Genomic DNA, 71,793 nt, shown 5'->3' on the forward strand with positions numbered 1-71,793 from the left:
CGTCTGTGTACCCAGCGGCCATACCTCCTCTGCCCATTTCATCTCTGCCCGAATGCCTGGATGCTGGAGCTTCCTTCCCAGTGTGGATGCAGATGGCCTCTCTCCTCTGCATGGGCTCTTGTTTCTCTCCCTGGCTTCCCCTGGCTGACCTTTCTCTCTTTCCTCTTTCCGTGAGCCTTCCTGTTTATTTTTACTGTTTCTGCCATTACCTGCTATGACCCCTCTCCCCAACCTCCCATTCCCACAGTCCCGAGAGACAGGATGCTAAATCACTGAAACATCAGCGCTGCAGCCAGCCATCATGGCAACATTGGGGTACTTGCAAGGTGGAGGCAGGAGGATCAGAAGTTCAAGGTCATCCTTAACTGGACAACACATTTGAGACCAGCCTAGACTACTTGAGATGTCACCTCTGTATCAAACACATGAAAACCAGCAACCCCTCCTCCCCAGATAATCCAGATCTTGCTGGGTCAGGTCCTGATGGTGTGAGAGTGGGCATATCCCCTGGTCTGTGTCTTTATCTGCAAAATGGGGAGTGTTACATCTCTCTCACTGGGTTTCAGATGTCAAGCAGACTATCCCTAAGTGTCCAGGTCCTGCTTATGGAGAGTGCTGACCCGTGACCTCTTTGCTCAGAGGGAAAAGGATGTCTGTGCTGTCTCAGAAGAGGAAAAAGGACAGAACTACTGTGTCGGTTCGGTAAGAGGATCTGTGTACAGTGGTCTCAGCCCTAGTCGGTTTTCACTGTAGGGTCTGCCCACCTTGTCTTTCCTCCTGCCTGAGCTGGCCAAGGTAAGGACTGCATGAGGAACGGCGGAGTTCCTGTCGCGGTGCATCCGGAAGCAGAGGAAGGGGAATTCCAGTGTGCTCCTGTGTTAGCCTTTTCCTGTTTATTCCTTCACAGACACACCCAGAGCCGTGCCTCATCATCGCGCCTCACCGTCAGTCATCTGGACCATCCCAAGTCCAGTCAAGTTGACGGTTAAAATCACACTAACAGACAGGTCATTTTTTTGTTTTGTTTTGTTTGTGGACCAGTTGGTATTGCATAACCAGTCAGGGGGCTCATCCCCTTATTGACTGCAGTTCTCGGTCTATGGGTGGAGTCTTCACGAGATTTCCCCTTCCATGTTAGCGTGTGCACGTCAGGCTGTTTTGGCAGCCGTACTGTTGAGGTATCATGGGTGAAGCTTCCCTGTCATTTTTGGAGACACAGTCTCACAGAAGACTCCTTGCTCCTCTGGCTCTTATGAGTTAACTCTTTATATTTTCTCCAGCACTGATTATTTTTGGGTTCTGCTTGTGTCTGCTTTTAAGTAATGGCCATGTTAGCAGGTGCGAGCAGACTGATCACTATATTTTCAATCTGTTCTTCCCCGACGGTTAGTGATGTTAACATAGATGTATCATAGACGTCTCTCACAGACACGGCCACAGGCCAGTCTGTCTGGGCCAGCTCTTCATTGGAGATTCCTTCCTCCCAGGCGACTTTAACTCGTGTCAAGTTGACAGTAAGAACGAGCCTGTGCACGCCTTGTCCGATACGTCATTTACAGCTATTTTCTCATTCTGTAGTTTGTTTTTCATTCTGCTCCTATGCCATTCAGACTGCTCTGTGGCTCTTTAATTCGATGCAGCCCCGATTGCCTGGCTTTGTTCTTACTGCCTGTATGTCTGGTGTCTTTTCCAATACATCCTTGTGCGGAGAAGTTTCCCTGCTGTGTTCTCTCCAAGTTTTACCTGCATTTCATATCCAAGCCTTTAAGTCCATTTTGAGTCAGTTTCGTATGTGGTGTAAGAAGATCCAGGTATGCAGACATACCGCTTTTGAAAGAGCATCTGTGGAGGAGATTATCCTCTCCCTATATGTGTAGTTTCAGTGAATTTGCTGAAGTCAAGTTGACATATGTGAGCACCTCTGTCAGTCAAAACCAAAATAACTTTTCTGTTTGTGTTTATTTCTACTCCAACACTTTAATTTCCTTCTTTCTACGAAATGTAGGCTTAATTTATTCTCTTTGGTAATTTGCTATAGTATGAACTTGGGTTACTTGTTGGCTTGCTCGTTCATTGAGACGACGTTTCGTCCAGGCTGGCCTTGAACTCACCGCATAGCCCAGGTTAGTCTCAAACCCACAGCATGTCTCCTGCCTTAAGTGCTAGGATTGCGGGCACGTACCACAATCTAAATGCAGGTATCCGATGCTGTGAATTTCCTTTGTTACTACTTTTTCTGTGTCCAGTAAGTTCTGGTGTGTGTCCTGCGTTAGTTTTTCGCCAGCTAGGGACAAGCTAGAAGAGGAAACTCAGATGAGAAAATGCCTCCATTGGATCGATCTGTAAGTAAACTCTAATGCAATGTCTTGATTAATGATTGATGTGGAAAGGCCCAGCCCATGGCGGGCGGGGTCCCCCCACTCCCAGACAGCAGTCCTGGATGGTATAAGAAGGCAGGCTGAAGAAGACACGGCACAAGCCAGGACGTAGCGCCCTCCACGGCCCTGCTTTAGTTCCCACCTTCAGGTTCTTGCCCTGACTTCCCTTCATGACGGACTCTTACCCTCCCTCCCTAGTTGCGTTTGGTCAGTGTTTATCACAGCAACAAGAATCTGACCAAGACAGTGTGTTATGCTTACTTTTTAAAGTGTTTTCTAAATTGTCTTTTGGTTTCTTCTTTGACCCATCGGTTGTTCAACGGTATATGATTTCAACATATTTTCAGATTTTTCTAGGGTTTTTTTTTTTTCCTGCTTTTGATTCATAGTGGATCCATGTCATTGTGATCAAAAGACACTTGGTATAATTTCAGTCTTCTGAATTTTGTATTACTTTTCTTACTTTATTTAAAATATTTTCATATACGTATACTGTACTTACATCACCCCCCCCCTTCCCATCCAACTCTTCTTGTATCTTCCCATCTTCCCCTACTCTCTCCCACATTCACGGCCTCCTTCTCTTAATTGCTATTGTTTCACACACACACACACACACACACACACACACACACACACACACACAATTAATACTTAAATACAACCTGCTGAGTCCACTCAGCATTGCTCATATATATGTATTAGCACTGACTACTTGGCACTGGATAAGCAATTAGAGGCTCATCCCTGGGGAAGACTGGTTCCCTCTCAGTAGTTACTAAACTGCCAGTAGCTTTTCATCTAGGTTGACCGTGTGAATGTTCCTGTCTTGTATTAATGGAAATAAGTCACATTGTGGAGAAGATTCTATGTTAGCTTAGGAAAAGTACATGTTCTGTTACTGGTGGATAGAGTGTTCTGGGATTTTCTATGTAGACCAGGCTGGCTTAGGACTCACAAAGGTCTAAGTGCCTCTGCCTCCTGAGTGCTAGGATTAAAAGCATGATTCAACACACCTGGTTTATTTATTCATCTTTGAGACAATGCCTCTCGTAGCCCAACCTGGCCTCATGCTTACCATGTAGCTGAGGATGATCTTGACCTTCTTCATCCCCCTGACTTTCTCAGGGTTAGGATTATAGGCATGGGCCAACACGTGGAGTTTTATGAGTTTCTGGGGATCAAACTCAGTGCTTCATAGACGCTCTGAAAGCCATGTTCAGAGTCTAGAGTTGTACTTTAATTTAAAAACGTTTATTATCATTTTCTGTCATTGTGCATGGGTGTGTGTAGGGGGTGATGTATGTGAGTGTGGGTGTGCACTCATCCAGCAAACAGGTGGAGGTCATAGAACAGAATTCAGAAGTTGGTTTGTTTTATTCCACCAAGGGATCTGGGGATCAAAATCATGTCCTTGGGCTTGTGCAACAAGTGGTCTTAGTTTCTAAACCATCTTGCTGCTCCCAAAGTTGCACTTTAAATTAAAATCTACTACCATTATTGTGTTGCTGTTTTCATCTCTCTTCACTGTTTTTTGCTTTGCTTTTTGAGCTGTTGGCTAAGCATGTGCCATCACTAAAACATTGCTAGATGCTTCCTCCAACTTTATACGTTTATACAGATAGGTGGGACTAAGAGACAAACAAGATCGGGGATAGGTAGTAGGAGACTCAAACTGTAAGACTGAGAGAGCTGAGCATCAGAACCTGTCTCCGGTAAGATAAGACCACGTGGAAATACTTAGATTGATAGAAATGGGTTAATATTTAAGACAGAGCTATCCAATGAGAAACACTAGTAATAGGCCAACAGCTTTATATCTCATACAGGGCCAGGGCCAGGGGGCCAGGGGGCCAGGGGCCAGGGCAGATCCAAGGATGAATACTTCTAGTGTGACCCAGTTCCGTTTCTTAACATTTCTGTGCATATAGGAAAATTGAATCCTTTTTTTGTAGGTAAATCTAATTCACTTCATATGTGGAGCTAAATGAAATTTATTTCGTGTCACATGTAATAAGAGACCAGTAAAATTTCTCAAGTCACTTCATTTACACCAGAGATCATATCAATCGCGAATTCTAAAATTCATTTGAAACACCATAATCAGTTGCAGAAGATATATCTGTATGGCAACGGTCCACATACAATTTCAAACACTTTAGGATTCGCTTCACAGAGGGGACATGGGCGTCTGTTGGAGACATTTCTGAACTACAGTTCTACCTCATGTTTTGAAAACTGGGGCGACGAACCAGGCATTTAGCCACCCCAGGGAGATACCAGGAGAGCTCAGTGAGCTTCTTCTTGCCTGATGGAGGAGTTTTCTACAAGTTCTGTCTTGACTGGGTCACAACAAAGCAGAAGAGAAACACCAGTCTGTAGCCCCCACACTGCACCCTCCCCTGGAAGCAGCTGCTTCTGATGCCTAAGGAGCTGTCTTACACTGGTCTCCTGTCCTGTCCCCAGCGACAACCGTCCAACAAGCTCCAGAGGAAAAGCAAGAGGCAAAAAGAATTATTCTCCAAATTAGTTTATAGTTTGGTCAAAACCAATTCTTCAAAATACGTACAAACATAAAGTGCTTCATCTATTATATACACAAAATCTCTCAGGTCAATATAAAAGCTTTAGGATTGAATACATATTTTAAGAACCCAAGCCTGCTTCCTCGAGCCCTATTCCAACAAACCACCTTGCGCATTTGCGTTGATCTTTCTGCAGTAAGAATTTTCCGAGCTTTGGGGCACGTCCGATATGTGAATCACGAATCTTTGTCCATTGCTTAGGGTTATGAGGGCCTCTTGTCCCACGGGAAGACTGAGTTTAACGGTGCTTTCGGTGGCCTTGTCTTCTAGCAATACCTGGATGAGCTGCCAGGGGGGAGGGGGTGTTAGAAAGGAAAAGACAAAAGAATAATATTATACCACTCCCAGATGCAGAAGCCACCCACTCGGGGACCTAAGAAAGTGTGTGCATTCACTCTGTTCTAGCTGGGGGATCCTAATTTCTCAGTGGAATCCTTGAGGTCTGGTGGGGATTTCACGGGAGGGCACCCAATGGGGGGAAAGGCCGGAAAGATGATCCACGTCAGACGGATTGCTTTAGGAAAGGAGTGAGGGTCTGTAGTGTCCGCGAAGAGCCCCTCTCCCTCCACCGTTCCTCAAATGACGATTAGATTAGAGCTGTGGAAACAGTTGCCCTCCATTGGTTGAGTTGGCGCTAGATTGAGAAGCGATGGATTGCGGAGGTTCACAAGCCTGGATTTCGCTCGTGTGCCCTCCCTGGCTGACCTGGCAGCATGGGGGGGGGGATGACCCGGGGAGAGTTGGCTGTGCGTCCTTCAGCTCTGGGGGACTTGGAGGATTTGCAAAGCTCTGAGTAGGACTTTAGAGTAGAACTGAATGGGTCATCTTGGTCCGATCTCATCAACAAATCCCTCATGAGTGAATATAATTTTACAAAGATGTGCACAAGGTAAATGTTAGATGCCAAGACTCACAGAAAGCAAGCATCTCTCTCCAGCCGAAACAGTATAACACCCTCCCTGCACCACAAAAATCTGTCTTTGGGCTAGTGAGATGGCTCAGCTGGTAAAGGCAGTTCTTACCAAGTCTGCTGAGTTTGATCCCTTGATCCCAGAGATCTCCATGGTGGAGGGAGAGAACCTTTGACTTGCACATGAACACCCCCCCACTCCGGTGCTCGGTTACAAACACAGGCACAGGCCACACACACACACACACACACACACACACACACACTGGCTTTAAATCTGAGAAGATGAAAGCAAAAAACAAAACAAAGCATAGTTTGTCTTTAGAAAGGGTTTTCCTTATTTGGCATCATCAACACTTTCGATTTCTCTCTTAAACGCGCCTTGGCATCACAGCATCTCTGGAGCGTCGCCACAGCGCACAAGACTGACAGATGGACCTGTTGGTCTGGAACGCTGACACAGTTGCTACCCTAGGTGCAGGGCACTGCTAAACTTGTTCTGAGAACGAGGCTGTCACAGACGCACAGGGCACGGGGCGTTAACTCTCAGCAGATGAGCAGATGAGTACAGATGGGACTGTGGGGGGGGGAGGGAGGGGCGCGGTGTGCTTTTCTCATCGTTGCTGATGAGCGGACATGCCGAATAATGAATGTGATGAAAATTAGAGGTGTGTAACTTTCCAGTGTTAGCTTGTTTAAGTCATTGCGGCTAATTCAGCAGGCGTGAAGAGAAACAGGGGCTTTAATTAATCTCTAATGCATATTACCTTGGATTATCTGTCATTTATCTGCTTGTGCTGCTTTATTACAGGGTCCAATTAAGTTTTTACTATCTTCTCTGTTGTTTCCACCAACTGAGCACAAGTCGAAGCACACTGTGATGAGCTTCCGGGGAGCTGTGAGGTTGGGTGGAGTGTTAAGGATGGGTGCTTGGAGCAGGACGCTTGACGGGAGAGATGACAATGAGGACTGGTGGTTGTCTGGACCGTGTTCTGAGGGGATTTTCTAAGCATTCCCCAGTGATTGGCTTATGGAGACCTCGGAGCCCTAAGGAATTAAGCTGCTTGCTCTGGCTTCTCAGGTAGCAGGTGTAGAGGTCAAATTCCGAGGTTCAGGAGCTTACTTTACCAAATCACTGGACTTGGAGTTAAGCCCATCAGTGGAAGGTTCACTGAAGAGAGCAGCTGAGAAAGTCAGCCTTGGAAAGAATGCCAACCCTGTGCTCTGCTCCTTAGTTCTCAGGGAGGTGACCCTGGGACAACCTCTCCACCATCCACACACCTTGGTTATGTTGCATGTAACACACAGCCGGGGCCATCATCTCCCCCGCGTAGCTGAGTGCTGTCCCCTGCCCACTCCCCCTACTATTCAACCGTGAAAGTTCACTGTTCACCTTGCTGGCTAGGAGGGAGCAGCCAGACTTTGACACGATTCTTCTCCGCCTGGCCAAACTTAACTCTGAACCTTCTAGAACCATCCATACACTTAAAGGAATCTCTAGTCGAGATCCTAGCAAGCTCTATCTTCAGGGACAATCCCATGATGCTAATTTACCCAGAACCCTCCTGATTTCTGATGGCCCCTCTTAGTGATTTCCATTCACCGGCTGATCCTTGGTCCTTATCTACTGTTTTCACGTTTTCAGAGCTAAGCAAGACCCTACTCAGTGGTCCTTGTACTCACCACGGTGGCCTTGAATAAAGTGTTCCTTATTAAGTCTCAATCAACATCATTGAATGATACATCTTTTCTATAACCAGTTCTCATGCTGCAGGCCATATGCTTACCAGAAGCTGAACACTACAGCCCAGTACGAACGCTGGTGATCCTGCTGGGCTCTACAGAATGCTCTAGAATAGGAGCAGATGGGCCTGCATAGATTTTTTTTTCCCCAAGAAGGTCATTGTTCAAGGAGATTCCTTCTCCTGTTAACAGCTTTCTTCATAGAGGTCTGGGGTTCCTTTCTGCCTATACTCCTGGGACACTGGTTCTAGACCTTCCTCATCAGAACAGGCTCAGCTCCTGCTGTAGTCAGGTGTCTGACTTGGGTCAATATTCATCATTCCCTGACACCACATTCACTCACACAGAAGTGTGAGAAGTCAGCTCTTCTAGGAACACATCCTGTAACAGGCTCACCACGCCTTTGACCACTGTTATGAATTGTAATGAAAATATCTGATATTTCAGATGGTCTTAGGTGGCTCCCGTGAAAGAATCAGTGACCACATTCTTGTAATTCAGTGACGGGGAGGTGGAGACAGAAGGACCCCAGCCAGCCTAGCTTAATCAGTAAGCTTCAGCTCTTGATGAGACTCTGTCTCAAAATAAGGGTAGACAGCTCTGCGAGATGACACCTGAAGTTAACCTCTGGCCTACACACACACACACACACACACACACACACACACACACACACACACACACCCCTGCACATTATGTACCCTGCCACAAGAAGATGCAAGTATGTATACACTCTATACCAAGATTATCATCACCATCATTAAAGGTAGATTTCATGTACTGTAATGAGAAATCTAAAGTGCTGGCCTCCCACAGCTAGACTGGAAATTAGAATAAACTCCGCACCAGCCTGACTATAAATTATAAAGGTCCACAGACTGTTTTGTTTAGCAGGGGTGCTCCACACCGGATACAGAGCTTAATGTGACTCGTGAGTCCTTCCTAGCCCAGAGCAGCCAAAGCTAAACGGTAAAGTTAGGTATTATTCACCCGCCTTATATATACTCTGGGTTCTAGGCCACACAGGTTAAAGCAAACAAACAAAAACCACTGTGGTTAAACAATTCCTCTTTAGTTGGTCTGAATGATGGAATCTATTTTCCTGCCCAAGCCCTACACCACCTGGGAGGGAATCCTCTCTGGTGTCAGAAGCGGGAGTAAACTATCACAACTATTATTCTCTTATCCTAGTTAGATATATTAGGTACTAGACTTACGTTTTCCAGCTTAGGACAACTCTATTGTAAACTCCATTATGCCCTCACCCTAGGACTAGATATGTAGGTCATTTTGTTCTCGATTTTCCTTTTCTTAGAGCACACTTGTTATTCACTGTTTTGTATATAGTTTTGTATTAAGCCTAAATCTTTTCTTTATACTAAAAGGGAAATTGTAGTGAGGTAGTCCTTCTGTAGCACTGACCACGCCCATTGGGGGTGGAGCGATGGGCGGAGGTGACCTGAGGAAGGAGGTCGGAGGGGGCCAGGAAAGGCGCTCTCTTTTCTGGCGTGACTCGGACAGGAGAGGATCGGGTTGAATTTCCTGGTGTTCATCTGTCTAGGTTGTAAGTTATTTCTCCCTGAATAAACATCTATTCGGCCTATTTGTTTATCCTGATCCTTATTTACCGCAATACTCCTCTGCTCCCTGTGACATCTTTCCTGATTTTATTTCAACAGAGTATACATTTTAAATGTCTAGACATGACTCCCACCCCACATCTTTACCAGGAGGCTCAGAACACTCCCATCCCTCATAACCCTACCAACGCCTCAGTTTCCCATCTCCGTGTTTAATTCCTTTATCAATGAGATGGAGAACTGATGTGGGGGGGGAGGGAGGGAGGGCTCTGGGAGGGAGACAATGGCACTCACAGCCAAGCCACACTGTGTAAGCACTGCGAAGGCAGACTCACCGTCTACAAATTTCGCCTTTCTCCTCACACCAGGCAGGTCTCCGTACGGCATACTACACACCTGCGCTGACCAGCAATGGACAGACAAGCTACCGTAACTGCCCTTGAGAAGAAAAGCGACTGCAAACAGAGAGTTCCGGAACCTTTCATGGTGGCACAGTCTTTGTGATCTTTATGAGTTTCCTACCTCGTACGCATTATTAATATTATTAACTCTGTCTGTCTCTGTGTCTGTGTGTGTCTGTGTCTCTGTGTGTGTGTACCTTATTGCCTGTGGCGGTGTCCACCAGGAAGCCCAGCACCTGGAGAACCATGCCGCTCACTCCCACGGGACTGCAGCTCTGGCTCATGTGTTTCAGAGTCACCTGAGGTGACTCCACACTCCGGCTCCCACATTCCGATGCTGGCAGCGTATCCAGAGGGTGGAAAAGGGCCTGGTCTGGCTGGGCGAGAAACTGGTCGTCTGACAGCAAGTTCTGGAGGCTCCCCAGGTCCTCCTCTTCCTCTTCCTCCTCTACGCGTGACTCCAGGACGTGGATCACGTACTCCAGAAGCAGTAAGTGGAACAGATGCCAGGCGCCTACATTTCAATAACAGCAGAGGTGAGCGCATGAGATAGGAGGCAGACAGACAGGAGTGAGGCAGGCTCTCCCAGGCAGGCGACTTTTAAATCCTCAGTACCAGAGGATCAAACCCAATGGCTGGGGTGGGTGGCGATAAGGGACCCTTGACTCTTGTAGCCGTCCACGCTAACGGATTCTGCAGGTCAGCCCTCAGACAGAGAGGGGCCAAAGGGTAGAGATGACTCCATAAAAAAGAATCGAAAACCCTCTGGTGTGAGGCAGGAGAAAAGTACCCTTTCTGTTCTTCCGGAGAGGACTCTGCCCTGGATGTTTGCCCAGGGAACAGAAGGGGAGATCTGGCCCGTGCAGTCTCTAAAGATACCTTTTGAACGGTGGCTCCGATGTGATTTAATTATGTCATTAGTGAGCGAGGGGATGCGGGGGGGGGGGGTGTTGCAGATGGACGGAAGGGGAACTGGATTCACAAGACAGGGCAGCCGTGGGGACTGGCGACAGGGGAATTTACACATTGATGCAGGGTGTGCTCTGTCCTCTGGACAGTGATCGATGAGTTTCTCGCGAGGACACCAGCAGCGTGTGTGTGTGTGTGTGTGTGTGTGTGTGTGTGTGTGTGTGTGCGCGTGCGCGCGCGTGCGTGTGTGAATCTTCAGGGTTTCAGTTGGCTGCAGTTTACAGAGGTGTAAAACGATGGGAGTATGTTCCAGAAGTGTGGACTCCGTCTTTAATTCCCCCCCCCCCCCCGTGGAACGGGGTTTCTCTGTGTGTCTCTGGTGCACTCAGTCTTCTGAGAGCGTCTGTCCACACCAAGGAATGTTTTTGTCCATTCCAAAGCTTCCATGGTTTCCCCTACCCAGTGTTCATCCATCCTTGATGGATGCAGGGGGATGGGCACTGTCTGTGAGATAGTTGCTGACTTGTTGACAGTAAAGTCAGTCAACAATGCCCAGCCTTCTCAACCTTGTAAAGACTAGAGTCTGCAGGAGGAGTGGGGGGGACACAGATGGTGTGAATGCCCTGACTTTGAGTGACAGGCAGGGAGGGAGGGAGGGGGGACCAGGGGATGGAACGGCAACCTCAGAACTGGGCATTTGCCTGTGCTCACACATTGGCCTCACTCGAAGTCTTTGCTGGGGACATGTCAGCATCAAGCTTGGAGCTCATTAGAAGGGAGAGCCTCATCAAAAATGGGTGTCGCCCACACGGCTCCTTCTGGCGGCAGTCCTCCAAAGAGCAATAGGGTGTTCATAAACTGATCTAGAAAAAGGCTTCCCTTCTCCCTGCTGTGTCTATGTGGGGTGAGGGCGCCTGGCTGGTGGGAGCCGGCGTTCTGTAAATGTCGCTCTTATTGGTTAACAAATAAAGCCCCGTTGGCCAATAGGAAAGCAAGATAGGCGGGACTATGAGGGAAGGAGGATTCTGGGAGTAGTAGAGAGAAGTCAAGATGTAGGATGTGAGAGAAGAGGTCAGGACCCTCTCTCAGGTAAGATAAGACCACGTGGAAACACTTAAATTGATAGAAATGAGTTAATAGCTAAGACAGAGCTAGCCAATAAGAAGCCCTATCCATTGCCAACAGATTTGCAACTTGAGAGAGACAGACAGACAGAAAGAGAGAGAGAGAGAGAGAGAGAGAGAGAGAGAGAAGCCTTTAATTCCAGCACTCAGGAGGCAGAGGCAAACAGATCTCTGTGATTTCAACGCCAGCCTGGTCCCAGAGCCACATCAGCCCCAGAAAACAAACAGAGACTCTGTATTAATTATGAAACTGTTGGCCAGTTACTAGCATTTCTTATTGACTAGCTCTGTCTTAAAGATTAACCCATTTCTATCAATCTAAGTGTTTCCATGTGGTCTTGGCTTACCGGGAATGCTGGACCTGCATCTCCTTTGCCAGCTACATCTCTGCAGAGAAGAGAGTGATTTCCTGTTTGCCCCTGCTTACAGTCTGATTCTGCCCAGCTACGTCATTTCCTGCCTGTCTGTACAGACCTCCAGACCTCTATGGTTAGCTCTTGGCAGTGTCTGCCATATGCTACGTCACTTCCTGCCTGGCCAGTCAGTGTTAATTTACTCATCAACCAATAAGACAAACATATACAGAAGAGTGTTCCCCGTCACCGGCCGGCTGTGAGGGACTGAGAATGACGCATAGTCCGTCAGTTCAACGGACAACCACCTAGTCGGCCGTGGACAGATAACCGCGGGTTTCCGTGTCTACGTTGGACAACATGTAAAATAGTGGGACAAAGATGAATAGATTCTACATAGCAACACTAAGATTTGTACTGTGGGCCACATTCTCATTTGTCTATAGTATTTAGCTTATGGTAAACCTATTTGTCAATATCAGTGTAGTAAGACATTATTTGTCATCCACAGATTTATTATTTCTCCGCTTGCTTGCTTTTCAGTGTCAGGACTTGAACTCAGGGCCTTGTCCACGGTAAGCAAGTGCTGTCTTGCGGAGGCCACACCCACCTCAGTGCTACCTTAACACTTAACAGCCGCCTCCGAGACTTGGACTTACCGAAACTGTCTCTGTGGCTCAAGGTCATGGCTTTGCTCACGGCAGTGAGAAGGAAATTCCATCTTAGCTGGAAGCTGGCAGCCAACTTGACAAACTCCTCTCTGCTTTTGCTGGGCTGTGTATGATTTTTTTGTGCATGGGGGGAAAAAAAAAGTCATTGTTTATGATAAAATTAAAAAACAAACAACACACCATCAACAAACCCCATGTTTCCAAATGCACAGATTTGTCACGAGCAGACACTTTAGGAGGAGGAGGAGGAGGGCAAAGAGGGAGATGAGAGGCGGCTGAGTAAGAAAACAGCCAGAGCGGGTGTGGGGGCTGCTGCCCTGTCTCTCTGCATTTTGTTTTGTCATGGCTGGTGTTGTCTCTTGGAGGAGCAGACTGGGGGAGAGGGAGGAGGGGGAGGAGGGGGAGGAGGGGGAGGAGAGGAGGGAGGGGATGCTGTGTTTCCATGAGGAAAGAGTCTATTTTTAATTAAAAACAGAGTAAGAGAGTAGCAGGGGGCCTATTTCTAGCCTTGTAAGAAGGACGCGGTGGCTGATTTTGCTGTTCGTCCTGACCCTTCAGCTGGACCCACAGATTCCGGCTGAGCCCTAAGATGAGGCTTAAAGTTGGGTTCGGAAGGCAGCCGTTGGTAGAGTGCTTAAGAGGCAACTCTTAAGCAAGGGGACCCGAGTCTGGTCCCCAGGACACACGGGAGGAAGAAGAGTCCCGCCAGCCCAGCCTACTGGCGGGTTCTTGGCCAGCGAAGGACCCTGTCAAAGGATTGCCAGGATGTGCACGGCCAGACAGCAGAAACAGAAGAGACCCTGGCTCAAACACATGGTAGGAGGACCAGACCTCTGACTCCTCCCACAGAGCTGACCCCCGACCTCCCCACACACACACAGGCTGCTGCTCACCTGCCACACCCCACCACCCTGCCACAAAACTCTTACAGTGTTTTCAGGGGAGCAGGGGTGTCGATGCGGGCAAATGTCTCAAGAACAAGAAGACGGACGGTGCCCACAGCAAGCCTGAAGCCCCCATCTGCCCCCTTTGCACTGAGTCATTTTTTTAGGAAGTCCTCTTTGTGACAAGACAAGACTCACCCTCTGCCCACAGGGCAGCAATCTTCTTATGACTGACGAAGCCCAGCCTCACTAACTCTGACCAAACCACAATTTGATTAAGGCTGGTTAATTATGCACACTTCTTAGCCATCTCACCCACATCCTTACCCCCAGTCCTTACCACACCCGGTTGCCACACCCAGTTCTGACCTTTCCCTGTATAACCTAGGAGTGCATGTTGGTAATCCAAAAATGGGGTTGAGGAGGCTGGTCCCATCTCTCTGTCTCTCTCTCTCTCCCGTGTGTGTGTGTGTGTGTGTGTGTGTGTGTGTGTGTGTGTGTGTGTGTGTGTAATGCCTGTGGAGGCCAGAAGGATTCATTGGAGCTGGAGTTGCTCCATGTGGGTGCTAGGGACTGAGTGTGAGTCCTCTGGAAGAGCATCTCTCCAGGCCCTACTTTTTCCATTTGTTTTGTGGGATGAGTTGCCAGACCTGACTTGTTAGGACCACTGTGAGTCAGGTCAGCAGTACAGGGCTATAGCAATACGCTTGCTTTATCTTCTGTGGAGATGGTTCTCGGGCCGAGGCCTTTGAGATAGGTGGAGAGGAGCCGGAGGAGGGAAGGGAATGGGGGGGGGGGCGGACTAGCCAAGGTCTCAAGCAGGGCTCTGGCTGCTAGGAGTGTGAATGTCTAGGTTGGGCCCAGCAGAACTCTGGCCATCCCATGACCTGGGTGGCTGGCACTAATCTGGCTGTCAATAGGATGCTGTAACTATAATGTTCTCAGCAGGTCACGTGTGAACTCCAACCATGGAACGCTGTGAATTTTAAGTGTTCTTAAACCCCTTCTAAACATCACTCAGATACAGCACACACACACACACACACACACACACACACACACACACACACACAGAGTGTGATATGCCACCTCCTCATTTTGTACCTGGTTAGAGATGAGAGGCCATGTCCCTATCCTAACGCCCACACTACCCTAACATACTTGTGATAGTCAGAGCCTCTTTCTCATGCCCTTAGGGCAGACAGAACTTCAAAGGGATTCTCCCTCATTGGAAACAAAGGATGGATTCTGAGTCTGAGCCTAGTTTACCATGTCTATGGCCATCAAGGCCAGAGTCATAGAGGTAAGTGGTGGGTACTTGAAGCTATAATTTAGCTAGAAGGATCAACACTCACACCTTTCCTGTAAAAAAAAAAAAAATCAGTTTCTTTTTTTTTTTTGTTTGTTTTGTTTTTTACCTGGAAGACGAGCACTTGGAGGTTTGAAGACACACAGTTGAGGAGGTCAGCAAGATCTGTCGAGGTTTCCAGCAAAGATATCAGACAGCCCAAGCCTGCAAGGAGACAGAGTGAAATAGAAATAAACAAAAGATTGCACGAAGCAGGTACTCATGTCCCAGCAACCATGCAGACAGAGCTGAAGAACAGTCCGGAGGGGATTCCCAGGACCTTGTACTCATCTTGAACACAAAGGACCCGTCTCTCTCTGGCTGCGAATGTCATTTCCCAGTTACAGTCACAATCCTATCTATGCCACTGGTTGCAATGGAAAGACATGTTTTGAGACAATAGCTCCACCTTGCAATTACACAGAGTCTGGCTTCAGATGAGCTCATCGCACGGTACAGACATGACCTCACCTATCCTTTGAGCCAGTTTATTAGTGTCACATAAATAATGGGGGCATCAAAGGCAGCGAGTGCCTTGCCCGGGGTTATGTACTCACACAGGTGGAACCCTGCCTGTGCGTGACATCAGGTCTGGGTGTCCAAGGTAGCATTGGTGGAGGGAGAACCCCCCTTCCTTCCTGGGGGAGGGGCAGCTGCCCGACCCTGGATTCTAGAAACACTGGACCTGCAGGTTCTAACAGTGGCTAGCAATGCACTGGCTGGATCCTGGGACCTCTTCCAGGGACACGTGGGGATGCTAGTAGGCACAACTGTGCCCTAGGCAGGCCAAGAGGAAGTTTGTAGGCTTCTGGGGCCCGTGTGCCTTGACTGGGGCTGGGGACAAGAACGATGTATGGATGCCCACCTGGGTTTCCCGGGGAAGCCAGTGCCCTTGGGGGGGGGGAGACCTTTAAAGCTCCTACTGTTGGGAACGGATGCACAGAGTGCTGAAGCTTGCTGGGCTAAGGGAATTGGGGCATTCCAGGGGCACCTGGATGGGGGACACCCAGGGCCTTAGAGGCAGGGGACTTAAGTGACAAAGGGGGCTGACAGACACTATTACCAAAAGTTACCAGTAACTTAATAACTAGCATGACCTTAGCAAGGTCGTCTCTACTTCACGGTCAAAGAAAAGATTAGTTTGTAGGTGGGTTACGTTACTTAATCCCGGTGTGTCCTTTGTGTCACAGAAACTAAGTGCTGCTATGTGGCAGTGGCACCCTGGGTGGCCCAACACGAAGAAGCCTGTGTCTTTGCGGGCGGCATCAGCCACGCTTGAGAAGGCTGGAGAGGGGGTTATGCCTTCAGAGGGAGAAGTTGCTAGATCTTCCCCGGGGCATTCTGGCTAGACATGGGGCCCGGCACCCCTTACCACCTTCTGGTAGCTATCAACCCTCCTCCTGGAAGGCCCTCCAATCACTCCGTCCTTGCGCCAGCCCCCACCCCACCCCCAAACTCAATGTGCCACCAGCAACTGAGCCTTCTTTACAGAAGAGATACTTCCCTTTCTTGGAAAATGATTACAACTATTGAATGGCGAGTGGGAGGAATCTGCAACTCTGTATCTGTCGTTTGTGGAGGGGGTGCCGTGGCGAGCAGCCGGACCCCGACACTGAGCAAAGTTAGAATTCTACGGGGCTAACAGCCGGTCAGCAGGACGTGGTAAGGCGCAGCCATGGCTAACTCCAGCGCTAACTCCATCCCATCACACAGGATGGAAGAGACGCTTGGATTTGTGAGTTTACAAGACGGATGTAGAAATGACCCCCCACCCCCAGTTCCCATGTGGAGGACATCTACAAAGCGCTGTCGGGCAGCAATATGAAGCCCTATCTCTCTGTGCACTCTCTTTCTCCAAACATGCACTGACACCCTGTCACCCTGCCTGACACTCAGGAGGGCCCTGGGAGCAGATGCCACAGGGGATTTCCTGGGTTGCCTGTCGCCCCCTACAGGAAGACACATGTGAGCACATCCAGCCAGGTAACTACTGCTCTGCTGTCCGGAGACCTCCCTAGTGATGGGCCATGCTCGCCCCCCAAAGGGAGACTGCCGTGAAGGAGGGTTACATTTCATCTCCGTGTGGCTCTCCAGATCCTCTTCATGGCCCGAGTCGCCTGCCAGGACCTTCTTCGAAATGTCCAAAGTGCCCTCGCTGATGATGGCACGCAGATCCGACTTCAGGAGGCCTACTCGCCGGTTGTTCTTCAAGACCATCTTCATTGTCTAAGGATACAGAGGGGGGATGGCGATGGGTTCATGCCATGTTACCTTGACCAATCCCCGTGGACACCACAGAGCTTCCTTCCTGTTGCCGTAGAAGAGAAGGACAAGCAGCTGTGGGTGCGTCCATTAACATCAAATCTCGGATGCCGCGAAATGTTCTGACCACGGGCATTCCAGCTCCAGAAGCCACACCTGCCAAACTTCCTCTCCCTCAGCACCGCCGCCCAGGCTCAAGTTACCCCAGAAAGGAAACTGGAGGGCAATTGATCCATATCTTACTATATTGTCCCTGATACTAAGCAGACGGCTGTGGGGTTTCGGATGCCCGCCTTCTCCCTCTCCCTTGTTCTGGGCACCAGACTCTGGGTCCCACACATGCCGAGGGGGTCACTCTGCCTCTGAGCTGAATTCCCAGCCCAGTCTCTGCTTTCCATTGAGAACCCTCAAACATGAATGTAACCTTTAAGAGCTGATTTACTGAGCTATCAGGTGGGGGCTACAGAAACCTTTGCAACTCATGACTTCATAGTATAGGCACTTGGTCAGCCTTCAACTTCACCAGTCTCCATTTCCCAGCCGTGGAAACAGCACTGAGCTGGTGAATAAATGTCCTTAAGGCGTCATCAGAGCAGAGATCAGGCTCAGAGCAGGGCTTACTTTAGAACCCAAACATGCCACTCGAATGGGTGAAATCAAGGGCATAATCGCTGCCAGACAGAACCATGAATGCATATGTGCTGTAGACTAGGGATGGTCTGAGGAGCAGCTCTCGGAGCCCAGGGAGGGCTTCCTGCTAAATGATGGATGGGATCCATCACAGAGGACCTGATAAGTTCCTCTCCAGCTCAGATGTACTTGGGGCAGAGTGCCCCAAGTCCTGATTGGCTACCTGAAGGATTCCAGGGTCATGTCCAGGGTGCTGGCCTTATACCACTATCCCTCGGTATCAACGTGGGGTCGGTTCCTAGTTGTGTACAGAGAGAGGCAAGGTGACTGGAACCTCAGTGTAAGGGACATGAGACCCAGGGTGGTGGGGGAGGGGCTCCCCAGCCAGTGGCCAGCAGGCTCCGCTATCTGTCCTCTGTCCTCTGCCTCTGAGTGGGATGAAAAGGCCTCCCTCCAGCAGGCAGTGACGGCCTGCTTTCAGGAAACATGTGGAGCTTCACCAGGTGCCTTGGGATGCCGAGCTGCAGCCTACCTTCGCCATGTTGGAAAGGTAAGTCTTTCTCCTGAGTCTTTTGACAAATCCAGTGACTTCTGTGGAGAACAACACGTGGGGCCGTTATTGGAACTGCAGGCTGCAGGGTAGGCGCCCATGGCTAAGCGGGAAAGCTGGGCTGCCTGAGTCTGGGCCCCTCCTCATCAGCCCTCTGCTGGGCCTTTCCCCAGTGGCTTGGGGATCCTGGTAGGGGCTGCATGCCTGCCCATGTGGCAGAGACTTGAACCATCCTAGCATCTGGACTGGGCTGCTAAGGAAGCATCGCTCCATCCACAGCAATGGTACTGAGGAGAGGTGCCTCTGCGAGCGAATTAGGTGAGAACGTGGAACTTTCCGAAGGTGCTGGTGCCTTTAGGGGATGAGAGCTCAGGTGGAGCCCTCACCCCTTTCCCCAGTGTGAGGGCGAAGCAGACAGACTGTCTCCGAACCAGAAAACAAGTCCTGACTAGACCGACTCCACCACTGCCCTCACGCTGGACTTTCAGCCTGTGAATCTCAGCCGCTTGTGACAGCCCAGGGCATGATGGATTAAAGAAATCAGAGCTACCTAGGATGGGCATCCCAAGGGGTCTGGACTTTTTACCCGGGATCTCTAAATACCTCAACTTCCTCATCTCTTTGGAAAAACTATTAAAGGAAAGGATGAGAAGGGGAAAGGTATGTGTGTGGGGGGAGGAGGGAGGTAGTTTCTTGCTCTTTTCCCTCTCCTCCTGAATGAACTCGGCTGTTGGTTTGATGGCTGGCTATGGAGGAGAACACACCCAGTCAGTGTTTGCTGGGTGTGGTCAGCCGGGAACCCCATCAGAAGCACTAACAGCCAGGCGGACTGGGCTCTGTACCCACTTGTTTGTGAAGGGCAAAGGGCAAAGTTCGGCCGGCCACTGGATGGGGCTGCCCTGGAGACAACGTTCAGTTTCTCATCTTGCAGAATCTGTGTTTTGTGTGGAATCCTACCTTTGAGTTTGGAGATCTGTAAGATGGCTGGGAAGCCTTCCAGAGCACTGAGGAGCCACAGTTTGAATCTCTTACTGAACAGCCGGACAGATTTCAGGTACTGGATACTAACATCCTCCAGGAAGTCTGGGAGGAGAGTATCTTCCAAACCCTGCAGAGAAAGAACCAAGTGGCATGATCCGGCCTGCTACTGCAGATATGGCTGCCGACTGACAACAGGGACCTGGCGGGTCATCGCAGGTCGGCCGGAGCTCACTCATGACCCATTGCAGTAACTGTTTCGTTTCATTTGTTTGTTTGTTTGTTTGTTTTTTACAGAACACCCTGCCACCCTGGTGTGCCAGAACTGGAATCTGGATTTTCAAATATTGATATCGGAGTCCTTTTATCCCCCTTTCTGATTCTGTGGTTGGATTGTGCATATCAGGTAAATGCTATACCACTGAGACCCACCCTGGCCCCCGATTCAACTAAAACAAACAAACAAACAAAAACCCAGAGCCAAACGAAGCCAGACAGCAGAGCAGTCACCACGCTGGCTAATATAATCCCAGGAGGGCCCACGTCTACGCGTTTAAGGACCGACTCGGCTCTTTTCACTCAACTTCGGTGGCGAAAAACTAGAAATGCCAGATCCCGACAAACCTAAAAGGTGAGATTTATGATGAGCAGGACTATTCTAACACAGGAAAAGTGCCTGTCTGGGCCTCAAAATCCACTGACAGCTCCAGAGATGGGCATTCCAGAGCAGGGCAAGCCTCACAGCGGCTCTTCCAGACTAACCTTCCACAGCTCTGTATTAAAGGACATCCATTCTTTCCTGAAATTCTATTCGCTTTTATTTTATGTGTACAAGTGTTTTCCTGAATGCATGTCTGTGCACTACATGTGTGCAGTGCCCAACGAGGCCAGAGAGGGCATCAGATGCCCCTAGGACTGGAGTTATAGAAGGTTGTGAGTCGCCATGTGGTTGCTGGGAATCAACCCTGGGTCCTTTGGAAGAGCAGCCAGTGCTCTTAACCTCTGAGTCATCTCTCCAACCCCACCCTAAAAATGCCTTTCTAAAAGACTGGGCTGGGAACACCTATAATCCCAGTACTCTAGAGACAGGCAGAGGATTGTGAGTTCAAAGATCCTATCTCCAAGAAACAAACAAACAAACAAAACAAACTAATAAAAAATAAAACTTCTATGGTTGATATGTCCAGAGATGGAAATTGACTAAATTCTGAATCATGAATCATTATTTTCTTTGTATAAGGAAATTCAAAAGAGCAAAAGGCTCTGGTCCATGTGTACTGGTGTGTGTGTGTGTGTGTGTGTGTGTGTATGTTAAGGGTTAAGGTTTGCTTTGGGGGCTGGTGTGTGTAGGGGGAGTGAAGGGGGTTGTCCTTCTGTGTATATGTTTCTCTTATTGGTTGATGAATAAAACACTGATTGGTCAGGCAGGAAGATAGGCAGGGCTAGGAGATGAGAAGAATTCTGGGAAATGTAGGCAGACAGAGTCATGGCCAACTGTTTTATGATTAATATAGTGTCTATGTGTTTATTTGGGGCCGATGAGGCTGTGGAACCAGATGGGAAGAAATATCTGTAACATGAGGGTGTGCTGGTCTGGGCTGATGTATGTGTTGGGGGTGCTGTTCTGGGCTGGTTTGTGTTGGGGTGTGCTGTTCTGGGCTGATGTATGTGTTGGGGTGTTTTGTTCTGGGCTCATATGCGTTAGGGTGTGCTGCTCTGGGCTGATGTATGTACTAGGGTGTGCTGTTCTGGCCTGATGTTTGTGTTGGGGTGCTGTTCTGGGCTGGTATGTGTTGGGGTGTTTTGTTCTGGGTTCATATGTGTTGGGGTGTGCTGTTCTGGGCTGGTATGTGTTGGGGGTGCTGTTCTGGGCTGGTATGTGTTGGGGGTGCTGTTCTGGGCTGGTATGTGTTGGGGTGTGCTGCTCTGGGCTGGTATGTTGGGGTGTGCTGTTCTGGGCTGATGTATATGTTGAGGTGTTTTGTTCTGGGCTCATATGCGTTAGGGTGTGCTGCTCTGGGCTGATGTATGTACTAGGGTGTGCTGTTCTGGCCTGATGTTTGTGTTGGGGTGCTGTTCTGGGCTGGTATGTGTTGGGGTGTTTTGTTCTGGGTTCATATGTGTTGGGGTGTGCTGTTCTGGGCTGGTATGTGTTGGGGTGTGCTGTTCTGGGCTGGTATGTGTTGGGGGTGCTGTTCTGGGCTGGTATGTGTTGGGGTGTGCTGCTCTGGGCTGGTATGTTGGGGTGTGCTGTTCTGGGCTGATGTATATGTTGAGGTGTTTTGTTCTGGGCTCATATGTGTTGGGGTGTGCTGCTCTGGGCTGATGTTTGTGTTGGGGGTGCTCTTCTAACCTGACCACCGGGCTTCTGTCTCTGGAGGGGATGCACAGGGGTCAAGGGTGTGCCCACCTTAAACAGCTGCATGTCATAGCATCCAAAGAGCTGGCGCACGTCAGGCAGCGACATAAGCATGACCGTGTCTTGCTGCAGAGACTTCCAGAAGGATGTTATTAAGTCCTCCACCTAATGCGACAGAGCACACCATCAGAGATCGAGGCTGTGCCTTGTGGGTCCCACCCCCACCCCGTCGGAGGCCCGGAAAGGCTGGCGTTGACTTCCCACCAGGACACATGAAGCGTTGCTACCAGCATCACCACCTGCGATTGCAGGCTACTCTATTTCATGTGCACTGTTGTTTGTCTGCCCGTGCTTCTGGGCAAGGGTATCAGATCCCCTGGAGCTGTGGCTACAGACAGTTGTGAGCTGCCAAGTGGTTGCTGGAAACTGCACCCTGGTCCCCTGGAAGAGCAGCCAGTGCTCTGACCACTGAGCCGTCTCTCCTGCAGGGGGCGGGAATGCTCTTTAGCAGGCCTGCCCTGCCTTGGTCCCATGCTAGGAAACCTATTTCCCTGAGGGCGGTTCCCAGATGGAAAGCTGTTTCTGGCCACCAGGGGGCTCCAGTTGATTATAAGACAACGATGCTTGGGCCACGGGGGGGGGGGAGGGCAATTAAGGGTTGAGAATAAAAGCCCACGGACTGCCTTGACCACTCCCTGACTGTGAAGTTATGGGAGCCTTCTCAGCGATGGACAACCCATTTCCATTTTCTTAAAAATGGCGGTCGTCAGCCAATGGGACACAGACAGTTCTAGAATAAATTCCACAACACCCATGCCAGATCTATCACCTGCCTCAAGTCCTGTTTCTTTTTTCTTTCTGTTTTTTCTTTGCTTTTTGTGTTTTTCTTCCCGGAGCCCAGGCCTTGGGCTTGCTAGGCAAGCGCTCTACCACTGAGCTAAATCCCCAACCCCTAAATCCTATTTTTAAAAAATTATTATTATTATTTTTGGCCATGACATGTGTTGACAAAATGGCTTGGGCAATACTGGGAAAGGGTTGCTATTACTACCCGTACTTTATTGAGCCGAAACTGATCTTTAAGCATCGTGATGCCCACATCAGAACCCTGTAGACTTTCCAAATGCCTGTGCTGAGACCAGACCACGTTCCAGACCTCACCAATGACCAGGCAGTTTCGTGACGAGCGGTCTGATACAGCAGAAAAGCTCTGGGTGTCCCTGGAGTGGTCGGGTCAAGTTCAGTGGTTGACGGCCCATCGTAAGTAAGTGCTTGTATTTTATAGGTAAAAGCCCACCTTCTCCAGCTCTTGGTTCCTCACATTCTGTAAAATGTCTCGGCAATAGTTGCAGTACTCGTCAGCAAGGAAGACCACCTAGGAAAGCACTGGACGTTAGCTCACCTGTCAGGCCACTTTACGAACAACTGTCCCGAGAGACCCCCGTGGTATCTGCTCTCTGAGGCCGTTCTTGTCACAGGTCTGATGTGACTGTAGCCGGGCTTTTCATCCATTTCCATGTTCTTTGTGTGCATGGAGTCAGCCTAACTTGCTGGCTGACAGCACATGGAATCTCAGTGTTGTTGTGGCAACTCATACATTGACAGGGTTGGCACTATCACTCTTGGGGGGGGGTAGTGTATTTGATGTGTATGTGTACATATATGTGTGTGTGAACATGCACATGTGTGTGTAAAGGTCAGAGGGTGATATCCAATGTCTTCTTGTATAATGTTCCACTTTTAATTTTTTAAAAAGAACTTTTATATTTATTCATGCATGTGGGAACATGCATGCCACAGCACATGTGTGAGGTCATATTCATGTGTGTGGGTGTATGTGGGTACATGCATGCCACAGCACATGTGTGAGCATATATTCATGTGTGTGGGTGTATGTGGGAATATGCATGTCACAGCACATGTGTGAGGTCATAGTCATGTGTGTGGTGTATGTGGGAACATGCATGCCACAGCACATGTGTGAGCACATATTCATGTGTGTGGGTGTATGTGGGAGCATGCACGCCACAGCACATGTGTGAGGGGAGGGCACTGGGTATCACTTTCGCCTCCCTCATTGAGGCAGGGGGCCACTGACCCCGGGCCGCTGACTGGCCAGGCTTGACCAGCTGGCTAGTGATCTCCCACCTTCCGCCTTCACAGCAATAGGATCTCAGACCTGTCCCTCTGTGCTGGCTTTTCAAGGCTGGTGGGGTCTGAGTTTGGCTCCTTGGGCTTGTGCAGCGGGCACCTTACTGACCCAACCATTTCTCCAAAGGCTACCAATTTTGACACCTTTCTTCCTAAACACTGCCCCCCTGCATTATCCCGCAGCTCTGGTTTCTAGGGAATCCAATTCCCTGGCTCCTTGTTCTGGCCCCTCCTTTCACACAGGAAGCCCTCACTTTAGAAGCCTCTCACCAGCTCTGAGGGGCAGGCCTCAATCCTCAGGCCCAGGAGGAATGCTGGTCCTCACAAGTCTGAGAGGAAGGAGGCGGCATCCCCCGGTGATGAGCACATCACGGGCAAAATAAGAGGGCACTGGTGTCAAACCCACACAGACTGCAAGGCTGATGTCCCTTAGGGCACAAACCTACCAGCTTACAGGAGTACTTGTTTGCCAGCTCCTGCTCCCAAAACGGACATCTTCTGAATGGAGACACGGGCGATCCCATCAGGCCCGCCTTAATTGGGGAGTGGTTTTCACACTACAAGTCATTCATACAATGATTATTTCTTTAAAATGAAATGAACCCTCTGGCACATAAACTAAGTCACAATCCCAGATATAAGTTACTCTCTCCACAGTCTTAGATGTGGCGCTGTTTCTGCAACTTCCCCTCATAACCCGTTACAGTGGTAATGATTCCTGCCACACTGTCAACTACATGGCCACAGAGGGAAGGCTTTTGGGATTTAATACCGTCCCAGTCAGGGAATCTAGCGCTGCGAAGAGGAACCATGGCCACTGGCAGCTCTTGCGAAGGAAAACATTTAGGTGAGGTGGCCGCTTACAGTTGGGAGGTTTAGTCCATTATTGTCATGGTGGGGCAGGCAGACAAGGTGCTGGAGAACTTTACAGCTTGAGCCGAAGGTGACAGGGCATAAACTGTAATACCAGGCATGGCTTGAGCATATAGGAGACCTCAAAGCCCGCCTCCAGAGTGACACACTTCCTCCAACAAAGCCACACCTCCTAATAGTGATTTTCTATCAAACCACCACAAATACATTACCCAAACTGACCATTCTTGGGGGTCTTGTGTTACAGTCAAGATATATATATATATATATATATATATATATATATATATATATGTCTGTCACTACGTATTTCTAGAACCAGCACAGGTAGAATTGTTGCTCCTTGAAATAAAGTGGAGTCCTGTCAGGTTTAATTGAGAGGAGTGGCAGCTGTACCGGGAATCCTGGGCTGACAGGAAAATGATGGTCATGGGCTTCACTTTTGAATTTCAGGCTAGAAGGGAGGGGGGGCAGGGTTGTGATAGAGAACACACAGGCCCTCCTCACACTGCTGACCGTCTGGCCGGGGGTGGTGCTGCTCCTGGCCAAAAGACACCAATTTTATTTAGAATGATTTCTTCAGGATTTTTAAAAAAGGTTTCTTTATAATCGAATGGGCTGGTGAGTTCCACTGTTTGGACTTCGAGGCAAAGCCAATCACAAGGAACTGAGACTTTTCATCTTTCTCCATCTTAAGGGTGTGCTCGGGGCTGGCCTTGGAACTCAGGCAGCTTCCCTGTCAGAGCTTCACACCCAACCCCTGGCTTCCTCAGTTCCTACATGTGCATGGCTGAACTCAGCTACTCTGAGGGTTTGGAGATGTTGTTGTCTACCAGGCTCCTGAGGGTCAGCAGCAGCTTCCAACTCCTGGGCACCCTTCCTCAAGGCAGAGAGGTGCGCTCAGCCACCATTCCACAATCACACACACACACACACACACACACACACACACACACTGGGAACCCCTGGGGATTTCCTCCTTTTTAATGACACCTCTTATTACTGCTGAGTATCACATGGAGGACTGCCCAATGGTCAGTGCTCCTGGACTCCTTTAAACATCTGGGAAAAGCAATGGGGACATCAGCATCTAGACATGCATGCCTCACACACACACTCACAACATACTTACACACACACACACACTCTCTCTCATATACACACAGCAGTAATGCAGAGTAGTGACATACATATACCTTCACACACACACACATTCACACACAGCATACTCACACACACTCACACTCACACACACACTCTCTCATACACTCACTCACACACGGCAGTAATGCACAGTGGTGACACTCACACTCACACACACACACACTCACAGAGTGATGTCTGCCGGCTCTGGGTAGCTTTTCATGGTGAAAACCCACTCAGACTGACCATCTGCTCCGGAGCCCAGACTGACCTGCTTATAGCTGCTCTCTGGCTGCTGCTACTGCTGTTCCCAAATTTGTCAAAGTGTGGTCCTGAAGCCACACCTCGGTAATAGGTGTCCCTGGGTGATTCAGAAGAGGACAGAAACCCAGCATCTCAACCACCTTTCTGGCAGGCACACTAAGAGTGAGAGCGGGTAGGTGTATGGGTGTGCACGCATGTGTGCTCCCATGTAGAGGCCAGAACAGGATGCCTGGCACCTTCCTCTATTGCTGCAGAACTGGGAGCCCGATGCTTTGTCTAGGCTTGCTGGCCACTGGGCCAACTGGATCCACCTGTCTCCGCTTCTTAATGCTGGGTTTATAGACATGTGCCTGGCTGTTTCTATGGATGCTTGGGATCCAATATCAGATCCTCATCAAGCACCCAGCCACCCCAGCCTCTCTCTCTCTCTCTCTCTCTCTCTCTCTCTCTCTCTCTCTCTCTCTCTCTCCAAGTCAACTGTAGCTGCCTATCCACAGACAGTGCTTCTCTACAAAGCCATGGGATGTTGTCTTTATAACTTCTGGGTTATATCCCATGCAGCCCTCAACAGTACTTGCTACAAAACAGGTGTTTAAAAATTATTCTTAGTGAGATTGTACCTGCTAGGGACAATGCTTCTGTCCCTCCAGATCCCCATGCTGATATTTTAATATTCAAACAGTGCTAGAATTTAGAAGTGGGACCTTGGGAGGCGATTAAACCACTAGGATGGGACACTCATGAACCATATCACTCACTAGTAAGAGGTCAGAGAAGGTCGTGCTACCCAAGGTCAGGAGGAGCAGCCTGCTGCTTGCAACTCAGCGCAGAGCCCTGGCCAGCACTACCCGAACCTATGAGAAACAGTGTATCAAACTGCTCAGAGAAACAGAATATCAAACAGTTCAGAGAAACAGTGTATCAAACTGTTCCGTTTAGAGTAATTTGCTTTAGCAAACAGAGCTAAGATACGATCAAAGTACTATCACGATGTCTTGGCCAACTAAAGCAAGGCTCACCTCAGTGTCACAGATGAGGTATTAATAGTTCTGATGTCCTGGTTCTAAGAGTTGAGAGAATACCACAGAGGCTCATTGCAGCAAATTTATCACCAACCACTGATGCACCCTTTAGAGTTATACCCCAAGAAACACAGCTCGGTAACTGTAGCTGAACAGTGTGGTCCTCCAGGACAGGGGCCAGGTCTGTCCTAGCTGAGTGTAATGCATGTTGGATGCTCAACAGCAAGAACAATCGGGTGGTGGATTAAGGATTGTCCAGAACACCACACATACACACACACACACACACACACACACACACACACACACACCAGTTACAACTCCCAGATACAGGTAGGTCTATTAAAACCCTTCTATTTTATTCCTTACTTACTGTTTCTTCCTGTTGGATAATATTGTTATAATCAGTAGCTTTTCCAAAGGCGGCATCACCACTGTGGAAGAACAGACAACAGAGAGACCACGTGACTAAGATTTCTTCTGTAGCAAGCAGCTTATTTGTTTAAGATATAACTCTTTATCAAAAAACCTGTCCTTCAAAATCCTATCCACATATGGAGATTGTCATGTGCTTGGGATTTTTCTTTTAATCTATTTCTATATCTGGGACAACCTTGCCTTTTAATTTAAAAACTTTTATTCCCTTCAGAAGCAAGGTTATGATACCATCAAGGTCACAACTTTATTCCTGTGGGGGAGGGGCAACCCACTGTGAAAAAGGGGATCTTTATTACCTTTTGGTTTGGGTGTTTTACATTAGCAACCCAGATGTGACAATGCTGCTAGGTGATGGAGGTCACAGAGCCGTGTCACCGAGTAAGGGGATTGGGGGTTAAGAGTAGACGCTAAGCTTTCATCTTGCAGTGCTCATCGGGCTGCTGTGCTTAAGGGACATACATGGGAGAGAACAGATCTAGTCCTGCTGAATGTCGTGGTATGTTCTCCCTTTAATTATGTGCATAAGTCAAAGTGGGGTGCAGGATCTCCCACTTACATCAGGAAATGTGCCTTCTCTGGGTGTTGGAGAGGAGAGTGCCTTTCTCCCCGTCTTCCCCAGGGCAGTGGCTGATGGCTGAGCTGAGGAGCAGCCATGGCTGGGGAGCTTCGTCCAACCCAGGTATCATCATCTGCTTTGCCTCAGAGCGCAGGGTCCTCTCCCCTCAAAGCCAGGAGCCATCATCAGGTGGGCACTGGGGAAATGGGTCATCCCTGTCCAGTCCTCCAAAGCCCTGGGTGCTTACTTCTAAAGGTTTGTGTTGTGGTGTCTGTCATTGTGTTCTCCTGTCCCAGTCGTGAACACCTGGGCGGAGTATTTGATATGTATGTGACGATGTTTCTACACAATGCTCTGTTCTATCCCCAAGTGCAGTAGACAGATTGAGAGCCTGGAGATGAGCCCTCCATGGAGGCACATCCTTCGTACTCTACCAAGAATTGTTACCAAAACTTAATTTTACTTTGGACATTCCAAATGGCTGATAGGATATAGGTCCTGTTCAACCCAGAGATATAAATGGAGGAACTCTGTACATAAGGTGGCTCACAAATGCCAGAAAATGGAGAATTTGGCGTATTTTAGGAATTCCATTTTGGCATGTATTGTGGACTGAGCTGTGTCTCCCCTCCCCCCTCATATATTGGAATCTTAACCTCTAATGTAGCTATATCTGGAGATAGAATCTCTCTTCCCTCTCTCTCTCTCTCTCTCTCTCTCTGTGTGTGTGTGTGTGTGTGTGTGTATGTGTGTGTGCAGTTACATTGTAATTTGTCTTTTTTTTTTAATAAGGGCTCACTCCCAGTTATGTGATTGCCTTGAGGTCTTAGAAAAGACTAAACTTTTGAACAGTTGAAACTATGAAGGTTACGGAGGCTGTTGAAGTTGGAATGAATACATGTTTGCACTGGGAGGCAGCCATGAGCCTATGGGGCCATGGGTGCTATGCTTCAGTATCAAGCTGAAGAGTATCCAGTTGTGAGGGTGAACTTGGGATTGTCAAATTGACTGACTTTAGGGACACCTGGGCCATTAAGAAGGCACACTTTTGGATGTATCTACGAACGAACGTGCTTCCAGAATCACTAACTGAAGAGGCGAGACCCAACCTGACCGTGGTGGCACCATCTCCTGGGACAGGGTCTTGGACTCAACAAAGAGAGGGAGGACAGAAAGCCAGCTGAGCATTCGGCAGTCCCCATTCTCTGCTTCCTGGCCAGCACCAAAGACGAGCAGCCCGCCACCTATGCCGTGCCTTTTTGTCAGCGAGGGAATGTGTTACCATGAACTATGAGCCAAAACAAAGCCTCACGATTGCTTTGCCATTTTACTGGGCCATTTTGTTAGCCACGGCCACAAGAAACACAACCAACACATACAGATTCTGTTAAAACAAAGAAACTAACAATACATGAACTATGAATTAATCCCTAGAATAAAACAAGACAGAAGGGCACATGAACCATCGCACTGGGCCCTAGGTTTTTTGTTGTTGTTGCTTTTTTTTTTTTTAAAGGAAGTAGGAGGAAATGCAATTTCTCTACAATTCTACATTGTGTCAACATAGAGGTCCTAGTATCTTTCCTATGTAAAAACAAATACAAGACCACAATCTAAATATTAGGTCCATCTATCCATCCAAACATCCTTCCTTCTAGTCACCTGCTAATCCATCCATTAATCAATTCATCTGTCTGTTCAATCATCCGTTCATGCACCTAATCACCATCCACACAGTAACTATCTGTTGATCTGTCTCTCATTCAGTCTTCACACACTTGTTAAATGTCCTCCGCATGACAGGCATTGTGCTGGCTTCGTGCCAGGCGATTGAGACGCGTTCTCTGGGAGCTAACCTACTGAGGAAGAAAATGAAACCTAAGGATGTTGAATGAGAACTGTGGCAGCTGACGTGTGGGCATCATGATGTGCGTCAGGATAGGCCTATGCTTCTCCTGTGAATTCAGTTCGTACGCTTGCCTACTAGCAGCCAGATGAGCTCACGTGCAACTAGTTAGCCTTATTTGGCTGAAACTTACACAAGACTCTTGGACAGCACCCGTTAAGCCCGTTTGATAGTGAGAGTGGGTATCACCAGTCTCTCCTTACGATATTCAGAATTAAGAGAGGAGCAGCTAGCAGATCTGGGTCAGACTGAAGGGAAGGATATGCCGGGATGGGTCACTCCCCTCTCCCTCCTCCTTCTCACACCGCTGACTCGCAGCCTTGGAGCAACTAACACTGCTCGGTATGGCTGAGTCATGCCCTCAAGTGTCTCCAGCTTTTACATGAAACCCCCAAATTCCTGCCGGGTGGTTGCTTGTGCGGAGACGGGTTTAACTCAAGGGTATCTGGGAGGAGGGTGCCCTGCAAGATCAAGGGGACTTCCAAAGAGAATAAGACCCTTGTGTGGTGGCACTCCCCAATGTGGGAGCCCTGTTGTTAATCTTTATTGTTAGTGAGGGGATCTTGTGCATTGGAATACCAACAGTGAGAAGGAGAAAATGTTTCGGCCTCATACAAAAAAGGGGCCATCCACAACAAAATCCATCTAGTTGCAGAAACAGCGGGGTAGTCTCTGCACTGTCTGGGACGCCCAATCAAGCTCAATATGGGGAGCGATAAATGGGTTCAGTGGGCTCGAACCAGTTTTTTTTTTTCTTCAAAACTACTTCCTTTTAGAGCAGCGTTTTTCAACTTTCCTACGCTGCAACCCTTGAATACAGTCTCTCACGTTGTGGTGACCCCCGACAATGAAATTATTTTCGTTGCTACTTCATAACTGTTATTTTGCTATGGTTATGAATCGTCACAATAAATATCTGTGTTTCCTGATGGTCTTACGTGACCTCTGCAAAAGAGTCATTTGACTCTCCCCCTCCTCCCATGGGGGTCATAACCCACAGGTTGAGAACCTCCGTTTTAGAGCCTAGGGCAAGTAAAGATACTACGCAGAAGAAATACACGGCGACAGCGGCTAAAATAGGATTAAGGCATGTGCCAGGCACGCAAGGGCTGAGATGATCTCTATACGTGTACTGTCAATCAAAGTGGAGGGGGAGGTGGTTAACAGAGGGTAATGAGGGGGTAAATGTGATCAAAACACGTTATGTCCATGTGCGGAAACGTCATAACAAAAACCATCATTTTTTTTAAATGAGTATATGCTGATTAGAAAAAATCAGCGTGGGTTAGGATATGAACTGGAGGCAGTGGCCTGGTGTGGGACTTGGAGGTCTCGGTCACAGGTGCTGGTGCAGCGAGGACCTGGTGGGTTGGACCCAGACGGACCTGCAGAGGTTTGCTGTGCTTGGACCTGGGAAACTGGGCTAGGAAGAGAGACTGTGGTAAACCTGAGTCCCACTTCTACTGGAGTCTGCAGGAGCAGCCACAGTGACAATAAGATCAGAGAGGGTTGGTCCAGGGTGCCAGCCACAGGGGCTATGTGCTTTGGGGACTTACTTGCCCCTGCGTCATTTCCCGGGGCGGTTCTGATTCAGACCATGGGGACGTTTATTGGGCTCTGAGCCAAAGCAGAGTCACTGCTAAACTATGACCCTAGTGCGGCCACACACATTAGTCAGAGCTGGCCTTGCTGAGAAGGCAGGGATCTGGGTACCCGCTGGGTATCTGATTCCTTAGCTGTTTCACCACAGCCCAACCAAGAGCAGGCCAACGATACAGGGGTGGCCCTGGGTTAGTCTGTCCTTGTGGGCCTTCAGCTGCTATATCCTAATCTAGGCTATTAGGATTTAATAAACACTGGGCAAGAACAAGCCTGTGACACAGGGGTGGCCCTGGGTTAGTCTGTCCCATGCAGGCATGTGGTCCTAGTGGGCTGGCCCTTTAGCTGCTACATCCTAACCTAGGCTATAAGGATTTAATAAACAATGAGCAAGGGCAGCTACACCAGGGAGAGACAGGAGACCAGGGAGAGAGGGAGGGAGGGAGGGAGGGAGGGAGGGAGGGAGGAGGTAGCGCCCTGCTGTAGTCCATGATGGCTACATTTCTTTCAGCTAGACTCTTGGGCCCTGGGGGTCCTGGACATGAAGGGCATAGAGTCAGATGACTCTAAGTCCTATTTAAAGCCCAGAGCCTCTAAATATTTGGTAATATGTGAACTCAGATTTCCTTTCCAGGCCCCCCTACAGTTAGATTATGTCTAGCTCCCCATAGAGAAAACCCAGGGAATCCTTGTTTCTTTGGGGGGGGGGGACCAGCAAATGCCCACATGCTCCATGTAGAATGAAAATCGTATTGCATTAATCAGTTTTCACAGCCATTTGGCATTGAGGAGACCAAGACATACCTCTAGGTCACAGGGTTAACCTTAAATAAATAGATAAATAAACGAATATCCCCACAAGTGTTTCCAAGTGCGGTGTTAGCTCTGACTCTGGTCTGCCTCCACATTCCCAGGCTTTGACATCACTGTCATTAATCTAGACTTCCATTACGTCACTCTGGCACCCCAATCTCTCTCACACATCGCTATAACAGTGAGGAAAACAACTTGAAGCCATTACAAAGGTAAGGAAACAAAAATGTAGTAAGATTCAGTTAGTTCTCGGGCCAGGCTGGTCTAGCATGAGAACCCAGGCAGAGCACTGGCCCCCTAGTCACCATGGGTCCTCCTGCACAGCTCTCTCGCCACATGTGAAATAGTTATTTTGGTTTTGAGCGAAAGACACCCTTGGGTGTAAGGTTAAAATGTAAACATGGATTCATATAGGGGCATGTCGTTGCGTCACAGTTGCAAAACTGTGCGGTTTCCATTACCTTAATTATAGGCATCTCTGAAATGTGCCAGCCACTTAGTTATTTGGTTGCTCCATTCACCCTAACCCTTAGAACACCCTGCAAAGGCAGAAGCTAAGAACTGTTGTCCCCTTTTCCAGATGGGGCAGGAGAAGAAGAATCCGCAGGAGGAGGCTCTGATCTGAGTTGAAAGTGATTACCTATCATCCTGTTCTTTTAGGGCACACGTGTGCCAGACAAGGTAACAGTAATAACAGGGGCTGCAGATACAGCTGAGTTGCAAATTCCTTACCTACTACGCACAGGGCCACAGGGTTCTATCCCTCCTAGCACAGACTCAGGCAGACAGACAGACAGACACAAAACTGGTTCCTTCCTCCCCAGAACACAGACAAGAAAGACACACACACACACACACACACAGACACACATACTCTCACACACATACATGCACGCACACACAGACACACACACACAGAGACACACGAAAAATGTTTTGAAACTAAAAATGTACAGGAATTACGGTACTGGAAAGAACATGTTGGCATACTGAGCGCCATAGCTTAGTCATTTCCTTCATGGAGGGAGGTTGCTTTTCAACTATTTAACTGTCTCCTGACCCATTAGATTTAATGAACAACTTAATTGCAAAATGATGACCTGTGGGAAAACTCTGTAAGTGTTGAAAGTGTAAGTTGTCTGCATTTGCTTTCTTGTTGCAAACTTCAGCCTCTGGGTGTGTGTGTGTTTTTGGTGGTGGGGGATCAAGTTTCACAAGAAGACAGCAAATAACAGCAGGCAATGCAGTGGGTGGCTTTCTAGAGATGGGCCAGGGAGGGGTCCCCTGAGGATGTCAGGAGAGCTCGGGGTGGAATCTGCTCCCAGAGCCTCTGCAGAGCCAGGGTGTCTTCCCGGGCCATACTCCTCACACACAAGAAACACAAGTTTCTTCTTTCTTTCTTTCTTTCTTCCTTCCTTCCTTTCTTTCTTCCTTTCTTCCTTCCTTCCTTCCTTCTTTTCTTTCTTCTTCTTCATTTTTTTTTTTAATAAAGCTTCCTGAACACAACTGGGTAATGCATATGTTTAACCTTAACAAGTTCTAACCAGCCCTGGAAACCATAGGGTGGACAGGGCCAAAAAGCTGGTTGCAACTTGGACACCTCATGAGTAGGGAGACTCATCAGCGGTCTCGATGGGGGGTCCTGGCCCCAAAGGCTCTGTTTTCATCTTAGCTCCTTCTTATACACTGGCTGGCTGCCTAAACAGAAGGGAAAGAGGTCCTCACTGGGTCAGGGGACCTCCTGGCAGGGCCGCCGCTGTGACCTGGCGTCCTCAGTGGTGGTGGCTAACTTCCAGTGAGCTTGCTCTCCCCCAGGGGTTGGGGGAGGCTGGAGTGCTCTGCCTGCCTACGTTGCTTTACTGGTACATGGATCCAGCTGTAGACCCACAGCTGCATTCCACAGGCTCAGGCTGCCACCCCTAGGCAGTCCCCTGAGCTCATGAGCTGGAAGAACAACGAGGAAATCAAAGAACAAAGGCTTAGCATTTGAAGGACAGCTTAGACACTTTCAAAGGCCTTTAGCTGGAAAATCTGGTGTGTGTGTGTTTACATTTGTATGCGTGTACATGTCTGTGTGCTGGGAGGGATGGAATGTGTGTGTGTTGTATGTATACATGTTTGTGTGTGTCTGTATATGTGTGTGTCCATTTCTGTGTCTGTGTGCTGGGAGGGATGGACCCCTTACACATGAGTGAGTACGTGTGTGTGTGTGTGTGTGTGTGTGTGTGTGTCTGTGCATGCATGTATCTGTGGTGGCAGGGAGGAGGGCAAAGGTTAGTTCTAGTACATCCCGAAGAGAAACATGAGATCACATGTAACTCTTTTCAGAATTTATATTAAGTAGAATGGAAATGGACAGACGAGCTTTCTTTAAAATGTTTTAACTTGGGATTTAAGTTAAGCACGGCCACTTCCCCAGGCACACACACGCGCGCACACACACGCACACACACACACACACGCGCAAACACATCACACGCGCACACACACACACATACCACCCTGACTGGAGAGGGAAGCGTTTTGCACCTTTGCCTCAGTCTGATGAATTTATAGATCAGTAGTCACACTACGTCCAGGTCTCAGTCTGCTAAACACAAGGGGACCTTGGGAGGCCTGTTCCCTGCAAAACTCACACTACCCTACCCTAGAGATGGAGGACAGGGGAGAGCACTCCCGACTTCACGAGGGGGTCTTTTCCATATGGCAAGAAGCCAACAAGGTCTCAAGATTTAGCTCAGATTTTGGGCCTCTTGTCAAGATGAGAATTACCACACGCAACCCATCCCATCCCATCCCGTCGATATTCCTATCTATGCTCTGTCACCTCTGCACACACTGTGTCCTGGTCCCCAAGATGGGCCCTTTGCCATATCTTGGGACTTTTCTCCTCCCCAGCACAAGTATGGAGAGAGGGGTGTGGTGGCATTACGAGGACTTGAGTGCAGACTGTGTGAACCATCAAAGTGGTAGGGAATAGACAGACAGCCTTGTATTGACATCACCTGTATTTTAGCTAGGCTATATGCAGCTGTGAAGTGTTTGGGGAGAGCAGCACAATGCTGACAGCCATCTTATCTATTCTTGGCCAACTCCCTGTGCTAATGCTTGTGTGTATGTGTGTGTGTGTGTGTGTATGTGTGTGTGTGTTGGGGCAGGCCAGGGGTTATGTGTTTAAACCAGACCCTTGAACAGCCTGGGCACAGGTTAGTGTCCCAGCCAGTTTCTTTCAGTTGTGGGGCTGTCACTGGGGACTTCACAAGTGCACTTGCTAGGCCAGTTCTCCACCGCTGAGCTACGTGGCCAGCCCAAGGCTGACTCTCCAGGGGACTCTCCAGCCTGTGCCCACAGTAAATATCAGAGCTATTGTACATTAGCCGTTATTCCTGAACTCACAAAGCACCACTGGCCTCGGCAAGGCAGACAACGTTGGGGGAACCTCAAAAACTCTCATCTGAAGCCTTGCCCAGGGCTCTCCCTTGGGTTTTAAATGTGGGGAAGCAAGGGTAAGCAGACCCAGCTGCCCTCCCTCGTCTCCCCCCCCCAACTGGGGGCTGATGACTTCCAGGTGTGCAAAGTTAGGCTCCACCTTGCTGGCTTCCCTTTGCTAAGGAGTCTAGGGCACTGCTCAGGCTCAGATCTGTTAGAGGCTAGAGGCAGACAGTTCCAGAATCTCCCAGGCACTATCACCTCAGCTCTCATGTGGGGAGAAGGGTAGGGGAGTTTTGAAGGGGAGCAAGGACTAGAATAGGAGTGGCCTATGTGGCTTTGAGATCCCTGGCTGCCCTGAGGACTGGGCTGGGAGACGTCATGGGGCTTACCATGCCTTTGCTCCTGGATTATGGAGTTATGCTTGCTTTATTATTTTTAATTGAATTTTTTTACTGATGTAATTTTAGATTTATATGTAGCTGTAAGAAATAATTAGGGGAAAGATCCCTTTTATGCTCTGCTTAGTTCCACCTGGTGGTAACATTGTTTGAAAACTATAGTGCAGTCAACCCTTCAGATCTCCTGGGCATTGATTCCAGAACCCACTAACCCTCTAAGGAAACTTAATTCCATGGCTGCCAAATCCCCATATGAAATATATACTGTTTGGAGAGACTTTGCACACACCTCTGAACACTATGAATCAGCTCTAGTTGACTCATAGTACCCAGGACAATGGAAATTCTGTGAAAAATGCTGAGACACTGTATTGTACAGGGAATAATACCAAAAAAAAAAAAAAAAAAAAAAGTTCTTGAATTCAGTGCAGACAGATTTTTTTCCCCAAATAATCCCCACCCATGGTTGATTAAATCTGAACCTGTGGAAGCTGCAGGGATGAGGAGTCAGCTGTATCATATCACAGCCCAGATACTGCCGTAGATATAACTCACCTGTCTTACTCAGATTTTCTGTTCTCTCCCTTTGTGTGTGTGTGTGTACACATTTTTATCATTTCATGGGTTCACAGCTCAGATATTGTTCCAAGGGAACCCATGGGAGAAAGATAGAAAGACAAGATACAGAATTCAAGAAACTATTTGCAAAGCACATAAACAACAAAGGTAGTGTCTAAAACAGAGGGAAATGGCCCAGAAGTACATAACTAAGGATGACTTGAGGGAAGGCGCTTTTATAGTCAGGCTCATCCCCAGCTTCCCCCGCCCGCCCCTGGACCACTCCTTTATCCCTCATCTCCCCATTTGCAATGCCTTGGAAGCCGATCTTTTAGGGTTGGGGCCATTTTCGCTTCAGCAAAATTCCACGGAGTTTCGGCGTGTGTCAATGGTTTGCCCCTCTTCGCTGCTGGGTGACAGTTTATGGCATACGCGTACCACAGTTGGATAAACCAGCCAGCCAGCCACCGCAGGGCACCTAGGCTGACTCCAGTTAGAGGCTGTTAACAACTGCAGCTGTCATGAACATTCCTGTGTGGGTTCACATGTGGACAGTAGTCTGCATTTCTCGGGGACAAATGTCTTGGGAGATCAGTGGAGGGAAGGGGTTAGACAGTACGCATGTGCCAGTTTTTATGAAAAACTGACAAACCCATTTTGTAAGGCGACTAATCGCTTGATATTCTCACCAGAGATGTGGGAGCAGTCAGGTTTTTGCATCCTCATCAGAATTTGATCTTTCTATTTGGATATCGGTTCCTCTCACAAGCACGTAGGCACAGCTGACTGCAGAAAGGGATGGCTGTGTGGGGTGTGTGTTTGTCTTTTGTCTGTTTTCAAACAGGATCATTTGTGTGTGTGTGTCTGTGTGTGTGTGAGTTTTCATACTATTGGGTTTTACATGCTCTTCCTAAATTGTAGCTTCTGGGCATCTGACACCTTCATACATTGCAAATATTTTCTTTTCGTCTTTGTCCCTTTTATTCCCTTCCCAGGGCTTTTGAAAAAGCCCAACTGAGCGTTCCTTTTAGGGTTCGAGCATTTGGAACGAAGTCTGGGAACTTTCTGCATAGCCATAGGTCCCATTGAGCTCATTTTACCTTTAAAATTTAACGTTCTTATATTTTATTTATTTGCCTCTTTGTTGTTAATTTTGTGAGAAGATTTTGCAAATATTACCTAGTACAATCTCAAACTCTTAGACTCAAACAGTTGGGAACCGCAGCTTCCCTACTGGCTGGGGTACAGCTTTATTCTTTGTGGGCGCTGAGACATGGTCTTTCTACATAGCGCCGGATGCCCTGGAACTTACTATATAGACCAGTTTCACCTCTAACTCATGGCTATCTGACTGTCTCTTCTCTTTGAGTACTGGGATTAAAGGCCTGCCTTACCACGACTGGTACAGCTTTATTCTTCTCCTTATATTTTAAGCTTAAGCCTCTGACCTATCTTGAGCTAATTTTAATTTAAGTTGTGAAGTTTATGTTGGACTTCATTTGTATATGGTTTTCTAACTGTTAACTCAGTTCTCAACCAGTGGTTTGAGACCCCTTGTGGTGGGAGGGTCAAACAACCCTTTCACAAGGGCTACTACCTAAGACCCTCAGAAAACACAGACATTTACATTATAATTTGTAACAGTAGCAAAATTACATTTATGAAGTAGCAATGGGAATGTTATCAGCTGGATGGTGGTGGTGCCCACCTTTAATCCCAGCACTTGGGGGGGGGCAAAGGCAGGCCGATCTCTGTGAGTTCAAGGCCAGCCTGGTCTACAGAGCCAGGACAGGCTCCAAAGCTACACAAAGAAACCCTGTCTTGAAAAAGAACAAACAAAAAACCAAAAATTGTGGCTGTGGATCACCACAACACGAGGAACTATGTTAAAGGGTCGCAGCTTTAGGAAGGTTGAGAATCAGTGTTCTTCTATTAAGTAACCTATGTATCTCTGCCATCATGTGAGGGATGGATTGTGGCTTACTGCCAGACCTGAGAACCAGGTCCCTGCAAACAGACCTCGTTGCCACAAGGTGTCCTCTGATCGCCACTGACATGGCATAGCATGCGTGCACATATAATAATAACATGTACTGATTTTAAAATGAAAAATTCGTTGATTGCGTTTGATGAGTCTGTTTCTAGATTCTCTCCCCCGGCTCTGTGTTCCTGAGCTGCCAGCAAACGATGAGACCTTGACTGTTGTAGCTACACAGAGCGCTCCGGAAGGTGGAGTGCTTCCGGGTTATTCTGCTTTGTTGGGGTTGTGTGAGCTACTTGCCATCCATGCAGCTTCTGGATAAGCTTCTATATGTCAAGAGAAAAATCTTGCTGGGATTTTTTTTTTTTTCCTTTAAAACAACCTCAGTAAGAGACACAACCGAATCATTTAAAGAGAGAAATTCAATGCTTTCTTAGCATATTCAGACTCGTGCAACTGTACAGATGATAGGTAACCCTGCATGCCAGGGGCAATGAGCATTAGAAAGGCCTGTGCAAGACTGGTCCCTGGCTGGGATCTTGGCCTGCATACTGTTCCCAGTGGCAGTTTGCGGGTAGGTGTGGCTCACCGAGTGGAGACTGTACAAATAATAGGGCTTATGCAGAACTCCTGTGCTCTTTTGGGGGTAGTTTTGGGTGTTCTTTCTATTATGTAGACATGTGCTGTATCATCAGGTCCAGACAAAAACTTTAAATATCAAGTCTCTATTGTGCTTCGTCAAAAGAAAAAAAATTCACTCACACGCCATATGGCTACATTTTTGTAGCTGAGGAGTGGGCTCTGCAGGACTGAGCATGGAGAAAGATGGCATAGCACAACCTCATAGATGTCCCCTCCTCTCTTGCTGCGTGTGTGTGTGTGCGCACACACACGTGTGCACGCACACACACGTGTGCACATGCATGTACATGTGTGGAGACCACGCTGTCCTGGAACTCACAGAGATCAGCCTGCCTCTGCCTCCTGAGTGCTGGGACTAAAGGCGTGCGCCACCACCGTCGGGCTTCATCTTTAAAAAATTTTAACTTGTCTCTGCCATCAAATTTGAAGTCTGTTTCCCGCAGGCAGTGTTGTTCTTCTGAGTAATTTTTCTTTGTTTTAAATCCACTCTACCTTCCATCGGTACTTGCAGGTAATGTACAATTAAGGTAACTGTCGGTATGCCGGCCCTTAGCTTTCCCTTTGTGTGACTTATTTCTATTTGCTTCCTTGGGCCAAGTTCCTGCCTTTCGGAGTTACTTAAAGCGCAGGATTGCATTTTGCTTCAGTGACAGCGTTCTGGGTGCACATCAGTACTACTGTCATGGCAGCTGTCTGTCTGTCTGTCAATCACAGGGTTTATATCTGTGCCCGGTGTTCCTGAGCTCCACCATTTCAGATGAAGTGTGGAAATCTCTTTCCGCTTAGGCTCCCTTCCTTTCCTTCCCTGCTGTAATGTATCATCGTGCGGAGTGCATGTCTTTGCTAACGTGATGAAATATGACATATAAGAATCAAGAAGGCCGGGAATTGGTGGCGCACGCCTTTAGTCCCAGCACTCGGGAGGCAGAGGCAGGCGGATCTCTGTGAGTTGGAGTCCAGCCTGGTCTACAGAGAGAGTTCCAGGACAGGCTCCAAAGCTACACAGAGAAACCCTGTCTCAAAAACAGAGCAAAACAAAACAAAAAACAAACAAGAAACCCAGAAGAAGAAGGAGGAGGAGAAGGAGGAGGAGGAGGCAGACTATCGTTCCCTTCTGCGTCTCCACTCTGTTCTTCTTTCTGACGTCCCCGGTGTTCCTTCTGTTCTGTCTCCCTCGCTCTTTGGAGGATTTCTCTCAGTTCTTCAGGACTGAGCTGGCTAGTGGCAAGTCATTCCCCCCATCTTTATTTTCCCTTCACTCTTTAAGGGTACTTTTGTAAAGTTTTGTTTAAACACACGCGCGTGTGCGTGCCCCCATGCACACACACACACACACACACACACACACACACACACACACACGGCACACTCTCAGCATGCACACGAGTCAGCAAGGCGGGCAGAGATACCAGGTTCTCTAGAGCTGGAGGTACAGGCAGCTGTGAGCCTCCCGGTGTGGAGGCTGAGTCAGACTTGAATCCTCTGCAAGGACAGCAACACCTGTTGGCCACTGAGCCATCTCTCCAGCCCCCGGAGGACAACTGTGCTGCACACAGAAGCTGAATGAGTCTCGTCCAGCTCTCGAGAGCCATGGGGTCACCTCCTGGCTATGGTAAGAAAGGGGTTACTGGGAGCTGTTGCGGGTCACGTGACACCGTCTTGACAAGTTTCCGGATTTTTACCCCTTCCTTCCTGCCTCCCTTTCATTGTTTGTTGTGGTTGGAAAGAGGTATCTCAGGCTCCTGGGGAAAGGCCAGCACCACCTGGATAGTTCCTTTTTTGACAAGAATCCCTCATAACTCCCAAGAATGAGAGAGAACCTCGAAATCTTGGACTCTCGCTGGGTTGAGTTTTGGGAGCACCGCCTCTTGACCTAAGGATGATGGAGGAAGGAGATGTCCCGCTCCTGCGCTGGGCACACAGCCCTGGGGTCCCAAATCAACTCTTCTTCCCACTCCACATTCCCTTCGGTTGCTCCTGTCTCCAGGGTTTAAAGTTGTGCTCAGAGAGCAGGGTCGGGGGGGAAACAGGTCTCTATCTGCCTGCTGCCCTGGCTGCAAGTCCAAACAGCACATTTAAAGGCACGTTTAAATGTACTCTGCACAGTTGGGTAATTAAGCGTTCTGCTAATGAGCAGCTTCGGTCTATGAGGTAGACACAGTTTGCTTCCTGCGAGCGTTTGAGGTGGATTCTGTAGGTGATAAGAGGATGCAGATTCCAAGACGTTGCGCTGCCTCGCCTCTGTCCCGATCCAACTAAACATCTGTTGACACTGGGTGGACAGCGTGCAAAAGAAGCTCTAGGTGCTGTGAAGGAGGGTAGGCAGCTGGGGTCTGTGGGAGCAGAAAGAGGCCTGGAGGAGGACAGGGCATTCTAGCACTCTCTGTAGCAGGGCAGAGGCCAGTGACCCGATGGCATCAGCAGCGGTCCCAAAGTTCTGGCTGTGACAGCCCCTGAACCCCATCCAGGGGTGACCGACCCATCAGCTGACTCAGCACCCATCCACATTTGGACCATCTGCAGGGTCTGGGAGAGCTAGCATAGCCCAGGCCCACCTCCCTACTCAGCAGGGCGTAAAGGGAACCGGCCCCTCAGGAGCTAGGTTACGGGAGAGGGGGACACTGCCAGGGATTGGTAGGCGTGTGAGGATGAAGCGTATGGTAGCATGCCAGTAGGGGGATGGGAGGGAGTCCCTGAGGGAATGTGTGCTCTTGAGACTGGTGCCCATGGAGGGATGACAAAGCCTTCCTCTGATCCAAGTGTAGGTGTTGACAGCGTGCACAGAAACGTCCACCAACACACACACACACACACACACCCTGCCCAGATGCGTACAGCCTAAAGACTGCTCACCCACGGAGACTGCCCCTGCCAAGAGCTTTAGAGACAACCACTTCACGGGCCAGATTTCAAAGTTCATTGTTGGTCACACGGTACACAGATAGGTCATGTTGCCCTGTCCTTATTTCTGTCCATGGGTAACCCTTCTCTCTCAAAGTGATGATTAAAAAAAAAAAAAAAACCATTGCCATCCCCCACCCTACCCCACCCTCATCATCCCGTTATGGCCTCCTGTCGGGACGTCCGTTCCCCTTCCCATGGGGACTATGTGCATTTCTGACACTTACGTTACCCTTGCATCACACTGAACATGCATGTTAGCATGTCTATTAAGCGAGCAAAGGGAATAGGCCATGTCGCGATCAAATGCGACGTCTTAACTTAGTGCCTCGCAGTCACTCTCCGTAGAGGGCCCCTCATACAAACTTTTTCTTGTGCGAACTAGAGGACTCTGTGAGTGAATGGGACACGGGTGATGATGAGGAGGATGTCGCCCGTGCCACGGGTGAAAAAGAAATTGCCCTTGGTTTCCGGGACACACAATCACCTATTTGTGCCAAGTGAAGGCCCGGGAGGCAGCTGCTGAGTGGAGCAAAGATGCTGGCTGTGTAGAGAGTCTGTGAGCGGTGTGGACAGGAGGGAGAGGGGGGGAGGAGGCTTCCCTGGAGCTGGCGCTGTTGAGGAGGGTCCTCCTGATGTCATCAGGGGTGTCAACAGGAATGACAGATTCAAGAAGAGCCCAGCAGAGTGGGACTGTGGGAGGCCGGGACGGTAAAAACCAAACGGAGCCGTGCACACCCTGGTCACAAGAAGGTGACTATGGCTGATATTATGGAGAAAGAACCCTGACGTATTATCAGGAAGGGAGCCCGGATTGGAAGGCTGCCAGCCCTGCCTAGTGGGTGGTCTCTGCCTCAGTTGCTTCTGGGAAGGGAAGAGGAAGGCGAATTAGGAAGCTTGGTCTAGTGGTTGCGTTTGGAGTAGCGGGAGGCTGAGTAGAGAGGGTGGCCCTGTGAGGCTGATGGGAATCCAGCTGTCTGTCCCTCAGCATCCACACCTTCCTTCAACGCTCAAGTCCCTTATATAAAATGAGAGTCCGCAAAGAACCTAAGTGAGTCCGTATATCTGCTTTAAGCCACCTCTCGATTACACAATAACGAAAATAATGCGATGTGCCGTGCAGGTAACACTTATGCTGTATTATTTAGGATACGGTCATAAGACAAGATGTCTGGGCGTGCGAAGATCACAGGCCTAACTGCCCAGCACGCGGTGTAGGCCTGGTTCAATCTGAGCACGGTGAACCTTCAGCGTGGTTCAATCCGTACACACTGAATCTACCGTTCCTGTTGACATATCTACTGCCTGTGTCCAATCTGTACATATGGAACCTTAGCACAACTGCTCTTCGAGTGGGATGACAAGGGCTCACTCGGAATATCAGTATCCCAAAACGGGAAGAACAAACGAGGGTTTATAGCCCAACAACGGAGTCAGTGGTGGTTTAGGGTGACTGTGAGATCATAAATGCAGACGCAATTTTCAGGGAGGTTCTAAGTTGAAGTTTCCATACCCTGAGTGTGAGGCTGTCATGGGTCATCCCAAGGGGAATGTTGGGGAAACAGCCGGAGAGGGTTTCCTAGGGAGTGGGCAGGCAGAGGATGATGGGCGATAATGAGGTAGAGCACCACCCTCGTGGAGGGAAGGGATGGTGGAAGGTCAAAGGTAAGAGGGGGCTGGGGCTGACCTGAGAAAGCCTGTACTTACTGGGAAGGGAGGGATTTAAAGGGCGGTACTGGCTGGGGAAGGGGACACACGGCATCCTGAGGACCACCAATCAGTCAGGTACAACTAAAAGCTGGGGAGGTTTTCATAGAAACCAGCGCGAGAGAGCCGGCCCCAGGGGTCACAAGCGTGAGAAGCCTAGACCTGACCTACACCAGCTACAGCACACGGGAGAGCTGACCATGCCTCCCACTCCATATGCCCCCTACAGCAGTCTGGAAAGAGGGCCCTGCACCTTGCCTGGACAAAACAGTAGAGCTTGGCCTGGCAATAAGAGTGAGGGGAAGTAGGATCTGAGGGCCGGAGAGCGGGAGAACGGGCCGGGCTTGTTGCTGCACAGGGTGAGCTAGCCCAGGCAGTCCTGGAGAGCTCACCTGGGTAGTGACAGCCAGGGAGAGCTAACGAGCTGACCCAGCCACCGCCCAGGCCCAGAACCAGGGCTGCCAGTTGGCTCACTCCAACATCCACCAAAGCTGTGAACTGTTGGAGCATGTGAAGGGGGCGAGTCTACAGATCCAAAACAGCAGGATCTCCACAACACAGGATAACAGGACAGCCAAGAGGGGCCCCAGTGAGAGCCCATTATCCGTAGCATGGCGGAAGCCAGAGCTCTCAAGCCAGACCAGTGACTCGGGCCAATGAATATTTGCAAGTAAGGATGAACAAACTAAAGGGTAAACGGTGTGTCTCAACGGGCCGCTCAGCTTCCATGACAAGATTCCTGTTGTTTCGTTTTTGTTTGGTTTGGTTTTTCTACTAAATTTGGTTTTGTTTGGTGATGGTGGGGGGAGGGGGGAGGTTGAAAGGGCAGAGGGCAGATTTGAGGGGACGGGAGATAAGTAGGAAGAGAATGCACGGTGTGAAATCCACAGAGAGCCCATCAAAAGTAAATAAATAAGTACATAAAAAAGAAAAAGGAACCGGGTTTGTGTCCCATGACCGAGGTACCCGAGGACAGACACTAACCTGTGACAGCTTTTTTTACCCAGGAGGTAGCAGTAATGGGAGTAGAAGAAAGAACTTTTCTTGATATAGATTCCATCATAATGGTACCTGGAAAACAGAGGGAACTCGCTGAGGTATGTGCAAGCACATGGTTTGTGTGCACAGTTCCTCTCAGTGAGGACAGCAGGCAGGTTAGGTGTACCCACCGCATCTCTGGCCACTGACCGCATGCATCTCTGACCTCTGCATCTCTGACCTCTGCATCTCTGACCTCTGCATCTCTCTCTGACCTCTGCATCTCTGACCTCTGCATCTCTCTCTGACCTTTGCATCTCTGACCTCTGCATCTCTCTCTGACCTCTGCATCTCTCTCTGACCTCTGCATCTCTGACCTCTGCATCTCTGACCTCTGCATCTCTCTCTGACCTCTGCATCTCTGACCTCTGCATCTCTCTCTGACCTCTGCATCTCTCTCTGACCTCTGCATCTCTGACCTCTGCATCTCTCTCTGACCTCTGCATCTCTCTCTGACCTCTGCATCTCTGACCCATCGTAAGCCACAGCCTGTCTGTTATTAGAGACACTTCAACAGCCCTAGCAAAGGGCTGTAGGGTGCTCAGTCTGCTTTCTCAAACGTTTTAGAGACATTTACAGAGATGTCCTGGAGCAGGTCTTCTGCCCCACCGCCCTGCCCGCCTTTCCGAGGACTCAGCCTGCAGAAAGGAAGCCACGCTCCTTCCTCAGGGCCCCCCCATCCCCTCTGAGGAGTCTGCAAAAACCGACAGCAGTGCGCCCAGGCTCACAATAGAACCAGCCGGCTCCAACTTAATTACTGCCAAGGCTAGATCTGGCAAGCTCTGCACTGTCTCCAGTTTCTCCGTGGGCAGCCAGTCCTTCCTCTAAACCGGCTTCTGTCCCTGCTCACCGATGTCCTGTCTCGATTTAAAGCAAACAACAAATGACAATGATAATTGCCTGGCAATTATGATAAGGACGCATTTGATGGCACTGGAATTTCCTGAGAAAAACTGTCACCTTAGGCCGCAGCCTCCTGAATACAACGGATAGACTAATGGACCAAACTCTTAGACATTTCAGTTCAAGGAGTAATTAAAACAATTGGCATTATCTTATGCGCGTAACTACTTAAACGTTTTAATAAGTGGGCACATTCCTAAGCATCGAAAGTATTTAAAGCAATCTTCATATTTTAGTGAGATTCCGAAGCAAATGAGTGTAGTGCTACCTGGGTAAGTCCCCACACAGGGATCCAGTCCCAACCACGGCACCATCTGGTAAGAGATGGCGCATACAGCTCACTCTGTCACACTTTCTGTCATTTATTGTGATTGGCCCACACTTTCCGTTTTCACCACCTAACACAAAGCAGCCATTACAACTCTACCTGGCACTTCCTCGCGTGCCCAGCCTCCGGGTGCCCAGGTCAGGAAAAACCAAGCGCACGAGCTGCGGGAACAAGCAGATTGGAAGATGCAATTTGAAAACCGAAGACAGACTCTTTTTCATCTATACTTACCAAAGAGTTATTAAAAAAAATGTACTATAACGGATTACATATCCGGTAAGTAAAATACATCACAGAGCAAAAAGTGTCATTTTAAATAAACCTCGGTGTCCAGGCTGGGGTCCTGGCTTAGATCCCCAGCGCCAAGCCTGTGGGTCGTGACCCTCTCTGGGGGTTGAACAACCCATCCACGAGGGTCATCTAAGACCATCAGGAAGCACAGATGTTGACATGAAGACCCATGACGGTAGCAAAATCACAGTTTCCAAGTAGCAACAAAATAATTTTACGGCTGGGTGGGGAGGGGGATTAATCACTGGGCAGGTTGAGAACCACTGCTGTAGAACAGTGTTTGTAGATGAGACCTCTGGCATCTGTGTGCAGTCTTGCCTTCTGCTGTCCTGGTCATTAACGCCACTGACTGGAGTCATGAACGTTCTCTAGAAACTGGCCCGTCCACGCGTGGGCTGCTCCCAGTGCTTTGCTACTCTCCCCTTTTCCAGGCATCATAGAGATTCTGTGGCTCACCCCCGCCCCTCGCTTGCAACGCTTTTTAGGAGTGAAACGGCACTCAGTTGAAATAACGGCCACTTGGATTCAAATTCCCATCTCTGGGCTGAGCTGCCTTGATGCCCCTCCCCCCCCATGTCCAGAGATGCTCAGGTTCCAGCCATCAACAGGAATCTGTCATCGTTGCCTTAGCAAGGGGGCTAACCACAGGCGCAGTATCTGGGCTCACGCGTGCTAGAAGGAGAAATCTCGCATGTGCGGACGCTTTGGAAGCCAGGACAGGGAAAGCCACATCACTGCCAAACGATGTCTCTGCCCGGCCAGGCTCCTGCTTTGCTTCCTACCGCCTGTCCCCCTTTGCGTTACCTTCCACTTGGGGGAGATGAGAAAGGGTTTCCTCTCATCCGGATTATCATCCATCCCTGTCTGTCTGCCCATTATGGATCTATCTGTTCACCTCCTGTGCGCCCGCCCATCCATCGTCAGACTATCCTTGCAGTATGTATACAACAGGATGGGGCAAAGGGGGATTGGAGGGTGGACTGTACAGCCTAGGGGCTTGTGTCTGTGGGCGTTTTGTTATAGAGTGGCTATTCACTTATTAAACTATTTAAAAAAGAATCCTGAGCTGATTCATACACAGTGAGATACAGACGGGGAAACCCAAGGACTTCTCACTAGGGGAGTTCCCTCTCTGCTGTGAGGGCTGTGTGAGAGGGCTCGTCCAGTCACTCCAAGTGTCCCCGAGGAGGACAACCCAGAACTGGTGTGGGTAGGACAAGAAGGGCTTTCGGGCCCTAGGTCCTGTGAGTACCACCCACCATCTGCTCAGGCCAAGAACGGCTAAGAACTTTCTGTGGCCAGAAGTCGGCCATGTGTGAGGAAGCTGGAGCCGGGGAGAACACAAACTTTTCCTGTTTGGTAGAAGAACATGAAGAAAGCAGGCAGACGCCAGTAGGCTCCGCCAGAAAACTTAGCTACCAAGCCAAGGGACACGTAACGAAATGTGCCCAGGGCAGGAACTGAAGAACCTATCACCAAAGGGTCCGGCTGGGGCTGGAGCTATGGCTCAGCGGCTAAGAGCACTGGCGGCTCTTCCAGAGGACCCTGGTTCAATTCCCAGCACCCACACGGCAGCTCACAACCATCTGTAACTCTAGTTCCAGGGGATCCCATACCCTTACACAGTCATATACGCAGGTAAGAACATCAATGCACATAAAGTAAAAATAAATAAATCATTTTAAATAAAAGGGTCCAGCTGGCTCTTAAGAGAACCTCTTTTGTCCTTCCTCTCTTCTACCTCCCAGAAAGGCTCAACCAACCCCTGCCAGCAGGATAAGGTGGAGGCCAGCAGGATGAGGTGGACAGGCGGAAAGCAAGCCCCCACACCCGGGTCTTTGTGGCATGCACGGAACCGGGGAATGGGGAGACCATGCCATCTGGAAGCTGCCTTGGACTCTGGGTACCATACGAGGCTGGGCATTCCAAGCATCCAGCTGCTGTGGACTTGGGTGACAAGAGAACTCTGCCTCACCCAGGGGTCCTAGGGAGTTCACCGGCTCATCGGGGCAGAGGGAAGAGGGAGACCACGAGGTACACAGACAGGGACATGAGAACGAGCTCCCAGCTCCCGACGCTCACGCAAGCGTGCGTGCAAGTGTGCAAACGGACCATGCGCGTGGCTGTACCTTCGACAGTGAGGCTACAGCCCGCATTTATTTTCTCTTCTTAACACTTTTCCATTTCCCCGTTGCTCACAGGGGAGACGCAGTCCCTTTTCCAACCAGAAAAAACATCCGTCAGTGTTATTTTAGCAGAGGAAGTCGGCCTCCAGAAACTCCCCAACGCATGGAAGATATCACTTGCAGCCAGAGTGCTCATCATACAGTGCATGCCTGTCCCCATCATCTGTGCAGGAACTCCTCGGGAATGGACTCAGTTCCCGGGGGAGGAGGGAGGAAGGGAGAATTGGATATTCTGTTGTTTCTCTTGTAAACATGCTTTGTGGTCATATCCCCTTCCCTGCCCTTCCCTTCTCCATTTAGCCACAGCTTTGGCACACAGGACACATTCCCAACAATCAGTCCCATTCCGCCGGCCTGTTCTCCAGGCAACTTGCCAACCAAGCTCCATGTTAGAACCTTGGCATCTTGGGGGGAGTGAATTCTAAGGGAAATATCAAGACAAAGAATTCAAAATAAATGCGGAGGTCAGACTGGAGTCTCGTTTCTTTCCTCTGGAACGCTCTGTAGAGTAACAACCCACGGCAAGCTCTTTTCTCTGTTTGGTGCAGAGACTGGACGCCGAGGGGCTCCACACGCTAAGAGAGAGCTCTACCACTGAGCTATATTCCCGACCCCGGATCTTACAAGGAGGTGGGAGAGAATTTTCTTCTAGAACGGAACAACCTCTAAGGACACCACTCAGAGAGATGGGAAGCCGCCTCTGCAATCTTAGCCAGGGAAAGATGGTGCCCTGCTGACGTCACCCACTTCCCCTCTGAGAAGGTTGGCAAGTGGGCGGATCAGAGAAGGCGGGCTATGCTGGGCTACCCAGGTCTCTATAGGACCGTTGAAGATGTTTCCTAAAATTCTGAGTGATGAAATCGCAAACATTTGGGCTGTGTGATAGCAAGGTGGGAATCCCCAGCGGGCTGGAGAAACTTTCTGAGTCACCTCGTACGATGTTGTGATAAAGGGACCCTGAAGGTAGTTTCCCTTTTTGGTTGTGACCTGTTACACAGAGAATTTACGGCTTATCAAGCTGTCTTGGGAGACCTAGTTTCATTTGAACTTACTTGAAAAAAAAAAATATATATATATATATATATATATATATATATATATATATATTGTTGGTGACATATTTAAAGTGAAACTAAGGGAATGGCAAGAAGAATAAAAGCCTCCAAAGGTAAAAAGAAAACACCCCTGTGTCTGAGGACACTATAGAGGCTCTGGGTGGCATCTCTGAGGCCACTTTCAGGGGTGGGGATATCCATAAGCTGAAGTCACAATGAAATGGGTGGGCAGGAAGGTGGCCCTTTTTGCAACCAAGAGTAGTCATGATCAAGCCATGGCGTTGGTAGGTACAGTGGTGAGCATAGCTTTCTTCCAAGACATGGCGGTCAGAGCAGTGGCTTCCTATATTCAAGCAGCTGTCACGCCAGAAGATTCTACCACATATCACAGCGCAGAAAGGTCATCGGAGACTGGAAGCTTCAGCTGTGAAGACTGAGTGGGGAGAGTAGATCTAAATATGATCCACTATTTGGGAAAACACACCAGCATCCCCAGCATTACTAGTTAAGGTAAGGACGCTACCAACAGCTTGGTCCTCATGACCACACACCTCGTGGCTCTCGTCATCACTCTTCAGGTGCATTCCCAAGAGGAGATCCTCGCGTGCATGCACACCTGAACACAGGTACGTGCTTGGCTATGGCAGTGACATCAGGGAACAGTCTTAGTGTCCACCCTCGGTGGAGGATTGCACAAAGCACAGGGTCACAAAAAAGATCAAATGAGCTCTCCATGTAATATAGCGACGGAAAGCTCACCAAATGGCTAGAGGCCAGTAAGCCCCCAGGACCCATCTGTCTCTGCTCCCTCCGTGCTGGGGTTACACACATGCACCACCTGATCCAGCTTTCTGCACGGATGCTGGGATTGGAACTCAGGTCCTCATGCTTGCTCAGCAAGCGCCTTTCCGTCCGAGCCATCTCCCAGGTGGATCGAGTTCGTCTTTATCAGGCTCCTCTGGATTTCTTACCCAGACAAGATGTTGATGACAACGATTAACCTTTAAAGCCAGTAGGCTGTACATTTACCAGCGATCGAAGGACACCCTGAACAATTCCAATTGTGTGTACATAGAGACCCTTGCAAAGAATGGGGGAAACAGAACTGGCAGCTCTGTGACCCACATGAGCAGGCTCCTTGTCACCCTGGTCATCTAAGATCAACCTGGACGTGAGGAACAGGTTGTGGACCGTGCCAAGCCCCGTGGCGACGGGGTAAGTGTTTTTCATCCGCCAGTGTTCTGCTGTCCGAACCACAAATCCTGGCATGGGCTGTGTATGTCCAGAGGAATAGCACACGTCCCTCCCCTTGGCAGAAATGTGCTATCCCTCGCTGAGCATCAAGTCTTAGCCCAGGGACGGCTCACTGTTCTCATATCAAGTTCACAGGCAAGGTAAGGTGCTTAGAAGGCTCCTCTTGTGCTGAGTTGGCTGCCGGCGTCTGCAAGCTCAAAGATTTTGGTGGAAATCAACAAGTGGAGAGAACTCCGCACCTGCTTCCGGGGGCCACATCTGCTAGCCATGCATTATGGCCAGCTGTGGGACCCTCGGCTTTAATTACTCCAGGTTCATTTTGCTAGCAAGGAAACAGCACTAAGGACCCCTGCCTAGGCCTGGTAGCCTGAACAACTGGAATGCAGCGAGGCCTGGACTTGCTCTCTGTCAACCTCACTGTTGTATTCCTAGCACCTGAAGCAGGGTCTGCCCATTAAGTAGTTGCTCGTGAGAGTTGTTGAGCGGAGAGGGTCTCGGGCTGTCATTCTGTTGCGTATAAGTATTCTCAGGTGAAGTTCCTAGACATGAGCACCAACTTCCAAAGTCAGTGAGTTCTCTAAACCCACCTGAAGTTCAGGAAGCATCAACTGTTGGGTACCAGCATGACTCAGAACTGTGCTCTGAGAGCTTTCGCACTTGTACTCAGGAGGAAGTACTGAGCAAACCAAGCCCTTTGGAAGATGCTGGGGTTACCATGGAAAGAGTACCTCAACCTTCCCCTAAACCATGGTAACGTGTAGAGATGGAAAGAGGATTTTCAGCACAAACGGAGGCTACTGACTGGTGGTCCCCAAGAGCAAAACCAACCAGATCTACTGAGACCCCGCTGAACCCAAGTGCAAGTCAGACTTTCCTCAGAGGCAGCCAGTGGTGGCCTACAAATATGGGGTCTCATAAGGCTTTACCATCAGCAACGCCACGCCCATCTCAGTCTACGTTTGAACAATGACATAACCTAACAACATTTCTCAAAATGTATCTTCACACTTACGCCACCCTGGCCGGGGCTGTAACTTACAAAACAAAGCACCTCAGTGAATACAGCTCTATCAACCTCCCCCCTCCCCACACACACACAGACACACACTTACCTTTCCAAATGTTGCTGGGTTAACCTGGTTCTGAGCACTTTGCCCACAGGTCTCCACATAAATCTCATACATGAGACATCGAGGCACACTGAATCCTTCACAGACGCAGAAATTGTCGACCAGCCTGCAGAGAGAGAGAGAGAGAGAGAGAGAGAGAGAGAGAGAGAGAGGGAAAATCAGCAGCTGTTTTTCTGAAGTAGAACCTTTTCTGACAGAACCAATGACTTACACGACCTCTGTCTAGATTGTCAAATGGAGTAGAAGCTCCCTGGCAGCATAGGACAAAAAATCTCTTTTGTCCTTAGGCCAGTGTTAGGAATACAGACTATGGGTTTTCAATCGTCTGCACTGTAAGGCTTGGGGTTTTGTTGAAGGGGAAGTTGCATGATAAAAAGAAGTAGATACTCTTTGATGACTCTTTACAGATGCTGTAGCCAAGATTGATGTAATTACAGGACAGACACTTATTTACCTGGTAAAGCAAAATAATACCACAGTGTACACTAAAGGAGTCTAGGCAGGTGGGAGGGTGTGGGCATTAATTGGTTCCAGAGGCGACCCGCTAACAGCCTGTCCACTGTGTTATAGTGCTAGGTGGTTGCTGGGACATTTAGTCACGGGAGAGGTGACTTTGAAGGGAATATTGGGACCTGGGGTCACCCCCACTCTGATTTACGGCTGCCATTAGCAGCATTATTCCCCTAGCCACTGTCTGTGAGGCCCTGTCCTGCCACAGACACACAGGCACACACAGACACACAGACACACACACACACACACACACACACACACACACACACACACACACACACACACACACACACACGTTGACTCTGGACTGAAACCTCTGGAGAACCCATTAGTCAGAGTAAGCCATTTTCTCTATTAACTTGATTTTTTTTTTTTTTTCTTCAGGGACTGCCATTTTTATCTCTCTCATCACAATGCCAAACAGAAGCAAGAAAGATACAAGCATTGTAGGTGTTAGCAGACTCCCTCCAGGCAGGAAGTACAGCCCCCAGGAGTAACTGCTAAGCCTGACCTCGATTACATGTGCTCTGGGGAAATGATGTGAGGCAAACAAAACAAAGCAAAACAAACCTACCACAGGTGACACTGGGTAAGGGTCTCCAGTGTGCCACCAAAATGTCCCGTGTTCTACCTGAGGTTGGATGCCGAGACCCAATGCAGCCAGGCCCTGAGGGCCTGCAGTCACAATATTGCTGTCAATTTTTGCATTCTCCAGTCTGACCACGCCTCTTCCTGTCTCTGAAATGGAAACCTCTTCCTTCGATTCCTCTACACTAGCAGGCATCCCAACTTTTCCCTTGGGGATAATCTACCATGTGCAGATGACCAAAGCACTGTTGTCCCAGATGGGCCCCCCATAGGACTAATAGATCCTTGTTGTCCTGCCTAACAGATCACTGCCTGGAGGACATGGGTGAAGTAATGCAGAAATATAGCAACAGCTCCACGTGGCAACAGTCCGGGCCTTTCCTAGTCTCTCCTGAGCTACCTGTCAGGGCTCAGGCTCTTGGCCATTGCTCTAAGGATCTAAATATCCCTCGCTTTGGGGAGCCTGGTTAGAAGCTGGGGCAGTATTCTGAATGCCAGTGTAGGTGAACCGAAGTCTCCCAGTCCTCTCTCCCAGCCCTGAAGGTCATGTGGGCAGAGGTCCATCGACTTAGGAATTCTGGGCATGGGTCTTGATTTGCTGCGAAAATATACTATCTGGAAGACATCAGTTATCTCTGGAGGAGATAACTTGTGGTCCCAAGCCACAAGCCACCTAAGGAGGATGCACAAGTATTTTAAATTTTAAAATCATCCTTTCTAATATATAGGGCAAAATTCAAAACCCCAGAAATGCAGAGGTGAGCTAAAATAGTTAACTAAAGTACCAAGCTAACACTTCCTGCTAAGAAGGCACGCAATGGGGTCTGGTTTATATGATGCTGTTGCTTTTTCTCATTCAAGCTGAGAAGGACCACAAATTATTTATTTATTTATTTATTTATTCATTCATTTATTTATTTATTTATTTTTGGTGGTGGAGGGAGAAAGTAGTAACTATAACTGTAAACATACTCTTCATCCCCCCCCCCATTTCTTACTCAGATGACTCTTTAAAAAGAGTTTTCCCTGAGAAACATTCCTAAAGCATATAAAAAGAAAAATGTAGGCTGATATATAACAGTCACCTTATAAAGCCACGGTCTGAGGACTGGCTTCAATTATTTTCCTATTTATAAAGACCTGCAAACTCTTTTGAGTTCAGTCCCACAGGCTGAGGGTCTGTCTCTCTCTCTCTCTCTCTCTCTCTCTCTCTCTCTCTCTCTCTCTCTCTCTCTCTCTCTCCCCCCCCCGTATTTAAATTGCCAAGAAATGAATTTCACAAACAAAATGGAATGCACTGTTGAAGCTGAAAGTTGTTTTAAGTTAGGCACATTTACTCTAGAGCTCACGCCAGCCAGGAGAGAGGAAAAAACAAACAAACAAAAAAAAAAAAAAAACGTTTCCTCCCCTGGCCAACGCCTGCCTGTGTTCCAGGTCTCTCCCCTACCGTCAGGCAGGTCGGGGACAAGCTGGATTGCTTCCCACGGGAAGAGTGACTCCGGGGACAGCCAAAAGTAAAGCGGGAGCCCAGTGCGGATGCGGACCGCGTGTGTGTGTCTGAGAACCGGCGTCCTCGGCCCGGGCTGAGCGGTTCCCGTCCTGTCCCTCGGCCCGGGCTTCACGCCCCGCCCGCAGCGACCCGCCCTGCCCGGGTCCCGCCGCTCACCACTGGATGATGCCCCGGTGCAGGCCGCGGCCACCCGCAGGGGAGGCCGGCACCGCCTCGGCCATGGCTCGGCTCGGGCCGAGCGGAGCGGAGCCGGCGGGCGGCACCGGTCCTCGGCTGTGTTTACTTTAGAGCTGGGGCGCGCGGAGGGCGCGCGGGAAGCCCTGCTGCATCCACGCAGGAGGATGCTGGGCCCACGCCCTGCACCCAGAGGTGCGCGTTAGAGTCACCCCCCCCCATCCCCGGATCAAAGGCCTGGGAGACACCTCACCCCACCCTGCCCTTGCCAGCTTTGGACCAAGGGATCAAACTAGGAAACAAGAAAGAAACGCCAAGGCAGGAGCAAGCATCAAACCAGGTTGCTCGCTGTGTTTACTCATCAAGGGTCCTCGCCTGGACTGCACTTGGAAATTATTTTGGTACGTTTGAAAAGCACTCATGTCCAGGCAATGCCTCCTTCCCCGCAATGATGGTGGGTGGGACGTGTGGAGGGGAGTTGACCTGGGAAAAGCCACTCTGGATGAGGCTGTGTTCCACCCAAAAAGCTCTAACAGCCTGGCCTGGGGGTGTAGGACAGGGACGGGGACCCCAGGCGAGGCCACTGCGCAGCTTCAGGCGGTGGCTGCTGTGGATTGATCCCCAGAGCCAGCCAGGCCGAGGAGGCCTTTCTTGCCTTGCAGAGCAAGTGTGTTTGTGACGCTGTTTCATGACTGCTGTCTCAGGAGCTCACTTCTTTCTTGGGGAGATAGGCTGTGTATCCAGTGAGCTCAACGCTCTGCCCATTGCCGTCTCCTGAGGATGTCTCAATCCAGATGAAAAGACGATTTGACAGTCGTCATAACACAATACCAATGCTCAACTTAAAAACAAGTGGAGGACACGAACAGGCCTTTCTCCAGAGAAGACACACAAGAGTCCACTAATCACCCCCAAGAGATTCTTGACTTTGGACATTAAGGAGATGCAAGGCCAGGCCGTACCCATCGGAATGACTTTTAAAAACAGAAAACAAATACCGATGAAGATGTGGAGAAATTAGGACCCTTGTTTTCTGCTGGTGGGGACGTAAAGGGGAGCAGTTGCTATGGGAAACCAACCATATGGCCGTCCCTCTAACCATGGGTTTATCAAATGAGCCAGTAGTGTCCAATTCTGGATGCACACTCACTGAAGAAGCATGGCGACATGCAGGGGATCATCAGGTAGCAGCAAGTGAACTGGCTTGAACTTCTGAGACCTCAAAACCCACCCGCTACTCACAAACGTCCTCTAAAAAGGCCACACCTACTCCAACAAGGCCACACCTCCTAATAATGCCACTCCCTTTGGAGTCTATGGAGGCCATTCCTACTCAACCCACCACACTATCCTGTATGCTGCTTCATTGTCCCCAGCCAGCTCCTTTCCACTGAGGCTGTCCCCAGAGCCCCGATGGGACCAAGGCAAGTGTCTGTCATTCCAAGTCTTGTTGCCCTACGTTGACTTTGTAATATCTGCACGTTCAGCGAGCATCAGCAAGGTCCTGGCATGAGGCTGGATTTCAGAAATACAAGTGACACCATGGACCCTTGCTTGGGTTGACTACTGGTCTCTGCTAGTGATGCTACTAAATGCAAACATTACCTAATTTTAGCCCAAAGCTATTGAGGCCTGTTGATTAGAGGACTCTAGAAATGAGGCCACAGGGTCGATTTCACACTTCTACACCCTAAGGGCCTATTAATTTCAGATGCCACCTGTGTCCTTATATGATCAAGCATGTTACAGATTCAAACTCTGGTTAGTTGCATGCTAACACAGTGACATTCTTAGAAGATTTATCCTCAGCGCATGCCTTCTTAATGGACTAACTGTGCTAAAGGGCACTCACTTTTGCACATACCTTTTTAGCAGCAGAATTTTTATGGCTTTTACTAGAGTCGAACATATAGCTACCTAAGTGCTAAGTGAAAGCAGGTCTACAAACCATTTTCATTTCAAAGGATGATCCACAGAGAGTGACATAATGAAAACTTTGCCTTGATGCCAAAGGGACAGCCTGACCCCATGCCTATAACTCATACTAGAAAAGCCCGGTCTCTGACTCCAGCCCAGCATCCTCACCCCACTGTTTTAAACCACAGCAGTGAAAATAAATCTGAATGTTTCTATCCCAGGGTATTTCGGTTCCATAAGCTGCTTCTCAATGCACATGATGCCTTTCCCCTGCCACTGAGAATGCTTCTCTTACAGCTAAACCGACTTCTTTTCCCTCCTTCAGGCTAATCGGTTTCTAGATTACCCAATTAGTCTCTATTCCCCTACTAAGAGGGCACCAGCTGTGCCTAACCCTTGCACAAAGCCACCTCTGATGATCCTGGCTGCTTAATTTTGCTCAGTTTTTGCAATTATTCACGTTCTGTGGATGGACCCAGGTGTCTCCAGGCAATGATAGGTTCTTAAATAAAGCTAATGAGTGCATGAAATCCAGTGGGCCAGAAATTCACAAGGAAGCAGGCAACTGCACAAAAGGGCCGTTGCAGAGAACGGCCAACTTTCACTGTCCATCTGGGCGTGCAAGACACTATTTAAACCAGCAGGCTGCAGGGTTTCAAATTAGACTGAAGTAAAACACTCCCATTGGAGAGAGTCAAAATCAGTTTCATTGGTCTGCACGTACCTTTTGGGTAGCTGGGTGTTGTTCCAATTGGAAGCAATAGGAATACTGAAAAATCTAACAATATCCCCCTCTTCCCTATGAGGAGGGGTATCTCACTATGTAGCCCAGGCTAGTCTGGAACTCCTGGGCTCAAGTGATCTCTTTGCCTCAGTCTCCTCAGTAGCTAGGACTATTCAGGTAGACATAACAGGATGACTGGGTCCCTGCCACTCTTGATCTGGGGCATCACAGAGACACCCGCTTGCCATAGGGTCACTTTTCCCTCTCCAGTTCCCATAGGCCACATAGAAAGCTGGCTATGCGCTATGCGCGGTGTAGCAAACAGCGTTATCTGTGGAGGAGCTCAGAGAATGAATGTGTCGAATGAGAAGAAACTGTCCTCATTTGTCACAGAATGCAGAGCGCATTACGACTCGGAGCGGAACGGATTTGAACTCTTGTACGCTGGAAGAGGACTTCTCCCTAAGGCCAGGCAAAATAAAAGTGGGAAGCACCTTCCTTCGCCTCACGGGACTGGCAGAGCTTAATATGTTGTTGCATGAGAGCTGTCAAATAAGGGAGGTGATTAAGTACTGCTTCAATGGTAACTGCCCACAAAAGCACGCCTTTGCCTACTTTGTTAAGTTACTTTTAAAAGAATGGGTGAAAAACACACTAAATCATTACTTTAGATGCGTGTAAATATTACTTTATAGGTTTTTAAGGGTGTAGAGATTGGTTGTCAAGTGATTTTTGGGGGGGTTAGCACTGGGGCATGACTACTCTTCTTCCCTTACACTGAGCTCGCTCTTGGGTGGGAACACAGGCAAACAGCTGCTTGTTCCCATCATTGTGTATGGAATCATTCCCCCATACTGACCCCACCATGAAATGAATTTTACTGAAGCATCTTCAAACCACACATGCGTTTGAGATAGCTTCCTGTGGGTCACGTGACTCTCCCGCTAATTACCCACTGGGATTCCCCAGTAGAAGGAAGCCGGAAGGAGAAGGCATTATTTACAAGGGCATCTGCTTGAACTTTGCTGGAGAACAAAGGTAAACACATCCCAGTGGATGTCTGCAGACGGTTACACTAAAGCGCCTTCGTAAATGCTGCCAGTAGTAAGACACCCCCCCTCACCCCCACGCAAAGTCCAAGATGTAAACATAGGTTGAAGCTCTTAACTGAAAGGTTGGGACCAGAAGAGTCCCTGGTTTCAGATTTATTTATTAGATTTAGGACATTTTTGGAACATTTGCATATATATATACATACATAATGAAATATCTTGAGGACAGGAGTCTAGTCTAAGCGCAAAATTTACTTATATCCCAAACACACCGTAGACCAACAGTCTGGGTTGATTGTAAGTGGTTATATCTGTGTGTGTGTGTGTGTGTGTGTGTGTGTGTGTGTGTAAAAGACCTCATGTCACTGCTCGGAAAGTTTCGGCTGTGGTACCCTTTCAGGATCCGGTGTTTGGGTTAAGTGTTTGGCTCAGCTCCTATGGTCAAGGTCATCTTTAAAATGGTTTTCACACCTTACAGCTGTGCCTAGCTCCTAACAAGGTGTGCAGAGCCTTTGTCGTGGGCGTGGGGCTGGGCGTGACGTCTCCCCCCAGCCTCCACCCTGCCTGACTCATTCAGCGAGGGCACAGGTCTCAAAACTTTGTTCAGGGAAGCTGGGCTAAGAGGCCACAGGAAGCCGGCTGGGAGACCAGGACAGGCCCAAGAGTCCTCTGGCTCCATGGGGCCAAGCTGATTTCTCAGTCACCCACCCCTGACAGACTGTCGTTCGACTTGAGCTAGTTTGAGCAAGTTTGCTTTCCTTTTCCAATGGATGAAATTCTAATTGCATCTCAAGGGAGGCACGCGTGTTTGTAGAGGGTGTTACTGACCACCGGCTATGCCGCTGGAAAGGGTAACTGTGGCATTAACCTCTCACTTGTGATTGGGGGCGCCCACACACTGATACTCATTTGTCCTCGGTTGGCTAGGAAGCAGATGGCTGCAGAGGGTTCTCTCTTCCTGCCTCAAATTCTGAGTCACCGTTAGACAAAAACACATCCTCTGGCTTCCCTCTCAGCTCACGTGGGAAGCTATGTTTCAGGGCACCGACACATACTCCGAAGCCCCAACGCATTAGCACAAAGGACTTCCTCTGGGGGTTTACTTTATTTTATTTATTTATTTAAATCAAGAATAAGATAACAACTTTGCCTTGCATCTGACTATACCTGCTCAGGGAATAGGCTGGATCACAGAGAGCAAGGGATTAAAGACTTTTTTTTTACTCCTTCACCCACCCACCCCTCCCCTCCTCCCCATCCAGCCTCACCCTGCCTCCTCACTCTCCAGGCAGGCTTTCCAGGTGGTTTGGGGGGGGGGGGATCTGGGAAGCTGGACTTCCCACTTCTCTATTCCTTCCATCTCTCTTCACCCCTAGGGGTGGGCGGTGAAGAGCAGAAGGAAAACAATGTGAATGCTGAACGGAGAGCTCCATGATCTGGCTGGGACCGCCCGCCCGGCCCCAGCCACTCAAGACATCCACCTAAGTTTAAGGCTACGGTGCAGATCCACACAGAGCTCACACTCGCTCGGCCTGGGGACCTGCTTTTCCGTCCTTAATGCCAAAACAAACAGGCATGCGTGAAACACCTTCATGCCCGCCCACTCACGGAATAGGCATTTATTTATTTATCTTACTTTTTAGACAGGCTCTCACGATGTAGCCCAGGCTGGCCTCAAACTCAAGGTCCACCCTCCCACCTTAGCCTGCCAGTGATTGGACTGTAGGCGTGGTCCCATGTCTGGGATCCTTGTGAATGTAAGCAGTTTGCTGAAGATGTGTCAATCATTTCAGTTAGTGTTGTTGTAACTAAATCTGTGCCATCACTCATTCTTTTATCACCTCTGGACCCTCAGTTTACCAAAACTAAAAACAATAATGACATGACTACACACTCTTTTTTTTTTTTTTTTTTTTTTTTTTTTGGTCTTTCCATAATGGCAGATTCAAACTGTTGCTTCTTCAGCCTCTCCTTCATCTCCGTCTGGGTTCCCTGAGGTTTAGAACCTGCGGGTCCTTGAGGAGCCACACATTTGCGTGCTCTGGCCTTTGCGTGAACTGCCCTTTCTGCCCAGCACGGCTCCTCTTTCTCCTGGACTCTGGACTGCTTCAGCCGATCACCCTTTGGGCTGAAAACCTTCCCTTGTGTCCCGGGTCTACCCAACTCCCTGCTCATGTGTGTCAACGCATTACACAGGTAGGACCCTGACACACTGCCCTCCTGTCCTGCTCACTAGCGACAAGGATGAGCCTGGTACTGTGTGTGGCAAATGAGTGTTTATTGCATGGCTGAGAAAAAGAGAGCCGTCTACCACACAGAAGCGGTAGGAGTATCGGAAGCTGTTTCTTCAGGACACTGTTTTGGTGTGTGTGTGTGTGTGTGTGTGTGTGTGTGTGTGTGTGTGCATGCGTGTGCGCCCGCGCATGCTTTTTGCTGTAACATGGTGGCTCCTGTTTCTCAGGGTCGGGGGTAGTGCTTTTGTTTGGAGCTACCAGGAGCTAACACTTGTCACTTGAACTTCCTGACTTTGTTGGCTCTGCCAGGCAAACAGGCCTCTGCATTTGATTTCCTCTGTAAGGAAGAGAAACAAAACAAAACAAAAGTCTCCATTTATCATGGGACTCACCACAGGAAAGCTTGCACAATGGCTCCCAAGCTCCCTTGCTTTGGAAAGCTGTCTCAGCCTGTTGAGGAAGAGAGTTCCTCAAATCCAACAAAGATCCCTTGTCTTCCTGGAGAAAGCCTCTCTGCCAGGAGACATTCACAGCTCAGAGGGACTCTGGGGACCCGCAGGCCAGTCAGGGAAGGAAGGCTTCGGGTCCCCTGGAGAACAGAGCCATTTTACTGGGGTCATTGGACAATGGCAGCTATGAATTACGACTTCTCTGGATAATACACATGTTTCAAAACACTGTGAGGTCATCAGATGTTTAGGAGGAAGCCGGAAGTCCCCAGGGACTCCAGTCAGTGAGATAAACATCTTCCCTCTCTGCTTCACCCCTCCCTATCCCTCTTCTATAATCAGCAAGGAGTCCCCGCCCATTGGGCCATCTGAAGTCTGTCAGTATTGTTATCCATAGTGATTTCCCAACAAAACTTTAACAAACCTCCTTCCCTTTCCCTCCCTCCTTTTGGATTAACTTAATATTTTTTACCACTTCATTTGGAAATAAAAACCCTTGAGTTGACTGGCAATGACAACCTGTTTCTCTGCTACTGGTAATTATTAGAGAAACCACAACTGTTACGTCTAAATCAGCACTGACAGTGCACATACGCACTCTATTGCCTTTCCTCCTGCCTAGGTGGAGGCCCGGTTCTCCATCTTCCTCCAGCCCCAGCGTCAGCAGTAGAGCTCTGGCACAGGTTGCCTAGCCAGTCTATTTTCCCAGGCCGGCCGTTACTCCTCTCTCGCTGTAGTCCCCCCTCTGGAAGTGCTGGCCTACTACCTGAAACTCAGCCTTTAGAACTGTCCTAAGCGATAACCCATTCCTGGAAAACCTAGTTTCTGTTTCTAGCTGATGTGTCGTCTCTCACCTACTTTCTAGTATGTTTGCAGTGCTTTAGTAATCCCCGGGTGGCATTTTCTACCTTCAGCACGGGCTTCGCCATCTTCCCTGTCCCGCGGTTGACACAGAAGTCTAGTATCCGCTTAAAGGTAATGTGTGTTGTTATTTTATTTTCCTCCCTTTCCTTTCCTTTCTTTTCTTTTTTTCAAGATGGGTTTTCTTTGTAGACCAGGCTGGGCTCGAACTCACAACACCACCAGCCTTTGTCTGCCTAGCACTGGCATGAAAGGCAATCCCCACCACACCCAGCTCCCCTTGTCCTTTTAACGGTGCGAGCTGCCTGTGATGTTCTCCAGTTGCACAATAACGGGACCTGGGGTGCATTTCTTACGCTTTGTCTAGTTTGCTGACGGTTACATCTGTTCTAAGACAATCTCAGCTACTGTCTCCGAATCCTCCCCATCCTCTGCTGTCCTCTTGGAGCCATTGCTGAGCAACAGTGGGTGGTTGCTGAGCAACAGTGGGTGGTTGCTGAGCAACAGTGGGTGGTTGCTGAGCAACAGTGGGTGGTTGCTGAGCAACAGTGGGTGGTTGCTGAGCAACAGTGGGTGGTTGCCTCTGTCTTCCTCATCTTTCAGCCTCCTTTCATGTATTTGTCCTTATGCTGTTTGACACATTGTTTTTAATTTTCCTTCTGCTTTTCAATGGTGGGAGTTCAGTTCACTCAGTATCACTTGTGGTACCCAGCTATAATCCCAGTACTCCGTGTTCTGAGATGGGAGGATTTTGAGTTATAGGGTAGCCTGGGCTACATAACAGATCTGCTCCTTATTTCCTGAAAATATGAGCGGTATGGTTTTTTTGTTTGTTTGTTTTGTTTTTGATTTTTTTTGTTTTGTTTGTTTGTTTTGCTTTTGTTTTTTAAGAACTACCTCACATACTGCTTTAGACTCTGCCAGAGAACTGAACTCAGGCATCCACAGTTGGATTTCTCTCTCTCTCTCTCTCTCTCTCTCTCTCTCTCTCTCTCTCTCTCAGTTACCATCTCACGGCTTCTTGTGCAGGCTCCTTCCAGATGTCTTTGATCTGGCTGTTTTGGCCACTGATCTTGAGAATTTGTCTTTGGGGCTTTATCTTAAATGGAGAGAGGTACTTTCCCCTGGAGAGAGAGCCTGTGCTCATTTCCTCCAGCAGCCCTAGGACCTGCTGAGTACAGGAGACATTTAACTTTAAACTTTCTGGACCACCCAGAAAACGTGGCTGTGGTCTACCAGCCTGGTTTGTGGTCATGACTCTGTAGGGGAGACTCGATTTTTCCATGCCTTGCTCAGTATTGATTGAATGTTCCTCAAAGTCTTTCTGATGGGAGCTTACTTAAGGAACAGCCATTTGTTCATTTTAGCTTTGTGGAGGGAGGGCCCCAGGAGACCAAGGCCACTCCGATCATGTCCAATGTTGGTTTTTATTGACTGTCCTGTGAGGCCATATTTTTTTTGGTGCCTCCAAAATACCAGTGTTAGGATCCTTACTCTCAAGTCAGTTCTGTGATCTTCAATATATCTTTTTAAACATCTCATACGCTAGTTTTTATTGGCTTTCAGTAAAGAATACTATTCTTCTGTCTTTATTGGGGAAACCACATGATGTTTCTCCTTTAGACTGGACAGCACTGTGTAGTAGCTGAATGAGGAGGCCTCCGTAAGTCCCTGCCATTTGAATACTTGGTCTCTCGCCGGTGGTACTGTCTGGGGAGTCATGGGAGGGTGTGGCCTTACTGGAGGATGTATGCCACTGCAGGTGAGTGAACTTTGTTTGAGGTTTCTAAAGACTGGTGTCATCCCCAGGGCTCTCTCCGCTTCCGGCGTGGTGTTGGCAATGTGAGCTCGCGGCTGCTGTTCCAACCGCCATGCACGGCTGGCTGCCGCCATGTTGGTAATGGATTTCCAGCCTCCGTAGATGTCACCCCAAACAAACCCCTTTTCTATAAAGTTGCCTTGGTTATGACATTGTATCACAGCAGTAGGGAAGTAACTAAGACTCAGCAGCGTTGTCGTTTTTGGAACAAACTCAACGTGGTCTGATATACTGTACCATTAATACATGTCTTTGAACTCTTGCTACTATAGACTGTGTGCTTTTCCCCTCCCATCCAGATCTGTATGCTGGAATTGAATCCTTGGTGTGATGAAATTTTAAGGTGACATCTAACGATTAATCTGGGCTATTGGTTTTATAGAACTTAGAGTCACCATGGATGTCTCTGAGCATGTCTCCAGGGTCCATTTTCTGGACTAAGCTAATTGACGCTGGAAGACCTACATTGAATGTGGGTGACCCAGGCTAGAGTTCAGGACTGAATACAAAGGGGGAGAATGCTATTTGAGCGAGCATTCGTCTCTCTCTGCTTCCTGACTGTGGACGTCATGGGACCAGCCGCTTCTGACTCCCGCCACCAAGACTTTCCCATCACGACAGACTGAACCCTCCAAACTGTGAGCCAAGTTAAAGCTTCCTCCTTCCCTTCGCCTTTGATGGGGTATTCATCACATCGACAGGAAAAGGGACAAACACGGGAGGTTAGGAGTGTGTCTGAAGTCACACAAATAGGATTAGTGTCCTTATAAAGGAGGCCACAGAGAGACCATTTGTCCCTTCCGTGTGAGGACAGAGCGAGAAAGCCACCAATCCACCAGTGAGGGAGGGAGCTTCCTTGTGTGGTCTCTGAGACACAATATTGACACTAACTTGTGAAAAAGTGCCTGGGTCTGGGATGTCCCTGAAAGGTTCCAATGTCACCATGATTATGTCATCAACATAACCATGCTTCCAACACCAAAGTACCTTCAGGATCAATGAGGTTTCCTTTTCTCCCTTGCTACCAATTTGGCAAATTGAACATCAGTGGGAGGAGTTCTAAACCAGGACATTGTTCACAGTATCCTTCTGCTGTTTTAGAGTCTGCAAAGACACCCCTCACCTCATCTTTCTTGGCATTTTGAGTCTATGTCTTTTCTTCTGTTCTCAATAGTCCTTGCCGTGTACACACTAGTGCTGACTTCTAGTTTGGTTCACGGGAAACTGGCCGTTAACTACAAACATGATGGAGTCCTTTTGTTTGTTTTGTGTTTTTGTAGAGGAGCACAGATGTGTGTTGAGACAGGATCTTGCTACGTAGCCCACACTAGTCTTGAACCGATGTTATGCTAGGGTGATGGATGCGTGCCACAATTCTGGAAGGAATATTTTTTTATGATTTATGTCAGAGGATATACGATGATTCATCATCAATCCTTTGAGATTTGATGTTTCCATCATAGCCTGGTCCCGTGTCTCATGTGCTTGTAAAGAATGTAAACCTGACAGGTTCTTCAAAGTTCCTGTTTCGTTCTGCCTGATAAGTGCTTTCACATTTCCCCTGAGTAATATACAAGTAGTAGGCATTCAGTTTTCATTTGAGAACACCCCTACTTCCCAGCCCTCATTCTTAAGATGGATTTACAATCTCCATTACATGAGACGGGCGTGTCTCATGTGGAATCCTGCCTCTAACCTAATGTCATTTAGGGGATTTTATTTTTTATACTGAGAATGAAACCCAGAGTGTCAACTGTGCTTTTGAGTTTGGGGACTGTCTTAATTCTTTTTCTGTTGTGGTAAGACACCATGAACAAGGCAATTTACAGAAGAAAGCATTTATTTAGGACTTACAGGGGGAGAGTCCACGACTATCAGGGCAGGGAACATTGCAGCAGGCGTTAGAGGAGAAGGAGCTGAAAGCTCACATCCTTGTCCGCAAGTATGAGGCAGAGAGAGAGAGAGACAGAGAGACAGAGAGAGAGAAAACTAATTGGGAAGAGTGGGGGCTTTTAAAACCTCAAAGTCAGCTCTGAGTGACAGGCCCCTCCAACAAGGCCACGCCTCCTAATCCTTTGCAAACAGGTCCTACGGGGACATCCTCATTCCACCCACCTCAAGTAGTCTTTCAAAGAAAGCTTCAGAGACCACGGACTATTAACATCTGCACCTCAGCTGTCTGCCACTTGAAGATACATTGCCTCTTCAGCCCAACCTTACCTTGGAACTAGAAAGCAGCTCTCACTAGACAACTCAACTTGTCAGTATCTTAATTTTGGATTTTCAAAGCTATGAGGGAATACACTTCTATTCTTTTATAACTTATCCAGTCTCTGGTAGCTTATCCAAGCAACACAGAGTGAATTTAATAGCCAGGCCTCTGACTGTTGTCTTAGTGACAATTCCTGTTGTGTTACATATTCTTAATCATTTTCCATTCTCCACCTTTTTACACCGTTGCCGTTAGGGTGGTCCGATGACTCGCTTGCTGGCAGCCACTTTGCAATTGTTTACTTGGGTTTACTCATCATATCTAAAGATTAGAAAGACAAAGGACGGTGTTGTATTCATTTTTATATCTCCAGAACTTAGGAGTAGTGTCTAACATTTTTTTGGGGGGGGAAATCTTAATGAATATAGTTTATCAATGTATTCCTAGAGTGGGTTAATTCTGCCTGATGTGGCAGGAAAAAATAAAATAATCAGAATACTTGTATAAGGTCAGAGTCAAGTTTGTACAATGCAGCAAAAGTAGATTTAGGGCCATGGTCAGAGCCAGATAGGACAATAGCTGCCCAAAATAACCACACAGGGTAAAAGGAGCAAACCCCCAGCAAACAGGCAGGAAGCAGACACAGGCCCTGAGATAAGAAAGTAGGTTATCATTGCTTATCCTTCAAAGAATAATGAGCAGGTGCTGTTATCAGTGTGTGTGTGTGTGTGTGTGTGTGTGTGTGTGTGTGCACGTGTAAATGTGTGAGAGTGTATGCATGTGTGTGTGTGAGTGTGTGTGTGTGTGACTCACGTGCTCGTATGTGCACCATGACATGGGAATGAAGTCAGAGTTACACATGTGCATGGAATCGATTATCTCCATCTATCTTCCACCTTCGTGCGTGTGGATTTGGGAGATTAAACTCAGGTCTCTAGTCTTACGTTTTCAACTTCTTTACCCAACGAGCTAGCTATCTTGCTGGCTACAATGAATGGAGTTCTGTTAATTTTTTATTTTATTTATGTAATTTATTTATTTATTTTTGGTTGTGTACTCAGGGGTCTGGAGAGAGAAGGCTTACTGCTCCTGATAAGCCTGCTCTACAGAGTGAGTTCCAGGATGGCCAGGACTAGAAAGAGGGAACCCTGTCTCAATTAATAAATAATAAAACAAATCTTAAAAAAAATTCTATGTGGTTCTTATTAGTATACTACTTACAAGATAAATAAAACCATTGAAGAACATTCTCCTTGCGTCCAGGCTATACCATCCTTCTGGTAACCCTCTTTAGATGTTGATTGCTGCTGTGACCTAACAGCATGACCGTCAGGGTGGGTCCAGGGTAGGCACTAGGTGACTGAACGGAATTCTGAGCTGTTGGGTTCATGCCCTCCCCTGCTCAACTGTGATGAGACATGCTGCACCTGCCCAGAGAGCACATACATAGCTGATGCCTACAAGCACAGGCATTTAAAAGCATGCACTATTCATTCCCTCTTGGGTCATTTTTCTGCTTCTGTCTCAGGACCTGCCCTGCCCGAGGGGTGGGGGGGTGGGGGGGGAGGATTCTATTGTCCACCTGACTACCCTTCCTGTATCTCTTCCCAATGCAGCCTGAACTCAGCCCTATGAGTCAGTGCCTGCCAGTTATGAGTTAATTACCTTAATTAATAACCATTCAAATTTACTTAATTATTACATAGTTATTGCACATGCCCGTATGCCATTCATTTTCTGCATTGGGTGAAGAGCTTCCTGTATTTGGCTGTTACTGCCTTCCAGAACGAGTCCTGCTTTTCGTCCCATCCAAATACTAACTGGCCTGGCACTGCTTAGCTTCAGGCACGATCAGGCTTGGCCGGTGGGGTATGGTTGTAGACTAATCGGTGTTTTTCTGTCTCCATTATATCTAAACAAAAGGGGCTACCTTCCTTCTTACTGTGGAGATGGGGGTCTCTCTGTCTATTTGGGAAGTATCAGAAGTGCGCTCTGTCTCAGTGATTAGCTGTCTTATCCGTACCCGTGAGGTAGGCCTAGCTTCGAATAAAGCGTTGGGTTGTAGTGGGTGAGATGATGAACTGCAGAGGTCTCCTGTCATATTTTAAGTCTTCTGACATCACTGAGCCATTCTGGCACAGAGCACTCCATGTCACACTCCACCGGAGCCCCAGGGACATCACATGTGGCTTCTTCAGCCTGACAGACACTTCCCCTGGCGCTCCCTGGGTCTGACTCCTTTTGATTGGAACTCTCCTGTGGCTGGCCCTTTGGACACTGAAAACTCCCAAGTCTGCTTGACCCAGGATAACACCAGGATAACAATAGCACATTCAGAAACCAGTGTGGTGGGCCAAACAGGAGGCGGTCAGGGAAAGTATATTATTGGGCTGTACTTCTGCTTTGTTTCCTCTCCACTTGTTTTGTGTTTCATGGGGGAGGGACTAGGGCCTCTCTTGATGGCCTAGGTTGGCCTTGAACTCCGGATTCTCCTGCCTCAGCCTTCCAAGTGGTGGGAATAAAGGCACAAGCAGTCTTGTCTTGCTAGTTTACGTATGTGTGTGTGCGCACATGTGTGCATTTCTTTCTCTCTTTTTAGGTGGGGGAGGTTATTTCCGTCTTTCCTTTTTGCTCCAAACCCTCCCCTTGCCCTCCTTCGAATTGATGGCCTCTTTTCTCGTTAATTGGTTTACACACGTGTGTGCACATGTGCAAACTGTGGGCATGTGTATACATATGTACCCTAAACGCATAAACACAATCTGACACGTCTCTATAGTGTTACTTGTATGTATGTTGCAGGGCTGACCGTTTGGGAATCGTAACTGGAAACCTAGCCAACGACCCAGGGCTAGTGACTCATGTGTCTCGGAGGAGAGCCCGTAACTGTCGCCTTGCTGAGCCAGCACAACCCTTCACTACCTATTTGTCCTCATATCCACAGACAAGTGGAGTCCTCACCCCTCATCCAGGAGGCTTCTCTTTGCAGAACTCGAGGCCATTACAGAAAGCTATAATCGGCCCCATCTGATACATTTATAAAACACTCCTGAACCTGAGGCTCTGGGAACACTGTGGAAGAGGCCGGAAAGACCACAAAAGCCGGAGGGTCGGAGAGGTCGCTGTGAGAGAGTGTGTCTCCTGGGAAGCAGCCACACCCACAAAGGGGCACCCACATGGCTGCCTAGACACGAGCCAACCAAGGACAATACCAACAGATGGTGCCAAAGTGGATGGAGCAAAATCCGCAAGGCCTCAACCCTACAGGCATAACCATACAGACTAAGAGTGTTAGGAATGGGAGAACAGTATCCTCTGGGGAAGAGCTCACCGGTTGGTTACCCAACACCAAATGCTCCGCCCTGAAAACATACGCGTAAGTGTATGTTGTTTAAAGCATGTCGCATTGCGATGGACAAAACAAATACAGAAGCTGAGAATTCATCCAAGCGCTGGAGATACAGTAACAGTTCTGTGAGTGTGGCTTCATCCCAGCGCTGTGAGACACAAAAGGAAGTTTCCTCAGTCAGGCAGGGCTGGCTGAGACAATTGGTTTTCTGGGGAAGCCGAAACACGTGCAGGACGGTTGAGACATCAGAAATGTGTTTTCCTATGGTTCTGAAGCCCAGAAGTCTAAGATCTGGGTGTTGGCAGGGTTGACTCCTTCTCAGACCTCTTTGTAGACCAGGCTGGCCTTGAACTCACAGAGATCCTCCTGTTCTGCCTCCCGAGTGCTGGTTAACAAGAAGCTGGTGTTGTGTCACCCCCTCCCCATAAACAATAGGCAGCAGATGAGAGTCTGCGTCCAGCTACACATCGCATGGATCATTGGTATATTTTGCTGGAAATGGAACTGTTGGGCCAAAGGGCATGCATGTTAAAATTGTTTACCCTTCTTTATGCACGTGTCTGTGTCTGTGTGAGCATGCTCGGTTATGAGTGCAGGTGCCTGTGGGAGAGGGAGTCAGGTCCCTGGGGCTGGAGTTGCAGGAGGCTGTGAGCCATTTTAGCCTGGGTCTGGGGACAGAACTCTGGAAAATAAAGGCTTGGGAAAGTGTGCTAAATTTGTTTAAAAATGCATGAAGCCCTTTGATAATAACAGCCTGTTTGGGGGGACGCCAGGAATTGAGATTTAGCCGCAGAACAAAGCTTAAGTGTCCTAATGTCATGAAACAAAGAGAAAATGTTCAACGGAGAATTCCATCAACTTCCCAGCCATTTTCCAAGGGCTCACTCACAACCACAGCACAGCAGCTGCAACCAGGAGTTATCCGGGCCATCCGGGCTCTCCCGGTGCGGAGAGAGAGGACGAAGGATGTCTGTGGGCTCCAAGTCCCAAGTTCAGAGCCAAGGATAACCCAAGTGACGAACCAGCCATGAAAGAAAGTTCCGAGCTAGCATTTAAAGGAAGGAAATGGAGTGTCACTTTGTAGTCTTAAGAAAATCCGGGAGAGCCAAAAAGATAAACTATGCTGTCACCGTATGTATGTATGCTACTCTGTATGTTCAAGTCCCACTGGGGAATTCTGCAGGCTCCTGCTCAAACAACAGGTGTTCAAGTGCGGCTTCCAGCCTGAAATCTGGGCTGATCCCAGCTTCATTCACCCCTGATGTCAAGGCCAGAAAGGCTGAGTTAGCTTGGACACCTGCTGCCTTTTGTTTCGTGCCCTTTGTCCAAACAGCAGACATGATGTCTCCTCCTCGAAGAGTTCTCAACTTATGGTGAAAACCAGTTGACTCTTTGGCTATGGTGCTCTTCCTTCATTTCTTTCTTTCTTAAAAGATTTTAAGTCTGTGTGTGTGTGTGTGTGTGTGTGTCTGTGTGTCTCTGTGTGTGTGTGTGTCTGTGTGTGTGTATGTGTGTGTCTGTGTGTCTCTCTGTGTGTGTGTCTGTGTGTGTGTCTGTGTGTGTCTGTGTGTGTGTCTGTGTGTGTGTCTGTGTGTATGTGTGTGTGTCTGTGTGTATGTGTGTGTATGTGTGTGTGTCTGTGTAAGGAGTTCGGTTTTTCCGCCTGCCGACAGGTCTTGTCCGGCAGCTGCGCCTGCCCCAAATAACGCACAGAGACTTTGTATTAGATATTATACTGTTGGCCAGTTACTAGTTTCTTATCGGCTAGCTCTGTCTTAATTATTAACCCATTTCTGCTGATCTATGTATTTTCACATGGCCTTCTCTTACCGGGGAGGCGGCTGGCGTCCAGCTGTCTCCTGACTCTCCATCTTGACTCCTCCTTACTACTTTCCTATTTCCTCCTTGTCTCCTAGTCCCTCCTACCTTCCTTTCCTATTGGCCAACAGTGCTTTATTCATTAACCAGTATGAGAAACATACAGAATGACCTCTCCCATCATCTCCTCTTTTCTGTCTAAATAAAAAGAAGGGTTTTAACCTTAACATAGCAAAATATATCACATAACAGTTATCAAATAATCACAGTTAACACTATTTAGTCCATTAACATTTAGCAAGATTTGAAGAAAATATTCCATCATCTATCCTGTCTTTG

General features: G+C 48.7%; 1 protein-coding gene across 1 annotated transcript; it reads right to left on the reverse strand.

The window, feature by feature from the left end:
* Window positions 1-4,892: 4,892 nt before the first annotated feature.
* Window positions 4,893-55,089, reverse strand: Rfx8 (regulatory factor X8). Its single transcript, XM_051204529.1, has 15 exons — window positions 55,002-55,089; window positions 52,217-52,340; window positions 46,418-46,479; window positions 45,034-45,120; window positions 27,492-27,552; window positions 24,263-24,373; window positions 22,963-23,040; window positions 21,717-21,830; window positions 19,286-19,436; window positions 18,311-18,369; window positions 16,956-17,112; window positions 14,957-15,051; window positions 12,643-12,757; window positions 9,795-10,111; window positions 4,893-5,248 (listed from the first exon to the last, which is right to left on the reverse strand). The coding sequence occupies exons 1-15, from the start codon at window positions 55,064-55,066 to the stop codon at window positions 5,054-5,056; spliced, it is 1,791 nt and encodes a 596-aa protein (XP_051060486.1). The 5' UTR covers window positions 55,067-55,089; the 3' UTR covers window positions 4,893-5,053.
* Between the last annotated feature and the right edge of the window lie 16,704 nt (window positions 55,090-71,793).

This window comes from Phodopus roborovskii, unplaced genomic scaffold (genome assembly GCF_943737965.1).
Source record: "Phodopus roborovskii unplaced genomic scaffold, PHOROB, whole genome shotgun sequence".
NCBI classification, from domain to species: Eukaryota; Metazoa; Chordata; class Mammalia; order Rodentia; family Cricetidae; genus Phodopus; species Phodopus roborovskii.

Coding starts and splice junctions, on each gene's coding strand:
- Rfx8 (XM_051204529.1), bottom strand. CDS start 55,066: ATGGCCGAGGCGGTGCCGGCCTCCCCTGCGGGTGGCCGCGGCCTGCAC. Junction 45,121..46,417: donor GGCACGCGAGGAAGTGCCAG/GTAGAGTTGTAA, acceptor TCTGTTTTCCAG/GTACCATTATGATGGAATCT. Junction 18,370..19,285: donor ACAGATCTCCAAACTCAAAG/GTAGGATTCCAC, acceptor TGTTCTCCACAG/AAGTCACTGGATTTGTCAAA.